Genomic DNA, 72,089 nt, shown 5'->3' on the forward strand with positions numbered 1-72,089 from the left:
TTGGACCTTGTCGGTAGTGTTATCTGCGCTATGCTTGATGCCGCTAAGGGCATTTTAGGTGCCTTTTGCGGCATGGCGCTAATGACCTTACCGGCATTGGCGTAAAGCTTGTGTTCGCGAAGTCGTAATAGTCCTCTATTAGTGGACTGATGACTGCCAGGACACGCTATTTACGCCATGCCGGTAAGGAGCGTTACTTACCTCCAAACTCGGAATGAGGGCAATAGACTTAAATACCTTATTTTCAATTCCCCTTCATGAGGACTCACAAGATTTGAACTTGTTTTCATATAGAAACCAGCACTGGAAGCACGCAAGATTACCTGAGGGGTACCTGCGAGTCCCCCTTAATCTTTACTAGGGTCCTTTTCATTGACCTAGGTGATGTACAACTTGAGAATGCAATAATTCAGTAAGTGGTATACTAGTGTGTAGCAAGACAGAAGAAATGTGCAGAAAAGATTCAGTTCAACTAATGACCATCCTAGCAGAGGAAGGATATAAAGTAGGCAAAGAAACATTACAGTACTATCAGGAAGAAGGCCTGTATGTAGGACAGATGAGAACAAGGGAGAAAAGTGACACCACTTTTAAAATGCTCAAGGGAGCACAGATAGGTAAAAGTAAAATAACATGGACAGATGAGAAGACTGAAGGATTTGAAGAATTAAAAAAGGTGATATGTACAGCCCACATGTTTGGGATTCTAGATTATAACAAAGAGTTTTACTCATTCTCACATTTATATTGATGTTGATAGTTTATTAATATAGCGCTTATACACATGTGTTTCAAAGCGCTTCAACGCAGGGGAGGGAGCAGGGAAAAAATACAATAGCATTCTTACAAGGCCTTCAGACATTAAGAAAGGGACGGAGTGTGGGAGAAAGGAACACATAGTGAATATCGTACTAGGCCTGATGATAATTCTGATAGTGCAAGGGCAATGACAATAGATGCGGGAAGGGGGAGGAAGGAGAGAAACAAACAGTGACTATCATACTAGGCCTGATGACATTTCTGATAGTGTAAATGCATTAGTTGTGGTGAGGGGAGGGGCGAGAGGATTGAACGGTACAGGCAATGTTGAGGCTGAGAAGACAGACAAACAATGGATAAGGTGTGGAGATACAGTGTAGACAGGTTCAGTGTTAAGGAGCAAACAAACAGATGGAGTGAGCACCACCAAGATACAAAAGTCAATAATTAACACGATATGATGCAAGAGTCCAGCATGTGCATACAATGATTCAAAAGTTATTGATGGGAACAACATGATTCAAGGGCCACCATGATTACGAATGATTCAAAAGTCCAGGATGAGAACGTCAAGATTCAGAATGGGTGAACCAGCGTGATTCACAAAGTCAATTCAAGCATTAATAACATATCAGTGAGGGTACCTCCATAGTTTGGCCATTGGACTCAGACATTCAAATGGAGAGGTAAAGACAGTAGACATCACGCAGAAGGTGACATTAGGACATAGACCTAAACCATTAGCCTACTATAGTGGTTTTTTAGACCCAGTAATGAAATGACATTATTTCTGAGAAAATACGTTAGCTGCTACTGCTTTATTGATAGAAAAAGCTGCAAGTAATACAATGGGGTGCTCAATGACATTATTTGTCGAGCATTCCTTATTTGCTCTTTTAGAGAATCCCAAAAGTACATAGACTACACAAAGAGCATCAGGTTATTAAGTAATTATTTCAAACCCAGAAATCAACGCTGTTTGATGTAGAGTAGAGATTACAGTGACATTCATAGCAGAAACAGTAGGGAAGGAGGACTATGTACATGACTGCACAACGTATATTGAGTTCTATGACATTATTCCCCATGTAAGAGAAAATGCTCCCTGGAGGGGGAAATTCCATTTATTGACCATTTTTTAAAAATTGACCAAACAAGAGGAGAAAGACATGTGGGATCAGCAGTAGTGAAGGTAAACAAGAATGATGAATTTGAAGTAGTAAAAAGGCCAATGCTGCCTTCACATTGCTCAGCACAGGCTGCAGAATTAGTGGTGCTCATCACTGCACTCCAGATATATGAGGATGAAGAAGTGACAGTGTACTCTGACTCCTTCTATGTGACATCAACCGTACACGTAGGATTTTCATGCTAGAAAAGGAGGGGCTTCCTCCGTACGGACGGGAAACCAGTGGAACATGCAACTCTGTTGGATAAACTCATTAAGGCACTAATGCTCCCATTGGCTATCACCATGGTGAAATGCGCAGCCCATATTAAGAGGGCAGACATGATTTCTCATGGTAACAAAGCCGTAGAAGTTGAAGCGAAAAGGGCAGCATAGTTCCCAAACATTTCAGATTTTGAAGTAAAAATTATTAAGCAAATGTCAGGACGATGTATGATGGTGCAGGGAGGTTTTTATATGTTGTCCATTGTACAGTTAATTGAGCTACAAGGTAAAGCACCACAAGAAGAGAAGGAATTATGGAAGAGACAGGGGTGTTCTTTATCCCCCACTGAGGCTCTATCGAGACAGGACAGTACTGGAAAGCCAGTTATACCTCTAGAATTTCTGAAGGAGGTGCTGGAGCAGCTTCACTACCCCATATACACATATAGAGAGAGTCTTGCTGCCATGATTGGAGAAGTGGGTTTCGACAAATTAGTTAGAACATGTGGCACCGTTTATTTTGAACTGCATTGTATGACAAAAGTTCACAGCAGTGCACAACTTGCGATCAGTGAGAGGAGCAATTCCCAGGCCCAATGGTCTGTTTCAGCAGCTACATATGGATTATGTGGAATGTTACACACATGCAATGGTTACAGATACATGCTAGTGGTAGTATGTGCCTTTTCCAGATGGATTGAGGCAGGTCCATGTGTGCACCCCAATGCCACATGTGCAGCCAAGTTTCTCGTACATGAGGTGTTTCCTAGATGGGGTGTTTGTGAAGTCCCTCACTCTGATAATGGGCCACATTTTATAAATGAGCTATTCAAACAGATTACTTTTTTATTAGGCATACATCAGATGTTTTCATCTGCCTATCACCCCCAGGCAAATGGTGTTTGTGAGAAATTAAATAAACTCTTTAAAGAAAGGATAGTGAATGTTAATATAGCTTTGAAGAAGGTATGACTGCATTGCCTACCCCTTGTTTTGTTTGCCCTGAGAAAACAGTCAGGCTCAGATCACCACCTGACTCCTCATGAGTTGGTGACTAGACACTGTATCAAAGTTCTCCTTGCCCCTCCCACTGGAATAGAAACTGATGCCCACAGTGTAACAAAAACATTAGGGGATGAGACACATTATTTAACAAATACGACCGCTAGTGTTTGTTTTATTTCCCAACAGATCAAAAATCAGAGGGAAGGGTCAAAGAAGATTGAAGAAGACAGTCAAACAGTTGATCCTATTGACTTGCTAAAGCAATCTAGTTTGTACCCTGGGAACCACGTGCTTGTTAGCAGCTTTGTCAACACTTGGAATAAACCACGTTTTGAAGGACCATACCCAGTAGAGTGAGTCACTCCCACCACAGCGAAAATTGAAGAAACAAGAGCTTGGTTTCCCTTGAATGACGTAACACTCTACGGAGGAGAGACCCTGACCCCTCCTGCACCCATTGAGAGTGAAGCAAGAGAAGGCGTTCCACGAATGATAACAAGATTGGCTACCAGGAGCCAAAACAAGGACTCATCGAAATAAAGACAATTTGAACTTTCAAAAATTCCCAAGTCTAAAGGGGAAAACTAATGAACCTTGCAAAGTAACAACTGAACAATTCCAGGTAGGCTAATGAGACAATGGCCCTCATTCCAACCCAGGCGTTAAACCCTTAATGCCTGATTTCCACCTTAACGCCTGCTTTTAGCAGGCATTAAGTACCAAGGCGCTAAGCGTCCTTGGCGCTAATTACAGCACCGTAATTTACGGTGCCGTAATTAGCGCCTTCCCCACTCCCATTATACCCTATGGGGCAAAAATGGGAATGGGGAAGGGTAAATGGGGATTGGGGATTTACCGCCCCACTCACCTTGGAATGGGGCGGTAAATCCACCATCCACCATGGTGTAAACGTAGTTTACACCATGGTGGTAAAGTAGGGAACTTACCACCTGGGTTGGAATGAGGGCCAATGCGTTGGAGATAAAACATAGAGCTTGCACATGACATTTTATGTTGCCTATAACAATAACTTTGCACGCTTTTCTGTATGCTGTTTTTACTTACATTCTTCGGACTCACCTAGATTTGGTTAATTGACACGTTGATTTTGTCAAATTATTGAGAAATCCTAAAAGTGACAAAAATTGCAAACTGATAAAAAACTATGGGAATATTCCAAGTTATAAGAGACACATTGCCAGCAAGAAGATCGATATGTTTATTTGGAATACTTTTGATAACCTACTTCTGTACAATGATTTGTCTTTTCTTCCTTCTTGTTATGGCATTTTGTCAAATAATGATCAAATATTCAGATGGAGCGTTTAGCAATGAGACATCTGTTTTATCCTTAACAAAAGTATGAGTGACATTTTCCCTGATATTTCCAAACACATGTTCTGACTTAAGAGGGATGATGGGGATGATCATGAGGGCATATATAGAAACCTTGATAATTCAGCCCATTTAAAGAATAACATGTGGTATCAGCACATGAAGAAGGTGGGGAGGAGACGTCAGATGAGAGCTGCTATGTGTGTTCTCTAATCCCTTATGTCGTGAACACAGCCAGAACATTTATGGCAAGAGAAATACCTGTACATGATCCAAAGTGCCTTAGCCATCAAGCAGCATGCACGACAAGAGGACAATTTGAAGGAAGATGGAGTTTGAGAAAAACATTCCCATATGAAGATGAACACAAACAAACACAGAAAATTGCAAAAGACTCAGACTGGAAAAGCAGAATGCTCATGTACTCAGTTAGTATATGACTGGAGACCAGATAAGGATTGTTGAACAAAAGAGAATGGGTTGTGCAGATGCATGGGAAACAGCACGATTGCCAGGATGCTGGGAGATACCCCAGCAATAAGTATATATGGATGAATAGCAACCAACAACGGATGAGAACATTAAATGCTAGAATGCAGTGCACATTTATTGATGACAGCACCAGTACAGATAGTGCAAATAGTGAATGATGGATACCTGAAAGAATGAGCTATGTATGTGAAATAATTAACATGGGTTGAGAATGAAGCTGGACCTGTATCCATATTGCCCATGAAGAATACAACGTTGTGTTTCAGAAACAAGGGCCTGACCAAGGTTGGAGAAAACAAAGATTGCAAGCAAATAATTGATGTACCAGGAATACATGGAGGAACTAGCATGGCCCAATAGTGGGCCATGATAATGGACCACTATTGGGTCTTTGCATCTAAAGCCTATATGTGGCTGCCTAAACATTGGGGGAGAATATGCTCTGTAGTGATCATACATGTTCCTGCATTGGTGATTCCCCAAAGTGATCTCCATATTGAAGATATTCCTTTTTTACAAAAAAAAAAAGATGCACACCAAAGAAAGAAGAGGTTGCTTAACAGCATTTGATTCAAGAGAGAGGACTATTTCTTAGCAAAATCAATAGAAGCCTATCATGACATTCCATCTGAGCATAAATTGTTCAGTAGAACAGCAGTAATATTTACAGCCATATTGATAACAGGAATTCAGACTGAAGTGAATGACAAGTATTAACTAATAAACTGGTGGGAGCTGTTACAAACAATAAACATGACAATAAAATGATTCAATCTGATTAGAGAAGATGTGAGGCCCTTCAGACTCATGACCCTCTGAACAGGTTTGTCTTGGACTTGATTACAGCAATGGAAGGTGGCATATGTGCCAAGATCAGGCCTTCTTGCTGTATGTACATACTTGCCCATGACGAAAAAAGAAGACAGCAAAGAAAGCTGTTGGGATGAAGATAATGAATGTTGTGACTAACTAGCACACACTGACTGAAAGTACCACCCATGAACACCTGAAAGGAAGTCCCTGGCACCGGCAGGAACAAAGTTTCATTACCTCAAGGATCATAAAAACTATATTGTACATTGGGTATTCTGTCAACCCACTGGGAAGTGTTGCATATATGACATGGAGTGTGGATGCTGACATAAAGAATGCAGATAAACCAGGTGACCTGAGAGGAGTGGCAAAGATATGGATTCCAAAGAAGCCAAATTGTGAAGAATAGATGAAGCAAATTGAGGAGGTGGTTGAGGACTCAACCAGAGGGGGGAATGTAGAGAGGCAGATGTACATGTCATCTATAGGGCCTGGCCCCTCACTTTGGTCATATTGAAATAATAACAGGAAGACACTATGTATGACACCAGGTATCGTCCCAATACTGCATCAAAGATATGAGAGATGTTAACCGCCGCAAACATACCCTCACTCTGACGTGGTAGAAGGAAGTCTGCATACACCATTGAACATAGAAGAGCTATATGTGAAACATGACAAGATTAAAGTGATGTCATGAAGAGAAGATACAAGGACACACTGAAACGATATGAGAAAACTTAAAGAATAAAGATGTTATATGATATGATAGTTTATTTATGTAGTGCCTAGACATTGTGTTTCAAAGCACTTCAAGGCAAGGGAAGGAAAAAGGGAAAATACAATGACATTCTTACAGGCCATGAACAGTAAGGATGTGAAATTAACTATCGTACTCGGCCTGACAACATTTCAGATAGTGCAAAAGCTAAGGCATAGATAAGGAAGGGAGGGGAAGATTGGGAAGGAAATGGAAGCAGACATGCAACTACTGTACTAGGCCTGATGACATTTTTGGTATAGCCGGAGGAAAACAAAAGGTGAGGGAGAGGGGTGCAAAAAGGGAGGGGAGGAATAAAACAAGCGACTATCGTACTAGGTCTGAATATATTTCAGATAGTGCTAGGGGGGGACAAGTAAGGGGAGGGGGGAGGAGACTGACGAGGCTGCTATCATACTAGGTACCAGGACAATTCTGATAGAGTAAGTGCATAGACGAAAGTAAGGGGAGGAGGCAAAGAGATAGGAGAAGGAGAATTGGAGAGGAGGATAGAACAGAGAGAAAGCAGACAAAAAGAGTGGAGAAGCAAGAGGGGAGAGCAAATACAATTTCAGAAGTCAGTAGTAACATATAAAGTTGCAAGCCAGGATACACAATGAAGATGGGAACAGCATGTTTCAGGGATTCAGGGCCAACATTAGTACAAGATCCAAAGGAAGTCCAGCATGAGAGTTGAGCTAGGGTGACACACTGTGAATCAATGATGTCCATAAAAGTCAAATCCAGCATTGTCCACAAGACGGTGATGGAGAACCAGAATGTATCAGGACTGTCTCCTCCAGAAGTAGGCTGGAGGGGACAGGGGGAGCAGGGTAGAATAATCAAGCAAAACAGGCAACACCTCTGTGCGAGAAGGGTGGGGGGCATAAGGGAAAATCATGGGGGGGAAAGAGGTGGTTGGTATGGCCTGGGGGGACAGAGGGGGCAAACACATGTTGTGCATTCTTACCTGCTGTGTGAGCAGGGGTCGGGCCCTGAGTCCTCCTGGTCCGAATAGGTCCAAACAAGAATTGCCCTTTCTTCATCAGCTTTTCGCTTCGGACGCCCGAGCGAAATATGCCATTGATCTATGAGTTAAGAACAGAAAGGAACAGACAGGATTAAGAAGGTGGGTGGTGCTTAGGCAAGGTGACCTAGATCCACTTGCACCTGCTCCCCATTTGCAAATGAAAAGAGGCTGGAGGGATCCTTAAGTATGGAAAAAGAGTGGCAACCAAGAAGGCACAAGGTGGGTGGGGCTTGCTAAGTGGGGAAAAAGAGCGGAAACCTGGAAGGCACCAGGTTGGCAGGGCTTAGGCCAGGTGACCTAGATTCACTTGCACCTGCTCCTCATCTGCGATCTGTGACTGAAGTAACAAAGTACCATTTATATAAATATGAAAAAATCATATACACTGAGAAGATAAGTGAGAAGAGATGGAGTAGATATACATATGCAGAAACACAAGGTAGATGAGACATATAGATACTTGCTGCAGCAGAAAATATAACATGGGTAAATCGGCCATGATAAACAGATGGACAGTGACTCTGTATAAATAGTAAGCAGGAAGCCAGAAGGAGATAGACCGAGGCTGCAGAACTGACAGTCGCTGGAAAACAACTTTGTGAAAGGAACAAAGAATATCTGTTTGGCTTGGGATCAAGGATGCCACATAAAGAAGTAATTGCAAGGCACAAGAGGAGTCAAAGAGGATAAGTTACATACGCATGACGTATTTCTGTTAGATTAAGCAAAGGAGTGAACATTTGCAAGTGCCAAGTATTGAACCATCAAAGATGCAGAAAGCACATGCAAGACGGAGCAACCATGTCTCCACAGGCCAAGAGGAGTAATAGCCCCCAGTATAATTGAATCAAATAGTACTAAATAAAAGGTCAGAATAAACAAAATGATGGTCTCCCCACATGTTGTGCAAGACTGGAAAACAAGGCCTATTCCTTAAGCTCCAGGCAAAGATAGCAATGAACCATTACTCCCTTAAAGGTCCAGAGGAAGAGAACAGTCAGCAAGGTAAACTACAGAAAAGAAGCCTTTGCTTAGGGCGTAACTGATGCAAGATGGTAGGCTAATTTGCCATGTCGGCAGTGATCTGACGTTGTTTCTTGCACCTGGGTTTTGATTTGCTTACGTGCTGCTAACAAGCCAAATATCCAAGGTTGGGCGAGAATGCCAACCAATCATGAGGGCCTATGTAGCAATAGACCATACATTGTAGCACAAGCCAATCCGCTGCTGTTATTCTGCTAGTAATCTGTATTATACATATTCAGACGCAGGCCAAGGAGTGTCTACCAGATAAGGGGCATCCAATTGTGTTACTAACACTTAAGTATAGGGATCTATGTTCCCTTAACCAATCCCTCCTTTCGATAGGTTTTTACTATTTGCCACGTCGGATGACGTACATCGAGGTATAAAGCTTTTACGCAATTGAAATGTATCCGAGAGCGAGTGAGCTGCAATCTGTTTGTTCACCAGTTTTCTTTACTTTATTGAGCTGATAATAAAGTAGTATTTTGCCGTATTCCCGTTTATTGGTAATTCCATCTGGCACTTGCAATGCTCCAGGTGCTGCTGCACACTTCTCTTACCCCGCTTTGGTTTCATTACCTAACCTTGGGCATCGGGTCTGTCTCACCCCACCTTGGGGTCATCGGGGCTCATGCCACCCTGCTACCAGTTCTCTGAAGCTACTGTATACCTTTGATTTCCTGACTGTGCTCCTTGGGAGAGGCAGTGAGTTGGACTGCCTCTGCGCTGCTTCTTTAGACTCTGCACAGTGTTCTGCAGTGGAGTGGAGTTGGCCTTCAATTTCTGCGGGCTCCTTGAGGGACTTCAACCCATAAACTCTTGGTGCGCTGGTTGACCACATCTTCCTCAGTGTCTACTCCTGGGCCCTCTTTTCAGCCAAGCACTTCCAGCTTCTGGCCCAGTAGGCTTGTGAATATTCCATTGGCTCCACTACCACTAAGTCCGCCATCTTTGGCATATGCTCTCTCTATCTGGCTATATCTCCCAAGAGGAGGTTTCTGGGCTCCTCAAGCTCTGTGGTTATCTCTCTTTTTGTCCTGTTCTGATTGACTCTTTATCCCCTACTCTTTTGTACTTCCGTCCGAGACAATGACGGTGCGTATAAAGTATCAGAAACCATACCAATGATTTATGCAGGAAGAGTCCAACTGTCCTACAATTTAACTCCCATATAGACAACAAAGACATTGGGATCTTGACACAATGAAGGATAACTTGTAATCCCTTTCTATTGATTTCCTGTCCTCTAAGGGGGGGGGCCACCCCCAGTGAAATCTCTCTTGCCTTGTCCATTCGGAGGTGTTAAGCTTAGCAGACTCACCACCCTGGTTTCAAACGGGATTGCTCCATCTTGGGGAGAGGGAAAACATTTCCTGGCTTTGTCACAGTCCCGATAGGGCTATAACTCACATGCTAAAACCTCTCCTTGCATTAAACCTCACTTTGGACGTGTATTGACTCACAAACATGTGACACCTGTTGCATTCAATTGTAGACGTGTGTAAGCCACTCCATCACACATAACATGAATGTCCCTCACAATCGGTGATTTTGGAGTTGACAGAGCGGACTACAATGGGTCCCAAAGTAGTGTGCCTGCGTTTGCTTGGTGTTTATGGCAGGTGCATCCCTTGTCAGCCCATTGGTGTTTTTCGAACATCCGCATATGGCCTGATGGATAATCAGGCATATTTGTAGCAGATTTGAGATGAGTATGTAAACGACAAGTTAAATGTGAACAATGAAAGAAAAGGCCATTTAGTAGGAACATTGGTTGCCTAGTGCAACTACACTACATCAACCAATGTTTGCTGTCTATCACCCTGGGAGAAAGAACACCACAGTGTGCATGCAAGAGATGTGATGTGCCACACCCCACATTAAACTTGCCTTGTGCTTGCATGCACTCTGTGTGCCAATAAGTGACACTTGGAACGGAGATGTGAATGTGTGCAGTAAAATGTAATAACTCACCTCACAAATGCTGACCGTCTCAGTATATATATATATGTGCTATATATATAGTTTTTATTGGTTAATTCAAACCTTTAAAAACATAAAACACAGTTTTCCATCCCAAACTTTCTCGTGTTCACGTCATCATTCTACAATTAAATTACAGTCCTTATCAGTTCCAGTTTTCCATAAGAACAGATTTTTCCCAATTTTTTAGCTGAGCACTCGATTTAATCTCTCAGCCTCTAGGCATTCTTTTAGCACTCGGAGGAAGGTTGTTAGTGCAAAAAGCACTGATCTGTTTGACCCGTCAAACAATGCTTTCCACCAATCTTCAACACTCAGTGTTCGATGTTTACTGATCACTGGTCCAAAGATGTTTCCTCTTTGCTGCTGAAACGCGGGGCAAAAAAACGTCTTGTGTTTCAGTGTCTCCTTGTTAACTCTGCAAAATCGGCATGTGGGATCTAGTTCAGCAAATTGGGTCCAAGTGCATAGGCGTTCTTTAGTTGGCAACATATTAAGCCTGAATTGCATATATAAGGATCTCGCATACTGATCTGGAAAGCCTGTTAAATAGGCATGACGCTGGCCATATGCTTTTGCTTCTCCCGGACCTCGTTCATCATTTTCGATTTAGATGTTAAGTCACATGTGTTGCTCCAGTCTGATCTCCATAATTTCCTCTTGGCCAGATCTGGATTTTTGATTAGTGTCTGAAGAGTAATATCGTGCTCGTTCAACATTTCGTGACAGAGGACGTTCCATTTGGAATAGTAAGAATACTATTCCATACGCTTTGTCTGTATCGGACTTGTGCAGTATTTGAACTTGGGCCACTGGTACCTTTAGCATCGTTTTTCTAAACAAGCTCAGTAAGTTCCAGGATACTCTTTCTTGAATTGAGATAAGGCCCAGTTCATACCGTTAACGGGCTGTTGAGGTTCCCTTAGGGAGATGTAACACTCGGGTCCAGAATATGTTTTCAAGAGAGTTCCACAGGTCGTGTGTGCATTCAAAGGCGTTTCTCCACCATAAATCAGTGAAGGCACAACTTTTTGCTGGAAAAAAATGACAGTTGGTTTTAGCAAAAATTTCCCATATTTTTTATTAATCAATGAGGCTTGGCATGCCAGCTGCCGACACTTGCTCTTGGTAGCCTCGACCCATGGGGCATCATTTCTGCTGGCACTAATCCTCATGCCTAGATAGGTAGTAGTTTTTACAATCTTAAGTTGTCCTTTAGCGAGGCACCAATTAAACTTCCTTCTTTTCCCACTGTTTCCTGAATTTCACATTTCTGTTTGTTGATATGAAGCCCGTTAGTTGTTATGTAGGCTTAAAGAATGTTGAGTTTACGCTGAAGTCCTATAGGTGTCAAGTCTATTAAAATAAGGTCATCAGCGTAAACCAGATAGTCAATGAAAGAGCCGTGGATTTTTGGTGGGAACGTGGCTGCACCGTTGAATGGGTCATTTACATCAGATATAAACAAGTTAAAAATAATGGCTGCCAAGTGGCAGCCTTGTTTCACGCCCTTGTATGTGCTAATTGGAGCGGATAGCGTGCCTTTGTAGTCCAGTCGAATCTTGATTGAGGTATCCGAGTGTAACTGGCGGATTGTAGCCAGTAGACTAGGGGGACAGTTCCACATGGTCAGTTTTTTCCACATCAGCTGTCTGTTGATGCTATCAAAAGCGTGTGAGAGGTCTATTAGAGCCAAGTAGACCTTGGTGTTAGTTCTTATTGCTTCCATCTTTAGCAAGTTCAACAGTAGCAGGTTTAATCCACACCCAACCCCCCCCTTACAAAACCTGCTTATCTTGGATCTACGTGATTGGTTTCCGTAGACCATTTTTCGAGTTTTTGTTGAAGGGAGATGGCGTATATCTTCCCCAAAATGTCGAGGAGCGCTCTAGGTCTACAGTGTTTTGGATTAGTTCTGCCCCCCCTTTTTAAAAATTGGGACAACCACAGCACTCTTCCACGATTTTGGGGTGGCGCGACTCTTGACAATTCTGTCAAATAGGATTACACAAAAGTCTGCCCACAGTTCCGGGTTACGCTTGATGGTATAGTTCGTTAATCCGTCTGGGCCGGGGGCTCTGGAGTCACGTACATTGTTGATTGCATGTAAGATGTCCTCTCTCTCAAACACTAGATCCCATTGGTTCAAGACGGGAGCTTCCCAGTTTTCAATCGCTGCATCTTTGCCAAAAAGGTTTGTAAAAAACAACGCCCACTCCACTTCTGGGACTGAGTTGGCCTGTAAGGCGTGCTGAGGTGCCAAATTGTTATTTATCAGTCTCCAGTAGTCAGAGGTGTTTTTATCTGACATTTTCAACAGCATATACTCTGAATCATTTTGAAGCATGATGGCCAAATGTGCTTTGATCCAGTTCTTATATATCTGTTTAATCATTCTTTTGCACTCACAAATGATTTCATTGTTTGATCATTCTAATTTTCTTAGTTCTCGTCGCATAGATCTTTTCCGCTGGACTACAGCCAAATTGAATTTATGTTTTGGAACAAACTTTACGTGTTTCAAGGTGTGTTTGCGTACCTCGAATTGCGTCAAGAGATGTTAATATTCAGATGACTCTGATTTTAACTGAAAGACAGATGTAATGTGAGTTACTTCAGTGTCTAGAAGGTTTAAACGAATCCTACTGGCTCTGGTGCTCATCACGTGTGGCCACATTGATTGATCTCGATGGATACAATAATTAAGTCTGAGTTTGACCATGTCTTGGTCACTATGGGTCATTTTAGTGACCTCTAGACAAATTGACCTCTTGTGAATGTTTTCAGACACAGATATGTAGTTGAGAACCGAGCTTTGGTCTAGCCTTCTCCAGGTGGGCTGCGCGGGAATGTCTCCCGCTGTGTTTCCATTTTACATCGTCAACCCACGAAGGTCCATTTCTAGACACCATTGGTAAACAGTCTGCTCTTGTTGTCTCTTACATTTCTTCTTGCCACTGGGCAGCTCTTTATTTGTGGTACAGTCGATGTTTAGGTCTCCACAGATAATTAGGTCTAGTGGATTTTCCTTTTCAAGTAAGTCATCAATCACAGCTGTGACTTGATCGATGTAGGCCACAGCGCCATTAGCCAAATGATTTCAGTATAAATTGATGATATATAAAAGTAATACCTGGCTCTTCCCCTTTTGTGATAAACTAATAGTGGACACCTGAATAAATGGCAATATATTACAAGATTTCTCGATCCTAAATCCAGACGATTTTTTACAGCCAAGAGAAGACTTGCCATTGGTCTACCCTTTGACTGCTTTATCACTGTATTAATCGCCATTTCGAATCCTTTTAGATGGGGACTTTCAGTTAACCAGGTTTCCTGTAGACATAAGAGGTCAAGCTCATTTGCACAAGCTGTTGAAAAAAGGTGCGTGAATCCTCTTGTGTTCCAAGAACCCATGGTACAAGCACTGTTGCCCTCCTGGGTCTGGCAGTACTTGTTCTGTTCCGTGTTTAATGTACCAGCAAGCCAGGACCAGTCGTTTTCCTTGGTTGTTAAATTGACATTTGACTCTGTGCCCTCTGGATTAGATGTTGGACTCTCAGAGCCTTGAATTGTTATCCTTATGAGTTCTCCCATCTGGAATTTAGCTGAAGATTCGAAGTTGGGAGGACTTGTGGTCAGTGGAGCTGGCATGGGCATGGCAGCAGCTCTGATTTCCTTCACGTGGACTTGATTCAATTTCACTGCACAGTCTGTCATGCTAGGTGCTCCATTTTCAGGAAGTCTAGATAAGAGTGACATCAACACCGGCCCGGCTTCAAGCAAGGTGTCGGCTATACATTTTGACTGCAGGTGGAGAATCACTGCATAATTTTTCCTTTCATTGAAGAATGCGATGATTTTCAAGTCCTCAGATTCAATAGCTCTTAGGCAGGGAACAAGGTGACACAGCCATAGCACATTATGGCGGTTGAGAATTAAGTCGTCAGATGACTCTATAGGTTCCAATAACAAGCAGTGTAGGGCTTGCAATTTTTGTGTTGGCATGTTTTACCTTTTCCCATTTGTAGTTTGAGAGTGTGTTTTTGATGTCTCTGACACGTTTGGTTGATTATTTGGGGAGCTGCGTGAAATAAAGACCGATTTAGAGTCTAGTTTTGGGTCTTTAAGTATGCCATTGGGTACATTGCGTGGAGAGAGACAGACGACTTGCGGCAACTTACTGATGGGAAATCGAGGTGTAGCGTCTTTCTCACTAGGGAGGACACAAGTTGGTGGAAAATTAGCAGCCAGCATTGCTCGTTTAGCGTCCAGGGTCATAAAGGATACCACTGGATCAACTTTTTCTTTTTGGGCCCTGAGTGAAGGTTGAATCAGTTGGCAGGATCTAGACACTTTCTTAGGCCAAAACTCACTTCTTGCCCCCCTGGGACATCCCTACAGGGCAAGGCATGTGTCATCTTGCAATCCTCCTGCACGGGTGCAGCAGGCAAACCCGTGTCAGAGACTTCTTCATCGTGGTATGTTGACACATTCATCAGATCAGCAGATACGTCACTAATACAAGTGTAGTTCGCCTCTGCTCCCGCTGACACAGGTTTTGAGGCTTCCAGAGTCGACTTTGTTTCGCAGGTTTTATCTTTTACGATAGTTCCATATACTGTTACATTTACTGTTTTAATGTTGCGTAGGAACTTTTGTGAGTCATTTCCTCGTCTCACTTTCCTTGATGGTTGATTTTTTGTTTTTTTTAGAAGTTACACTCGACAATGGATGCTTTACTGATTTCAACCCTTGATTGTTCGCTAGATCTTTAAATATGTCGAACAAGCCAGGAGAATTGCCATGACCGAATGGTTTTAAGCAGGAGGTGCCGCAACTGACCGGCTGAAAGTTAGTAATTTCCTTTGATTTTGACGCCTTTTGTGGATTTTGTAAGGGCAAATTTGCTGCAGCTTGTCTCTCCTTTAGAATGGTTGTAAACACACTGCTGGGCAAATCAACTTCTGAGGTTGTGTCATTTAGGTGTGAGTGAGTAGTAGCACAAAATTCCTTTTCTACCCTTTCAGACACAAGTACCACGTCCAGGTGGTTTGGCATGTCTATAGGTGTCGCGCCAAGGACAGCGGTCTCCGCATCTTGAGACAGCGCTTCTGGTCGTGCAGGGTCATTTTCAGTGTCTCGATGAGTCGCAGCTTTCTCATTAGGCAAACTCGGCTCTCTCCAATCTGTGTCGATCGCGGTCAACAACATGGGTCTACTAAAGGGCAGGACTCGATCGGGGTGGGTTGTGGGTTGACACCTTACACAGTTAGGTTCCACAGCTGAGTGGCGTGTCTCTTTTTTTGTTGGAAGAGGTTCAAGGCTTCTTTAGCTACTTCTGCCAAAAGATTATTGTCCAGGTTTGCATTTTTGGAGTGTCCAGGGCCCATTCCATCTTCTTATGCATCCCGTGGAGTACTTCCTTGCAGTAAATATTTCCGTTTTCAATAGTCAACAATTTGGTATTCATTGCAGAGACTACAGTTGAAAGATCTTTGATATAGTCGTTAAGATGCTCGTACATTTTGATAAATGGAGCTATTGTTATCGCCATAGAGCACATTATCGTTGCTTGCAGATCTTTCACGTGCTGAACATCTCCCATTAATAATAATAATAATAATAATTTGGCATTTATATAGCGCTACGAACCCTCAGGTATCTGAGCGCTGCTTATTATTACCCACTGTGTGTGGTGCTCATTTATCGACCACCGTGAGCCGCACCTAGGACGATTTGCCGGACGTCTCATTTTTGGAAACGGATGTTCCATTAGTGAGGAATCTGGAGAGGATTGATTCGATGAACTTTCCACTACCAGCAGGCGAGCATCTGTAGCATCTCGACCCAGTGGCGATTGCACATTGGAGGAATGCAAATGATGTTTTAGAGAAGTATTCGCCATTTTGACCTTTTTTTTCTGAGAACAACTGATACTCTAGTGAGATGCTCGAATCTAATCTCCTTCTTTTACAAAGGCACCTTGACCTAGGAGCTTTAGCCTGTTGCTCCTTTGGAACAGGCCGACTTTCAGTGGCAAGTGGCTCATTAACAGGCTCCAGCAAAGCTGATCCCACGTTTGTTGTACCTTTACAAGTTCTTTCTTTATTAAAACGTGTAAGGTCAGTTAACACCTTGTTGACGACTTCTAGCGAGTTTCTTCTGTCATTGCAACGTGAGATTTCAGGGTCAAGTGATTTAGGAGAGGTCTGAGTCTGTATACTGCCCTGCATTTTGACTCCCCTCAGAGCCTCACAGTCTTGTGGAGAGCAGAACGCTGCGTCCTCTTCCCCACTGTCAAGAGCAACTTCATGGCTGATGGGTGGTATGGCACCTAAGTTATCAAATGCGCTATAGAAACGGGCGCGCAAAGACCCCGGATTTGTGCTTTTGGCCCCATTGAAGCACAGACCGGTGCTACTCGGCATGAGCAGACGACCGCCCAAGCCCGCCGCAATTACGAGGGAGACCCGCTCCCCATCACTTGTTGGCATTGTGTGGCCACGTTAGTTGAGCGCAGGGGGGGAACGTCACGAGAAACCGGCGCTATCAGTGGAGTACAATACGCCAAAGCGTCAGTGACCTTGTCAAGCAATGGAACCATATTCACACCGTCTCTCCCGTCCAACACAGTAGCAAGCACAACTCCTTCATGTGCGTGTACGTTATTGGGTTGTACTGCGTTGACAGGCTGTGCTTCCAACCAATTGTTATCATCTTTGTCTCAATTTAAAGTAGGAATGTTAAGTGTTTGAGACTCGCCCACCCTGCTGTCACTTACTTGGGACAAGAGCGGCAGCAAGGATGCAGGCAGTGCAGACGGCGAAACAGTGAACACTTCCTAGTCACACTTGTGTATAGGCGCGTTACAAATGCCATATCATATCATATCAGTTCTGGTCCTTGAGTGCAGCCCATTCCAGCCTTCGTTGCGCGCGTGTTTTAGAAAACGAAAGAGGCTTCGAGCTGTCGCGCATGATTCAATGATTCAACGAAGGACTGCAGCTGCGGCAACTTCGGGAGAAGGCAGATGGGGCCAGGGCCGGCAAGGGAAGCAGATGTGAAAAAGGATGGGGCGGAAAAGAGGCAAGTCCGAGGTCGAACACAGACTTCCTCGGACTCCTCAGACTCTGCCAGACTCCGCGCCCACTCCACGGGGAAGGCAGTGTTTTAAGGATAGACACGCCTTGCAGGATAGAAACAATAGAGTTCAGGCAGCACAGCAGAGGCAAGCAGACTCCACTCCTTCACTCCTCAGACTCTGCCAGACTCTGTCTCAGTATATTAAGCAGAAATTGTTTGATATGCAATCATGTATTGTTTTGCATTTTACCAAGTATTTTATCACTTTATAATACCAACATACTATGCAAATCTGGATTTATAGTATGTTGAATTTAACTGTGTTTTAATGATAATGTTTTGGATTGAAATATTTAAGTGTTAATATTGAATAACCTTTGCTGTTTGCACCATGTAAGGATGTAAGGATTACTAATGCAAATTATTTCTTTATACTTGACCTACATTATAATTATAAATGTGTCACATGGATTTTCAATCCGAATAGACAAAATGTGAAGATGATGATGATGATGTGATGATGATGATGATGATGGTCATGATGATGTGATGATGATGCATGGTGATGATGATGATGTGATGATGATGCATGGTGATGAAACACTCTGTGACTTGGGAGCCGGTTCAGCTAGCAGCAAACAGTGTCTCTCCATTGTTCACCCATTGACGTGTCTGTACATATACCCTCACAACCCTCATAGCTCTGTTGCATCTAACACACTAACATCCTGCGTGATGCTACAGAGCTGGGGAGGGAGGAAAGGTGAATGTAGCCAATCAGCGTTCCTGCAGCATGCCTGTAGAAACACAAGGGAGAGAGGAAAAAACAAACATCGCTATCATCCCCAGCAGTATCTGGCTTCAGGCAGATTGGTAATAGATGCCGCACTAAAGACCAAGCAACAATCAGCATCTGCTTTTCATCATGTGCAGTGACACAACATGGCCACTCTGCCAGGAGACATACACCTCGACCATGACTTTCCAGCTTTTTGACAAACACACAGTAGGGTGGTATCAGGTAATATTATCCCCATATATATGGTCGCCGTACATAATATCGCCGGGAAAAGGTTGTGTCGATATTATATGGGTGACCATATATATGGGATAGGGGCAGCCAAAAAAAAAAAAAGGGTTTGGGGGTTGCGGGGGTGTCCCCCACATGTTCCATGCAATAATGTCCCCACAAAAAACGGGCATTTTTTGGCTATATTTTTGCATGTCGATATTTTTGTGGGGACATTATTACATGGAACCAGTAGGGTAAGTCCATGCCTCTGAGACATAAGGAGGGATGATTGAGAGCCCATGTGACCGCATGCTAATCCACACATAACATTACCTCAAAACGGAATCAGCTAAGAATGTCCCCTTACATAATGTCCCATACATAATGTTGCCGGGAAAAACCATTGGTGACATATATGGTGACATTATGTATGGGGACGGGTTGCAGGGATGTCCCTTTCTCCCCCTTGTAAAAACAAAACAGCGACATTTTTGCCAGGAGACATTTTTACGGGGACATGATTACATGGAACCCTCAAAACACCCGGCCACACTGAAAATAGCATTTCCAAGGCTATACAAAGTGATTTTGATTCTGCGGGCAGGAACAAGGGTAGCATAAGGTTGAAAATCCTACGCAGACTTTAAATGACAGATCTGTAGGTGAAACTGCTAGAGTAATGGTTACCACAGGAATATGTCTCCAAAGAAATGACAAGGGTACTTAATCTGGAGTATACATAGGCCTCCTTTGGAATTTCTATTGATACATTCCTGCCAGTAGCTGGCAAGGCCACAGTGGAGGCATGCTAGAAAGTTATGAATCTTGAAGAGAGTCTGCCAACCCATATGTAATGCATCGACCTTGGAAGGTTTGGAACTGATGGAAGTACACCTAACATGGATGCTGGAAACTTTGTGTAGCGGTCTATGCATTATCCAAGATGGCCGTCAGCACGTATTTACGCACAACGCACCAGTGCTCCGATGCGTTGTATCTTAGTACTTTCGTACCTTACAAGCACTGTGTTGCTATATATTTCGATACCTGTTATTGCTTCCTGTTGCTTTACCTCTCTCTTCATTCACTATCTTACACAGAAGTAAACATACTATTTTTGGGTAGCTTTTTTCGCTTAAACTGTTTGATCCCTGTTAATCGCACTTTGAGGTTGTTCTTAACTCCTCAGCCCCTGTACTTTTCCTTCCTGCTATTACCTTGTTTAACTTTCTTTCTGACTACCGTTTCTTTTCTACTCTCTCCATTTCTTTCACCTGGAGTTTCTTCTCTCTTGTTAAAGGCTTTCTAGTCTACTATTCATCAGTTTGTGGTATCGCTGCCTTGGCGTTCTTCTACCTTCCGACCAGTTTCCTGTGCTTCTATTGTGCCTCAGAACCTTCGGCACCACCGGCTACTCGATCATCTGCACCGAAGAAGGAACTGGACTCGCTTCTACTCTTCTATCCAACCTGAAGAAGACCATTCGCACAGGGTTTTTGCAGCCTACGTCTTTTTCCCTGGAACAGCGGGTTGGCTTCTGAGAGGCTCCTGGGATTTGGTTCCTATCCGGTCATGGTGGCCTCCGGGGAGTCACGCCCGTACTTGCAAAGAAAGAGTAACGAAATCAGAAAGACACGAAAGAAAGAGAAGACGGAACTCCGAGCAGAATTCGACGTGGATTCGGGTGAGGAGGAGTTGGAAAAAGGGAACCAGGGTTGCAAGTTTTGACAGTATACAACGCCAAAAGGCAAAGAAAATAGCTACTCCAGAACAGATTCAAGAAATGTGTAACGCCATTCAAGCATTACGAGTCGATATGCAGAATTTACAGGCTGAAAATCAAGCTCTTCGTCAGCAAGTAGCAACTCGAGATGAAGGAAGAGGTGAACTACCATCGATGCCCCTGTCCATTAACAAATACGATGGTGACCCTAAGGGAATGAAGGAATTTCTCAACGCTTGTACCGTGTATTTCTCTTTCAGAAGGAGGAATTTTGAGTCTGGTAGATCACGTGTTGGATTCCTGATAGCTAACCTAACGGGTAGCGCATTAAAATGGGCAACACCTCTAGTTACCTCTGATGATCCTTCGGTAAATGATTACGACTTATTTGTTCGCAATTTCAAGACTAGGTTCGAAAGACCTGAGGTTCAGTATTCTACATATGAGGGCCTTATGGATGTAAAGCAAGGAAACCAAGACGTACAGACATATATTTCTCACTTCCAAAATTTGGCAAGTTTAGCAGGATGGCCAGACACTGCACAACAGACCATATTTCAAAGAGCACAAAGGGAACTTAAGGACTGTGTTTCTACAGAGGGACCAATTCAGTTTGGAGCAACGAGAGGACCACTGTCTTCTAATGAGAGAAGACGAAGGAGAGAACACAATTTGTGCATGTATTGTGGGTCTTAAGACCATCAGTTGAAGGATTGTACAGTGATTCCATCTCGGCGTTCGGGAAATGCGCAACCCTGAGTCTATGCAAGGGAGACCACGGGGAAGGTGGCACAAACCCTTGCAACACCACTAACACAGGAGAAGACAACCGACTGATGATATTTCAAGTATCATTGAACTCTATTAATGGAATTTCGATTTCGGTATTAGCCATGTTAGACTGCGGTGCTACAGGCAACTTTATAGACTCCCCATGGGCACAAGACAAGGGTATTCCGCTCAGGCAGAAGAGGAAGCCCATTCCTGTGGAAGGTGTTGATGGACGTCCCTTGTCGTCAGGACCTGTTACTATGGAAACATTACCATTACAGATAACCATAAAGAATCACACCGAAGAGATAATCTTTGACACTATCAGGGATGCTCATTTTCCAGTAATACTTGGCATTTCTTGATTGAGACTTCACAACCCTTCTATTGACTGGAGTGCTAATCGACTGAGTTTTATCTCAGATTTCTGTGAAAGGAATTGCATCAAGGAGCAACGGGTTGAAGTCTCTGCATGACCTATCATTCAGTCTACAATTTCTATTTCTGCCATTCCCGTTCAATATCAAGAATACAAAGAGGTTTTTGAAGATGTTGTTTCCAAACTCCTCCCACCTCACCAATCTGAAGATTGCAGGATAGACTTAAAGGAAGAAGTCTCACTACCCTTCGGTAGAATGTATCCGTTGTCCCAGCAGGAAAGGACGGTCTTGAAAGAATATCTCGAATCCAATCTTCAGAACGGTCTGATTCGGAAGTCAAGATCCTCCGGAGGTGCATCACTTTTCTTTGTAGCAAGGAAGGGAACGAAAGAATTACTTCCCTGTATAGACTATCGAGAACTAAACAGAATTACTGTCCGGGATCGTTATCCCATGCCCTTGATAAGGGACATTCTTGAAGCTGTTAAGGACTCCAAGATCTTCACTAAGATCGATCTACGTGGGGCCTACCACCCACTCAGGATCCATGCAGGCGATGAATGGAAGACCGCTTTCCGAACACCGTTGGGGTTGTTCGAGTATTGCGTGATGCCGTTTGGATTAGTCAACGCCCTATCGGTGTTCCAGCGGTTCATGGACCACTTTTTCGCTGATATGCTAGGAACTTCCGTAGTAGTGTACTTAGATGATATTTTGATCTACTCTTCCACTCTAACTGAACATCGGACCCTTGTTAAGGAAGTACTGCAGAGACTCAAGGACAATCGTTTGTACACTAAGGTCGAGAAGTGTATATTTGAGGCTACCGAAGTACCTTACCTCAGCTTCATCTTATCCTCTAATGGAATACGGATGGATCCGGATAAGGTAAAGGCCATTCTCAGGTGGCCTGAACCATCTTCTCCTAAGGATATTCAAAGATTTCTTGGACTGGCTAATTTCTACCGTTGTTTCATTCCTCACTTCTCGGAGATGGTACTTCCTCTGACATTGCTTCTCAAGAAGGGAAGTGTTTTCGAGCCAAGGCACTACATTTTTGTCATGATCTCCCATTAGCTGGTCATAGGGGGCAAAAGGACACCTATGAACTATTGGACAGAAGTTTTTGGTGGCCTTCGATGAGAGCTGATGTTAACTCATACGTTAACTCCTGTTCAGTATGTGCTAGTGCAAAGGTTTCTAGACAGAGACCTTTAGGACTTCTCCAGCAAGCTGATTTACCTTCTCGACCCAGGGAGAATCTATCTATGGACTTTATCGTAGATCTACCTCCTTCCCAAGGGAAGACAGCTATTATGGTTACAGTTGATTCCTTTTCCAAAAAGGCTCATTTTTCCTCTTTAACAGGAGTGCCTTCCGCTTCTGAGACAGCCTCTGTGTTCCTACGAGACATAATAAGACTGCACGGGTTTCCTCGAGTGATCATCTCGGACAGAGGAGTACAATTCACCTCTAAATTCTGGTCCATTCTGTGCAAGGAACTAGGTATCCAAAGAGCATTATCATCAGGATACCACCCTCAATCCAATGGACAAACGGAGAGACAAAAATGCCACACTGGAGGAGTATCTGCAGTGTTTCTGTAACAAGGAACAAGACAATTGGGCATCATTGTTACCCATGGCAGAGTTCACGTATAACAACACGGTACATACAGCTATTGGAATGAACCCTTTTCAGTGTACCTATGGTTATCATCCACATTTTCTACCCCCCAATATAGCCGGAAGGACCAAGGCTCCAGCTGTAGACGAGGCAGTGTTAAAAATACAACAGACCCATCAATTGGCTTTACAGACTCTAGAGAAGAGCAGAAGGAACTACAAGAGATTAGCCGATGCTAAGAGAAGACCCAATCCTCAATGGGGTCCTGGTTCAATGGTATGGCTATCCACCAGGTACTTACCTCGCTGGACACGTATGGGAACATTTTCTCCAAGATATATCGGTCCATACAAGATCGAGGTTAAAATCAATCCTGTCGCCTACAAGTTGAAACTACCACCTCGATTCAAGAGAATACACCCGGTCTTCCATACTTCCTTACTAAAGGCTTATGTGGAAGATCCTTATCAGAGGAGTATTAAGAAGACGAGTGTAGTAGATCCCAAAGAAACCAAGGAGTACGAAGTGGACAGATTGGTTGATTCACGTTATCGACAGGGTATCTTGCAGTACCTGGTACACTGGAAGGGGTATCCCAGATCAGAGAGAACCTGGGAGCCCAAAACCCATATAAGTGCTCCAAGACTTGTTCAGAAGTTTCACAGGTTGTTCCCGAGTAAACCAGGTGGTGTCCGACATCGAAGGGGGCATACTGTAATGCATCGACCTTGGAAGGTTTGGAACCGATGGAAGTACACCTAACATGGATGCTGGAAACTTTGTGTAGCGGTCTAAGCATTATCCAAGATGGGCGTCAACACGTATTTACGCACAACGCACCAGTGCTCCGATGCGTTGTATCTTAGTACTTTCGTACCTTACCAGCGCTGTGTTGCTATATATTTCGCTACCTGTTATTGCTTCCTGTTGCTTTACGACTCTCTTCATTCACTATCTTACACAGAGGTAAATGTACTATTTTTGGGCAGCTTTTTTCTCTTAAATGCCCCTGTACTTTTCCTTCCTGCTATTACCTTGTTTAACTTTGTTCTTGACTACCGTTTCTTTTCTACTCTCTCCATTTCTTTCGCCTGGAGTTTCTTCTCTCTTGTTAAAGGCTTTCTAGTCTACTATTCATCAGTTCGTGGTATCGCTGCCTTGGCGTTCGTCTACCTTCCAACCAGTTTCCTGTGCTTCTATTGTGCCTCAGTACCTTCAGCACCACCGGCTACTCGATCATCTGCACCGAAGAAGGAACTGGACGCGCTTCTACTCTTCTATCCATCCTGAAGAAGACCACTCACACAGGGTTTTTTCAGCCTGCGGCTTTTTCCCTGGAACAGCGGGTTGGCTCCTGGGAGGCTCCTGGGATTTGGTTCCTATCCGGTCACGGTGGCCTCCGGGGAGTCACGCCCGTACTTGCATCAAAGAAAGAGTAAAGAAATCAGAAAGACACGAAAGAAAGAGAAGACGGAACTCCGAGAAGAATTCGACGGAGATTCAGGTGAGGAGGAGTTGGAAAAGGGAACCAGGGTTGCAAGTTTTGACACCATACCTGCATGTTTACCATTCCTTTGGGTAAATGTTACTCCGCCAACTACCATTGCTGTGCCTGAAACACATGATTAGAACATGTACATCACATATAAATGTCATTGATGAATTGCATGTAGAATTTACCCAAAGTACATGGGTCAGCTAAATGTGTGATTTCACCCCCAGGGGACCACCAGGGCACTCCCGAGATGGATGATGAGGATTAAAGTGCTCTGTGAAGCTCTACCATCTGCCAGACACATGGCGTTCCAGACCACCACAGGCAAGAGGCAGAGGCTTTCAAGCCACAGTGACTGGGGCAGGCGTCTGAGTGTTGCAGACACTATAGACGATTTCTCAGTGGCTCAACCAGAGCCGCAGCTCCTGAGGGCTGGGGACATTCTGGTGGTGGTGCACACCACCACCCTCATGGAGGTGTCGGCGCCTACCTCATATACAGGTCCCGCTTTGCCTCCTCCATGGACAGTGGGAACAGTCCCTAGCTAGGAACAGGAATCGACTGTCCCCTCCATACTCCTCCACCCACAGCCAGAGTTTCTGTGCCTGACACTTTCTTGCCATGTAGGGTGCACAGTCACAGGTGGAGGAGCGTGAGAGAGTACAGATGAGGACTGTTCCTCATTGGAGCCAGTCATATTTGCTGAAAATCTTCAGCAGCCTATGCTCAGGTCAGAGAAGATGATATGATATGATATGGCATTTGTAACGCGCCTATACACAAGTGTTTCAAGGCGCGACGAGGCAAGGGAGGGGGAACAGAGGGAGGACAGAGACAGTGATCCTACTAGGCCAGGTGACATTGAGATCGCGCCAGGCAGATGAGGTTGCGGGCTGCTGATGTGATTGCAGCCTGCACTCAGACTGCTTAGGATGCCCTTCTGGTCCAGGAGCAGTTCACAGCCAGCCCACTTTTCATGCGTCCCGCCTCTCCTCTGCTGCTCTCCTCCAATGGACCCACAGGGATACTGCCCACTGCTACCGGATTGGTGGAGGCCAGTCTGTCCCATACCCACTCATACATTTCCTTGACTGGGTTGCTGGCCCACCAGGTGGAGTCCCCTTGGCCATATACAGAAGTAAGTGGGCAGGGATTACTCTCCTGCCTCTGCCTCAAACCTTGCTGCCTTTGCTCCTAGTTTTGAACAGCGTTCTCTCACCTGCGCCAGCCAGGTATGGCACTCCCACTGGGCATGCATGGTGGGAACACATGTCCCAACTCAGAAAAGCCCCCTTGCTAAAGCAGACATGCAAGTGGAAATAGGCAAACTATTATACCTCCCCACCCCCCTTTTGGCTCCCTCTGCCTTCATTGACAAGCTTGCCACCTTGTTTAGTTTCTGTTTGACTACATCCTGCAGTTTGTGCCCAAACCTTGCACTCGTCCAGATGGGTCATCAGTCTCTGATGCATGAGGTACCCTGCATCTCCTGTGAAGCACCGAGTATTGTAAGACAGTGAATATAATGATGGTGGTTCTTACACAAACCCCCATTTAGCTTTGAGGTGTCTCTACAGGACCCTGTTGTGGTTAACACCAATCTTACAGGTTTGTGCAATGTGTTTTCTTTTTGGTCAGGCAGCATTTCCCACTATAATTGATATCACTGTGTTAACATGCAGGGGTCAGGCAATGTTAGCATGTCCTCTGCATGCTATGTTGAACATTAAGCTGAGTGCAAATGTGAAGAGTAAAATCACCTGAAATCGCCTTTAGCCTTCTTTCGTACTTTCCGACTAGCACACCAGTTCACACCGCTTGCAAATTACCCTTTCCAGATGGCATTCACTTATGGATTTCTATTGAATCCACCTGCCCTTTTGCAGGTGCTAAAATAAGACAGATTCCATAGGAATCCATTCATTTTGTACTTGCCGGAAAATCCAACTTCATGTAAACCGGAAAACGAGTGTACACATAAGTTGTGCCCCTTCTCCACATTTATTTATTTAATAGATGTTTTATAACGCACCTAATATCGTACCTGAGTTCAGTTTCTAAACGTGGATCCAGCTTTTGAACCTCTGTTGCTCTGCATCTTCCTTGCAAGACCAGTGCGTTGCCCCTGTGCTATCCTCAAATCATATAAGTCAATATGGATACTTTCCCTAATTTATCTTGCCCTAGCCTATCTTTAATCAAGTCTCCTAATTGTCATTTAAATTCACATTTCCCATCACTACACCATTCATTAGAGACTTGCATATACCTGCATTTTTCCATCCACTGATACTTCCACTTTTGATGCAAAAACCACTAACCTCATACCTTTTCCATTTTTCTCATGACCTCCATCATCTGGAGTTAATTATTCGAAAGTGTTCTCAGTTGCTTTCATCAGCATGATCTGCTCTTAAACTTTGAGGGGCCGATTCATGGAACAAACGTGCGCCGAAAATCTACGCGCAAGCAGGCGCAAGCGGGAAAAAACAGGCGCACGCGCACGCATGTGATTCATGGAAGTCCCTGCGCGTGTACACCCCGGGATGTGCGCCAAACCCGTGCATGGCGCACAAGTCACTGCAACATCCCGAAAGGCGTGCGCGACGCGCACAGTGAAAGCACACAACCTCGGCGCATACACCAGAAAGTGGGCGGGACATGGGGCGTAACGCGCGGAATGGGGAACAACGCGCAAAAATAAGGGCGTAACTGGGGATGTACTGCAGGGAAGCAGACGGAACGCCCACACGCACTCGAACCACACGTATTCGTGGAATCGAATAGGGCAAAGCCACGCACAGCCAAAGACACGCACAAGCCGAAACACGTCCGCCACACGGAGGCAGGCGGTAGCATCCCTGCGCATTACAAAAGTGGCAACATACAGCAATTGGGCCTGTGCGAGCGGGCTACGTGTATTTCAGGGGTTCGCGTGAACTTTTTCACGCGATCGGGCCTGGGGGAGCGGGCTACGTGTACATCAGGGGTTCACGTGAACTTTTTCACGCGATCGGGCCTGGGGGAGCGGGCTACGTGTATTTCAGAGGTTCGCGTGAACTTTTTCACGCGATCGGGCCTGGGGGAGCGGGCTACGTGTACATCAGGGGTTCGCGTGAAGTTTCTCACGCGATCGGGCCTGGGGGAGCGGGCTACGTGTATTTCAGGGGTTCACGTGAAGTTTTTCACGCGATCGGGCCTGGGGGAGCGGGCTACGTGTATTTCAGGGGTTCACGTGAACTTTTTCACGCGATCGGGCCTGGGGGAGCGGGCTACGTGTACATCAGGGGTTCGCGTGAAGTTGTTCACGCGATCGGGCCTGGGGGAGCGGGCTACGTGTACTTCAGGGGTGCGTGTGAAGTTTTTCACGCGATCGGGCCTGGGGGAGCGGGTTACGTGTATTTCAGGGGTTCGCGTGAAGTTTCTCACGCGATCGGGCCTGGGGTAGCGGGCTACGTGTATTTCAGGGGTTCACGTGAACTTTTTCACGCGATCGGGCCTGGGGGAGCGGGCTACGTGTACATCAGGGGTTCGCGTGAAGTTTCTCACGCGATCGGGCCTGGGGGAGCGGGCTACGTGTATTTCAGGGGTTCGCGTGAAGTTTTTCACGCGATCAGGCCTGGGGGAGCGGGGTACCACTCACCATCTGCCTTGCGTGTAGAAGAACACGTAGCCAACACCCGCTGTGAAGTAATAGCGTGTGAACCCCAACGGATGGAAAACACACGCACCGCACGAAAAGCACGTACAGAACAGTGTAAAGGCACGCGGGATCTCCAAGCCCTGCCAGGGCAACGCCCGTGCGCAAAACGTCACAGACGCGCTTACGCTGTAAGGGCCTTTGGTCCAATGAAATCGCGTACGCGTGCTGACGTGCTTACGCGCTAAGGGCCTTTCCTCGATTTTCACACTGACGTGCAGGATTTTCACGTGCCAAATCACTCCGTATCAAGCTGGCCACGCGAAAACACACGGAAGACCACGCTCCTGCCCAGAAGGCCGAATTACTGCCCCCCAGTGCCCCGATCAGCCTCCCACGTGCCATCTGCTGCTGCCTGCCTGCCTGCCTGCTGCCACCGTGCCCTGCCATTTGGTGGCTGCACATCAGCCATCTGCAGGGGTCCAGTTGCTGTGTCCACCCCTGCTGGAACAGAAGACTCCCGACTCAGATAACATCGCTCCACAGCCCAGCCCCAGGACCCAGTTGCCCACCCACTCCTGCCCCTGGGGTTGCCATGTCGGGCACATCCACATCTGGCACCAGTGACAACCCCCGGCCAGAGGGGCAGAGGGGCACCAGCTTCACTGCCACCGAAGTTGGTGTCCTGGTAGAGCAAGTCCTGGGGCAGTATGATGCCCTCTTCGGATCGTCCCGCGCCAACAAGGAAGGACGGGAGAGGATCTGGGCCGACTGTGTGGTTGCCATCAACGCGGAGGGGGTGGCAACCCGCACCATCCAGAAGGTCAAGAAGCGCTGGGAAGACATGAGGTCCAGGACCCTCATGAAGGCCCGGCGCCTCGTGGACTGGGGCCAGGGCCGCATGAGTTCCATCCAGATGGGGGTCCTGGAACGCGTACACCCAGCGCTCCACGCCCAGGTCCTTGAGAGGGAGACCCTTCTGGAGTTGAGCGGTAAGTGGCCAAGCATTGCTGTGTGAGACAGGGCATGTTGCAGTGTGCTGGTTGTCTGATACTTGCCTGTATGTGTGACATAGGCCATGTATGCATGTATGTGTGCAGGGACATCATGGTAATGCATGTGCGACCAGTAATGTGTGAACCGCACGGTTGTTGCATGTGTTTAAATGCGACATGGGGAGCCCTATGCAGATTGTACACATGAGAGCATGGCAGTCTCTGTTCCTGGACATGGGTGGGGGTGAGGGATGGGTGCTGATGCCAGGTACATATATGGTGTCCATGTCTGTGTGCCTGACCTGCGTGTCTGTGACTTGTGGATGCCATGAATGCATGACACATGTCTGTGACAATGTACAGATTCACTGATGCAGCCTAGTCATCCTTGTATCCACTGTGATTGGGGTGTACGGGGCCAGATGGATGTGACTGAGGTGAAGTGTGTGCATGTGATATGCATGACCCATGATGCATGTGAGTTCCATTACATTGTATGTTTTGAGAGTCCATTGGACATGTATGGAAATGTCCATGGCATGCACCATGACTGTCACTGTGTGTGTTTTGCCTGGACTGACACATGTGTTGTGGAGGGACATGATGGAAGTGTACTTTGACAGTTGTACTCATCTGCTATTGCTTCCTGTCTAGGGGACCATTGTACAGTACCCTGATGCTTGTGTTCTATGTCTCCCTCTACGCAGCGGCTAGTGAAGAAGAGGGCGGAGACGGCGCTGTGGAGCAAGGCGGCGGGGATGCCCCCACGGCTGCAGCGGAAGGGGTGGGTGAGCCCCCACAGGGGCCTGCTATGGCGGAAGACAGTGAGGAGCCATCCAGGTTGGTGGTTTCCACAGAGGAGGAGGAGGCCGCCACTGAGGCGCACATGGGGCCTGGTGGGGGCATCCCTGCTGGTGCAAGTGGTGCAGTCCAGGGGCAGGGGCAGGAGGCAGCACAGGTCACTGTGGAGGGGCCTGTGCATGTCGCTGTCCCTGACCCTGTGGGTGCACCACCATGCACCAGCAGGGATGCCCCATCCCAGGCCTGTCCGCAGGTAGAGGGGATGTCCATGTCATCTGACTCCCCTCCACCTGCGGACGCGGGGACCCCTGGCCTTATGGAGAAGGTCCTGATTGGGGTCGCGATGCGCACGGCTGTGATTCGTGATGCCGTGTGTGCTTCCCAGGAGGAGCACGCACGTCATCACGAAGAGCACCGTGCCGACGTGGCCCAATTGGGATCGTCCATGTTCGGGGGTTTTCTGCATGTGTCGGCCAATCTGGCGGCCCTCTCCTCCTCTGTGGAGACTATACGCCAGTCGTTCTCCTTGCCGTCTTCCGGCCCAGATGCCACCAGGGCCCCCTGTGGACCTGCCCTGACCAATGCAGCCAGCTCGGTGGGGATCCCATCCCTGCCACAGTCGGGAGTCAGAGGTCCAGCAGGGGTGGACACCACAGCAACTGTACCCCAGCAGATGGAGGATGTGCCGGCATCATCAGGCAGGGCACGTGCACGACGGCGTCGGTGGATTCCATCAGCCTGGATGCCGTCGTGCTGGCAGAGGCAGTGGCGTCGGAGGCAGCAGCGGAGTCAACGTGGGAGGCATCATGGCTCGGGGCCATCAACACCGGAGGGGCAGGCATCGGCCGGAGGGCAGGAGGACCCAGGACGGGAAGTGTCTTCCGTGTGGCAGCGGTTGGGCCAGCATATAGGTGCGGAGCGGCGGCGGGCGGAAGAGGCGCGGCTCACAATGGTCAGGGCGGAGAACTCCATGCGGAGGGCCCTGAGGCGGGCCGAGTGCCCCGAGACAATCCGCAGGGGGTTGGAGGAGCAGATGGCGTCGTCCCTGGGGACCCTCGGGGCCATGGAACAGGACCGCATCCGGGACACAGACGAGGAGTTTGATGATGCCCTGGCCCGGAACACCACGGAGTGAGCTGCTGGACTTGCCCGCCACCTTTGTATATAGTTCTTTAGTTTTAGGTTTCATTTGTTTCTTCTTATGATTTGGAGTCGACGGACACAGCTCCACTTTTTGTATATAGTTGCATTTTAGTTAGGGTTTTTTGTAGGTTTCCTTTGTTCAGTTGGGCTCATGGACCCTTGGATGTTTTGTACATAGTTCTTCATTGGATTGATTTTATTTTTAATGTGACTTTTATTTGGATTTGGATTTGTAGTTTTGATTTTTTTGGACGGACATGCAGCTTATCTTTTTTTCATTGCCATTGTAGTTTGTTTCATTTCATTTGCATTCAATTTTTTTTAATACAATTTTGTTTTCATACTTCACTGTGTGGTATCATCTCATTGGTTTCATGCATGTCATGTTGGGTGTTTTCCCATTCATTTGCAACCATTGTGTGTGACGGACATGGGTTCATTTGCTTTATGAACATTGGAGGTGTAACATGTAATTTCCATTTCCATGTGGGTGAATGGGTTACTTGGTAGGGCCTTTTGGCTGTGGAGGCTGACCATAACGCACATGATTGGGGATTGTGAGGACCTGGGTGCAGGGGGACATGAGTGGGGGCCTGGTGGAGGCTGCCCCTGGTGACTGGGGGGGTGGGGGTGGTGGGAGACATGGGTGGGGGCCTGGTGGCAGGTGCCCCACAGTGCTGGGGGGTGGGGGGGTGGGGAACATGAGTTGGACATGGGTGGGGGCCTGCTGGCAGGTGCCCCACAGTGCTGGGGGGTGGGGGGGTGGGGAACATGAGTTGGACATGAGTGGGGGCCTGCTGGCAGGTGCCCCACAGTGCTGGGGGGTGGGGGGGGTGGGGAACATGAGTTGGACATGGGTGGGGGCCTGCTGGCAGGTGCCCCACAGTGCTGGGGGTGGGGGGGGTGGGGAACATGAGTTGGACATGGGTGGGGGCCTGATGGCAGGTCCCCCACAGTGCTGGGGGGTGGGGATGCTGGGAGACATGGGTGGGGGCCTGCTGGCAGGTGCCCCACAGTGCTGGGGGGTGGGGGTGCTGGGAGACATGGGTGGGGGCCTGGTGGAGGCTGCCCCTGGTGGCTGGGGGGTGGGGGTGATGGGAGACATGAGTGGGGACCTGGTGGAGGGTGCCCCTGCACTGCTGGGGGGTGGGGGTGCTGGGAGACATGGGTGGGGGCCTGGTGGAGGCTGCCCCTGGTGGCTGGGGGGTGGGGGTGCTGGGAGACATGGGTGGGGGGCCTGGTGGAGGCTGCCCCTGGTGGCTTGGGGTGAGGGTGGTGGGAGACATGGGTGGGGGCCTGGTGGTGGGTGCCCCTGCACTGCTGGGGGGTGGGGGTGCTGGGAGACATGGGTGGGGGCCTGTGGAGGGTGCCCCTGGTGGCTGGGGGTGCAGGGGGACATGCGTTGGTGGGCAGTAGTGCAAGTTGACATGTGGGTTGGTTGGGGGGCATGGCCATGGTGGATGGGGTGCCTGCAGGACATGTGCAGGGTAGGCCCCTGTGGTGTGAGCCACCTGCAGGGGCCGTGGAGGGTGTAGAGGGAACACCTGGGAGGACCCACACGTGCAATTCACGTGTGGTGCTCCCCGCGCACCCCTGAAATACGCGTACCCTGCTCGCACGGGCCCAATCGCGTGTGGAAATTCCCGCGCACCCCTGAAATACACGTACCCTGCTGATATCGCGTGTGGAACTTCACGCGCACCCCGAAATACACGTACCCTGATGGAATCGCGTGTGGAACTTCCCGCGCACCCCTGGTATACACGTACCCTGCTGATTTCGCGTGTGAGACTTCCCCTGCACCCTGTAATACACGTACCCTGCTGTAATCGCGTGTGAGACTTCCCCTGCACCCTGAAATACAGGTACCCTGCTGATATCGCGTGTGGAACTTCACGCGCACCCCGAAATACACGTACCCTGATGGAATCGCATGTGGAACTTCCCGCGCACCCCTGGTATACACGTACCCTGCTGATTTCGCGTGTGAGACTTCCCCCGCCCCCCGTAATACACGTACCCTGATGGAATCGCGTGTGGAACTTCCCGCGCACCCCTGGTGTACACATACCCTGCTGATTTTGCGTGTGAGACTTCCCCCGCACCCTGTAATTCACGTACCCTGATGGAATTGCGTGTGGAACTTCCCGCACACCCCTGAGATTCGCGTACCCTGCTCGCACGGGCCCAATCGCGTGTGGAAATTCCCGCGCACCCCTGAAATACACGTACCCTGATGGAATCGCGTGTGGAACTTCCCGCGCACCCCTGGAATACACGTACCCTGCTGTAATCGCGTGTGTAACTTCCCCTGCACCCTGAAATACACGTACCCTGCTGATATCGCGTGTGGAACTTCACGTGCACCCCTGAAATACACGTACCCTGCGGAAATCGCGTGTGTAACTTCCCATGCACCCTGAAATACACGTACCCTGCTGATATTGTGTGTGGACTTCACGCGCACCCCGAAATATACGTACCCTGATGGAATCGCGTGAGGTACTTCCCGCGCACCCCAGTGACACACGTAGCCCGCTTGCTGTGCTGGTACAGGGTTAGCGCAGCCCTTTGCGCTGGATTGGGTATATTGATGGCTTTTCCCTGCGCGAGAGGCGTTCTGGGGGGCGTAACTGGCGCTGCTGCAGGGTCGCTGCGCCACTGTGCGCCACTGCTGGTTTTGGTGGCTGGAATCCATGAATACGCTGTGCGCGGAATTGGATTTTAGCGCACGCGGCTGGCGCAGGGATTCGCACGCGCACACTGTGCGCCAGCCGCGTGTGCCACTTGTGCGCTGGATTCTATGAATTACCCCCTGAGTATTAACCGCTTTCTCTTCCAAACAATTGAAAACATACTCAATTAGTAAATCCCAAAAGGATCTAAAACCAACTGGATCACGTGAATTATAGAATTTAACAACCCAAAAGAATGTGTTGGACAGGAATGGGGCAAAAAGGTAATGTCATTGGAGTGCTCCTTCTAATTTGGGACTAATGTACAGTGTTATGATCTCGCACAGGACAGAATATTATTGAAGGGAATGCTCCAAAGCACCAGGTAACCTTTGATGATCTTATCTCACTTGCGTTTAAAACACACTCCTTGGATTAAGGAACCCATCTCCTCAACATATGTCTCACAACCAGATCATCTCATTCCTTGGAGACAGCAGTTTGGGAAAGTGTCTAATAGTAGGTAACGTATCTCATGTCACAACTTACATCCCAGCCCATGGGTAACTAGCTTATAGGCTGAGACGCCAAATATAAAGTAGGCCGCCTTGGTAGGTGGCATAACCTGAGGCAGTTAAAATAATCCTTTGTCAAAGAAATAATTAACATTGTTTATGGGAGAACCTCGATTAGTATGACAGGCGATGTCTAATTGCATCAGCTTTCTTGGGAAACTGATCAGAGGAGCAACATTTGCAAACCTAATATATGAATGGAGCAGAACAAGGTTTCGGATTATTCTGCACCTCAGGCCATTTAACCCCCTGTCAGATAGGCCAAAGCAGCAATGAGCCCTGCTTAGAACGTACTGAGCGATGGAGAGAATAAACTCCAGCGGTCAGCAGGACAGAATCCATGCCACTTCTTCAAAACCAGCTAGAACACAGGTACATATCACACGCCATGTCAATGGAAGATAGCCGGAGGCACAGCCACCCACCTGCGAGCATCAGCTATCATCCAATACTTAAATGACAGATCAGACAACACCTCTTCCGTTAGAATGCAGCTATATCCCATAACATAAATTCGGTCTAGCTAGGCACACAATCAGTGTCCTGCACTTGCATACTCTCCTGACAACATCAGAGCGCCCATCCACAAGCCAGCTTGACATGGGTCGCTAGCAGGGACCGGCCCACCCCTACCTAGCTTTGTTTTAGCAAAAATGTACACACACATCTAAACTCCTCTGACAAACCTCCCGTTCCTTGGACTTTGGTCCCTTGAAGGTGTTCACATACAGCACTTTGTGGGAAAAGGTGATATACAAATGACAGATTACATTACATTGGGTCTCATTACGAGGTTGGAGGCAGCCATGGCGCTGTTAGCGCCATGGCTGTCTCCAAAATCTTCCGACTCAGGTCTGGTGGATGGAGCAATTACCAGTCCATTCCGAGGTCAGCAGGACCGGTAATTCCCCATTCACCAGAGCCATTCCCCATTCCCATTTGAGCCCCCAAAGGGCTCAATGGGAAGGGGGAAGGCAGCAATAATGGTACTGCAAATTGCGGTACCGTTTTTGACCCCGGTATCCCTTTGCAGGTCCCGTCCTTAACGCCTGGAAAAAACAGGCGTTAAGGGAGGACCCGCAAAGGGAACTCGTAGTAGAGCGGTAAGGGATTACCGGCACCGGTGCCCTTACCGGTGCCGATAATCCCTTGCAGCCCACCTCGTAATGAGACCCATTGTGTGCAGATTACAATAGCCAGGAGCAGGAAATAGATGTATAAAAGTATTAACACTTGCTTTGCCACTTCCATTTCCCCCTCAGTCGCTTAGAAAAAGACCCTCACATTGTCATGGCAATTAGACCATTGTGAGCAGAATATAGGAAACCTGCACCGTTGTGGTTGCTTGCATGCAACAAACTGATTGACCATGAGCACTGCATTGCATGTAAACCGTTAGCCTCATTTATGTGTAGGAGAGTTGGTCTTGGCTTCGATGGGATGCCAAGCTACAGCCCAATCATAAAGTTGAAACAAGCATAGATAAGAGATGTACCTTCTTCAGTAGATCTACTAATTTGGGGCGAGGGTAGGCTATACTCTTTAGAGGGGTATGAACGTAAAACACTAGTGTGCTCTAGCACCTTGAAACGTCTTTTGTGCTAGATGGAATGACAATAATGATCTCAGACCAAATAATCAGACAGACTCGAAGAATGTGGCAAAGTACTATTTTATTATCAATTGAATAAAGCAGGGCAAACTGGCAGACATCGGACTAATGCATGCACTCTCACACAGATGCTTGATTACATAGAGGTTGTATACCCCAATCTGCGTCATCAATGACGTCATTCTACGTAGCAAAATACAAAACCTATCAAGTTAATGGATTTGTTAAGGGAACATCTCTACTTATAGAACCTATAAGGGTCAGTACATCAGTGGCTACCACTTATCTGTAGGGCACACCTCAAACTACCTCTAAATACATATAGTACTGATTATAGCAAACAAAACATCAGTGGAATGGTCTATGCTACATTGCACGTTAGGTTGTCAATCAACCCTACTGATTGGTGGGCATACTATCCCAACTTTGGACTTTTGGCTACTTTAGCATCACCTACGTGAAACAAAACCTAAGTGTTTGAATCCCATCAGGACTACTCCCCATTTCCCAATTAGTCCATCATCTCTCATTGGTAGGCTATCAAAAGTCCTCTGTTTGTAGTTGATGTTGTTGCTTGCTCACTGTTCTGGAACACTCAAGGGAGTGAGTTTACAGCACTATCTTAGCTTAAGGCTCTAATAAATAGCCTTTGTTTCATGTTTCATGGACATCCATATACGATTCCCTGGAGCTTGAGGCAATCGTATATGGAATCCCATGAAACACTAAGTCCAACAGGCGATTACAACCAACCAAGACGGAAAATACAGAACCTATTAACCATGGCCTATAGTGGACTAGACACCCAGGCACATCCGAGCCCACATACCTACAACATAGCCTTCATAAACACCCTAGAGGGCGAAACACGTGTCGGCTGATATGTCTTCTTCAGAATAAATTCCACTTAAACCAGCAAAAATGTTGTGCATATTGATCCGTTTCCACAAACCAAGTGCAAGGTATCCGTGAACCATTTTTTCTTATCTATACCAAGGAAGGTGTGGACACCACCTCCAACCACCCGTGACCTTGCAACTATACAAACCGGACCACCCTAACCCAGGGCGAAGCCAAAAGTTTTCAAATACTTGGGTCCACCTTTTTCATACTATCTCATATGAACTTTGTATACTTTTAATTGACCAGCAGTTTGGCTCTCACAGATGTTTTCGTCTTCTTCCATCTATGAAGAATGTCCCAAATTCAGAGCTTATCTGTGTACTCCCTTTGCGCTCTGTGTTTATCCTCTGAAAATGGCACTGTTACTTTGTGCCGACCTTGAGTCATCGTTGGCTCTGCACACGGAGCTGATTTTCTGCATCTCCTGATCCTACAGCCTCGGCCTGTCTCTGAGGTAGCTTGGTTAAATACAGCGTGAGACAGCATCCATTTTCCTACTATGGCGGTACTTGTCACGTTATATATTCCTCTATAGCAGGCTTCTATGCACTTTCTTTCTACCTTCTGTTACTGCGTATTTACAGTTATTCATCAGTAAATTACTTCATCTTCTTTTAGATCCATTACTACTTTAGCTTTAGTTACATGTTACTATTATTGCTTCAGTTACATTGTTACTTCTAAGTATTTTCATATAGTTTCAGCATAGGTTCATATATCTTCTTTATGTCATCACTTTGTCCTTGTCAGATTTCACTTTAACGTTCATGCATAGTATTCATTGATGCATTCTGACATCCTGGCAGGCGACATCCTTCCATGTAGCATTTTTCCATGCCAATAGTCAAACAGGCTCCTGGTTGAACCCTGATCTACCCTGGAAGGTCAAGTATTAAAAAAAAAAAAAATTGATCAGGGTGACCAAACAAAACTAACACACTCTAAAGTTAATTGAATCACAAAGTTAAAGTCATTCTTTTTGGCTAAACAAATCAATGTTAGTTTTTTTCTTCTTTTTTTCATTGGTTTGGCTGAAAAATTCAACGTTTTAATATAAAACAAGCTACCTCCTTTTACAATTATGCATATAAAAAAACTAAAGTTTCTTAAAAAAACCAAATCATTGATATTTGCTAATTACATTTCATTTACATTATTCAAACATTTAACTTTTGTCATAAGATAAAAACAACTAAGGGAAGAAGAAGGTAAAAAATAAACGTATGAGCCGCAGATGAGAGAAGGACATCATAACGTAACTTAACCTAAAGCTAGTCCCTTATAATTTCAATTCTTCTCATCTCCGGGATTATCATTTTTTAATTTCAATTAATTTAGAAAATTCATTGTTGCATAGACTGCTGATTTGGAGTATACATGAAATACATATTTCCAAAGATCAGTTGCCTCCATGTGTGTTCTATGTTTATTCTTATAATATCCAATTCCGAACATTCGGTAATAATGTGTTGAAGAGATTCTATTTGTGTATTGCTAAATCGACAGATGTTTGTTTTTTTGCTATCGTTAGACCATCTTGCTGTAACTTCTCTAGTTTTCCACAGATTTAGTCTCGGACGCAAGAGTCCTGCACGATGCATGGCATTTAGTGATTTCAAAAGATATGCTTCAGGGTTTCCAAAGGTTTCTAACTCAAAGGGATTTTGTTTGAAGCATTTTTAATTATTGCACACTTTCCGAGTCCTGATCCATTCAATTTCCCACATTTTTCCCTTTGCCTTATCTGGATTTTGTAGTAGTAAGTCATCCCTTATATTTGCTTCCTGCATGAACTCCTGCGCCTGTGACCTCCATTGCTTAATGAATTTGTCATCTGATTCTCTCACATAGTTTGCTAACTGTGTAACAAGACTCCCATGTTAAACAGAGCTGGCTATGGTCACTTTTACTATTTGATCTTACATCCAGGGTTTGGACCATGTTCATCATTGCACCATTCACAAATATGTAATTGATAGTGGCTTCAAATGGACCATTATGCCATGTACTGGCAGCTGGATTGTCATCCTTATCTGTGCCATTTACCATTACTATTTGCATATCCTCCATGATATGACACCACCTTTGTTCTTCCAATGTTGGTTTTCTTCCCACTTTTGCCAACAGGTGGATATTGAGGTCAAATAACAACAAATGAGAGTCGAAAGGTGATCACCTCCCGTCTATACCTTAATTATTGTATCACAGAAATGACAGAAGGATATTTATTAGGAAGTTATTCCTCAAGCTGGATCCCTAGCGATAACTAAATAGCCCTGTAGGTAAGTATGAAATATATGATTTTTAAACATCCCTTGACCACCGATCATAGGGAAAGCATTCTATGTTATAAGACATATGTACTGGAGGCGGCAATATTAAAGACAGAGTCCGACCCCCACCACGTATGCACTTACTTTTAGAAAACAGGAAAGTAGTGAGAGAGGATAGGGAGAGGACCCCTACATCCCATTTGTAGTCGGCACACCAGCACTCACTAGGGATGGCGGTGATGGGGTATTAGGTTACTTACCTACAGGGCTAACTAGTTATCTCTAGGGATCCAGCTTGAGGAATAACTTTCTAATAAATATCCTTCTGTCATTTTTGTGATACAAGGATATTGAGGTCACCCATAACTAACAGAAAGTCAATGGGCCTCATTACGACCCAGGCGGTAAGTTACCGCCTGGGCCGTCACTTTACCACCATGGCGTAAACTACGTTTACGCCATGGTGGTTGGCGGACTTACCTTGGCGGGGCGGTAAGTCCCCAATCCCCATTTACCCTTCCCCATTCCCATTTTTGCCCCATAGGGCATAATGGGAGTGGGGAAGGCGTTAATTACGCCACCGTAAATTACGGTGGCGTAATTAACTCCATGGTCCCTTAGCGCCATGGATTTTAACACCCGCTAAAAGCGGGTGTTAAAACCTCCATGGCGCTAAGGGACCTCGTAATTGGCGGTAAGGGGTCGGCGCAGCTAACGCTGGCGTAAACCCCTTACCGCCAGGGTCGTAATGAGGCCCAATATGTTTTTCTAATGCAATATTTGAGAGAACATCCTCAAGATGTTTAAAGAAGCAGTCTGGTGACAAGTGTGCCCTTCCCCAATATATGTTGACAATTATGATGAAGTGAGCATCACTTATCAGCTTAATGGTTTGGATGAAGGGTGTGAGTGAGTCATATATAGTTACTCTAAACTAGGGGTGTATCGAACTTTGGCATCGAGTAAGTATTTGGCCGAATTCCGGCTGAAACAAAGCTATTCGGCTCCGGCCGAATAGTTTCTTGCTATTCGGTTCTTGCCGAATACTTTCACATTCTCATTTCAATACAATGCAACATGAACTCAGAAAAGCAAATATAGACTTCAGTTTGCAAAACTGAATACAATTCGACCTGAAAAATTGCTATCACGCAGCTGAAATCATTTATTTATTTAAAAAATATTGTAATCTGCTCTTTATGGTATGTTTTGTTACAGATTCTTAGACAAAAAAGGTGCTCATCTTTTATATTTAGCCTGCAACAATACAGGAACATCTTTTCTTTTGAACAATGTTTATATGCAATGTGCACGTTTTTCAGTTGGAAAAAACAAACTGAAAGAAATGTGCATAGATACTAGGTACTTGAGTCCTGAGTTTAACATTAATTGTTGCATATGTTTGTGTATTGGCGAGAAAGAGTGGCTAGGACAAGTGAAAAGTGGCTGGGTGAATAGTTGCGAGATGGAATTCACGCATTTCAGATTTCCTCTCGACTTGTGTCCTGCATGAGCCGACATGAACCATTTTATACATTTCTATGTGAGCTGCAAAGAAGTTTCGAAACTCGACCGCATTGACTTTGCAACTAGATAGAGAACGCAATGCATCTGATTCACAAAGGCAGAGCTTTGCATTTGTGAAGCCTCCTACTTTAACTGGCACTGAATTTGCAACTATCTTCTAGACATTTGGTCCCTTCATTTTGGTTAAATCTGCTTTATTTCTGACTTTTATACTTTAAATAAAAATGCAACATTAATTACAATGAAGAGAAATAAAACAGGATTCGGCAGAATACTAAATATGCTATTCAGTACAGCCCTACTCTAAACCCCTTGTTTTTTTTGTTGCTATCATAAGACCTGCCATTGGTCGACCCCTAGGCAAGCACAATGCTGGTTCTAGAGCTATTTCATAGCCATCCCATATGGGGGTCTCCACCAATCATGTTTCTTGCAATACCACTATGTCAAAACCATTTAGCTCAGTACTTTGAAAATTAATGAGGTGGGAAAATATTCGGGTATTCCAGCAGGTGAGTGTGCCCCCATCCGCGGCCCCTTTTACTTAATTTTGGTTGTCTGTGGCCCCCCCAGCCCCGCGTTGCCCCGTGTGTCCCAGCCTCCCCTTCCTGGTATCCCTGTGGCCCGCCCGCCTTCCAGCCCGCCCCCCACCCCTGATTGGCTGTTGTTCGAAGTCGCCTGGGTCTAGCAAGGCGTTCGGTGCACCCACTCCTCTTTCCAGCTGAGGAGCAGGTGAGTGTGCCCCCATCCGTGACCCCTTTTGCTTCATTTTGGTTGTCTGTGGCCCCCCCTAGCCCTGCGTTGCCCTGTGTGTCCCAGCCTCCCTTTCCTGGTATCCCTGTGGCCCGCCCGCCTCCAACCCGCCCCCCACCCCTGATTGGCTGCTGTTCGAAGTCGCCTGGGTCTAGCCAGGCGTTCGGCGCACCCACTCCTCTTTCCAGCTGAGGAGCAGGTGAGTGTGCCCCCATCCACGACCCATATTGCTTAATTTTGGTTGTCTGTGGCGCCCCCAGCCCCGCGTTGCCCCGTGTGTCCCAGCCTCCCCTTCCTGGTATCCCTGTAGCCCGCCCGCCTCCCAGCCCGCCCCCCACCCCTGATTGGCTGCTGTTCGAAGTCGCCTGTGTCTAGCAAGGCGTTCGGCGCACCCACTCCTTTTTCCAGCTGAGGAGCAGGTGAGTGTGCCCCCATCCGCGACCCCTTTTGCTTAATTTTGGTTGTCTGTGGCCCCCCCCCAGCCCCGTGTTGCCCCGTGTGTCCCAGCCTCCCCTTCCTGGTATCCCTGTGGCCCGCCCGCCTCTCAGCCTGCCCCACCCCCCCTCCCTGGTCCAGCTCCCGCCCCCCCGACTGCCCATCCCGCCCTTCATCACTGATCCTCCCAGGGCAGCCCTCTGCCCGGCAGCCCCTAGCAGCTAAGGGCCCCAAGGCCAAGGGCGGCTCCAACAGAGGCGGCTCCAGGAAGTGTCAGCAGGTGTCTGCAGGGGAAGCCAAGGAAGCCACCAGACACCGACAAAACCGTAAGTGCCTGCATGAGTGGGGGGTAGAGCAATTACTCTACTCCAGAAAGCTCCTGCCACTCTAACCTACCTTTCTATGGCCTGCAGTATAATGTCAACCAGTGTTTGTTAGCATACGCCACACTTAGATGGAATCTCTAATAGCCTCTCTGTGAAAGTTGAATTTAGAATTGTTCCCTCCTGCGTTTAGAAGTGTACCCAATTGCATTTGGAAGTTGCGCCCAATAGCCTCTCTGAGAAAGTTGAATTTAGATTTTTTCCCACCTACATTTAGAAGTGTACCCAGTGGCATTTTAGAAGTGTACCCAATTGCATTTGGAAGTTGCGCCCAATAGCCTCTCTGAGAAAGTTGAATTTAGAATTGTTCCCACTTGCATTTAGAAATCTACCCGACTGCATTTAGAAGTTGCGCCCAACAGCCTCTCTGAGAAAGTTGAATTTAGAATTGTTCCCACCTACATTTAGAAGTGTACCCAACAGCATTTTAGAAGTGTACCCAATGCATTTGGAAGTTGCGCCCAATAGCCTCTCTGAGAAAGTTGAATTTAGATTTGTTCCCACTTGCATTTAGAAATGTACCCGACTGAATTTAGAAGTTGCGCCCAATAGCCTCTCTGAGAAAGTTGAATTTAGAATTGTTCCCACCTGCATTTAGAAGTGTACCCAGTGGCATTTTAGAAGTGTACCCAATTGCATTTGGAAGTTGCACCCAATAGCCTCTCTGAGAAAGTTGAATTTAGAATTGTTCCCACTTGCATTTAGAAGTGTACCCAGTGGCATTTTAGAAGTGTACCCAATTGCATTTGGAAGTTGCGCCCAATAGCCTCTCTGAGAAAGTTGAATTTAGATTTGTTCCAACTTGCATTTAGAAATGTACCCGACTGCATTTAGAAGTTGCGCCCAATAGCCTCTCTGAGAAAGTTGAATTTAGAATTGTTCCCACCTGCATTTAGAAGTGTACCCAACAGCATTTTCGAAGTGTACCCAATTGCATTTGGAAGTTGCGCCCAATAGCCTCTCTGAGAAAGTTGAATTTAGAATTGTTCCCACTTGCATTTAGAAGTATACCCAGCAGCATTTTAGAAGTGTACCCAATTGCATTTGGAAGTTGCGCCCAATAGCCTCCCTGAGAAAGTGAATTTAGAAGTGCACCCAACTGCATTTAGAAGTTGCGCCCAAAAACCTCCCTGAGGAAGTTACATCTAGAAGTATACCCAATTGCATATAGAAGTGTCCCCAACCACATTTAGAAGTGTACCCAATTGCATTTAGAAGTGTACCCAATTGCATTTAGAAGTTGCGCCCAACAGCCTCTCTGAGAAAGCAGAATTCAGAAGTGTACCCAACTGCATTTAGAAGTGTACCCAACTGCATTTAGAAGTGTACCCAATTGCATTTAAAAGTGTACCCAATTGCATTTAGAAGTTCCGCCCAACAGCCACTCTAAGATAGTTGAATTTAGAAATGTACGCAACTGCATTTAGAAGTTGCGCCCAATAGCCTCCCTGAGAAAGTGAATTTAGAAGTGCACCCAACTGCATTTAGAAGTTGCGCCCAATAACCTCCCTGAGAAAGTTACATCTAGAAGTATATCCAATTGCGTATAGAAGTGTCCCCAACCACATTTAGAAGTGTACCCAATTGCATTTAGAAGTTCCGCCCAACAGCCACTCTAAGATAGTTGAATTTAGAAGTGTACCCAATTGCATTTAGAAGTTGCGCCCAATAGCCTCCCTGAGAAAGTGAATTTAGAAGTGCACCCAACTGCATTTAGAAGTTGCGCCCAATAACCTCCCTGAGAAAGTTACATCTAGAAGTATACCCAATTGCATATAGAAGTGTCCCCAACCACATTTGGAAGTGTACCCAATTGCATTTAGAAGTGTATCCAATTGCATATAGAAGTTGCGCCCATTAGACTCGCTGGAAAGATGCATTTAGAAGTGTACCCAACTGCATTTAGAAGTGTCCCCAACCACATTTAGAACTGTACCCAATTGCATTTAGAAGTGTATCCAATTGCACTTAGAAGTTCTCTGAAAAGTTTAATTTAGAAGTGTACCCAACTGCACTTAGAAGTGTCCCAACTGCACTTAGAAGTGTCCCAACTGCACTTAGAAGTGTACCCAATTGCATTTAGAAGTGTACCCAACTGCATTTAGAAGCTGCGCCCAATAACCTCCCTGAGAAAATTTAATTTAGCAGTGTACCCAATTGCATTTAGAAGTTGCGCCCATTAGCCTCTCTGAAAGTTGTTCAATTCAGAAGTATACCCAATTGCATTTAGAAGTGTACCCCATTGCATTAAGAAGCGTACCAAATTGCAGTTAGAAGTCTACCCAATTGCTTAGAAGCACCAATTAGTCTTTGACTAATTGAACCTGGAAGTGTGCCTAAAAGCGTGAGTCACCGATCCTAGAAATCCAATGGGAAAACCCTCCTAAATCAACCCAATCATGAGCGCGCCAACTCCACCAGTGCCTGTCGGAATCGACTCCCGTTGGCCTCCTCCACTCTCCGATCTGCCTTCCTTCCCGCCCCCTCCCTCCCGAGACAACCCACCCTCCTCCGCAATCCCTGCCATCACCCTCTCCAAACACCAAGCCAGGGGGGCACGATGGCGTGCCACTCACCTCATGACCACTCACCCCCTGAACCACACCGCCACTCAAACCAAGACCTCACGTCCCCTGAACCACACCGCCGACCCGCCAGCACTTGCCATGCCCGCTCCCCTCACTACCACACCCTGCAATCACCCACCCCCCGCCTTGCCATCACACCCCTGCCACCTTCCCCCCCGACTCCACCCTTTCCCCTCCCTAAAAACTGCACGCCTAGCCCTAGCGAGAACCGAAGCTGTCTCCCGCTCCCCCTCTGACCCCCCTACCCTCTCTCTCACACCAGTCGCAGCAAAGAAACTAAAGAGGAAATGTTCCTGGTCCCCCTCAACCTCTCTGCTCTCATCGCCTCCCTTGTCTCGACCCTCCACCTCTCTCCCACAATCTCCACCCTCCCCCGTGGCCTCTCCCTTCCTGAATCCCCTCTCCCTCGATTTCTCTTCAACTGCAACTGAAACTCCCAACGGCCCACTCCCCATCCTCAAATCCCCCACCCCAAACCTGATCATCCTATCACACACAGCCACACAACCCCGCCCGAAGCCTGCAAAACTTTCGGCTCGCCCACTCTTCCCTAGCATCACCAACCATACCCCTCTCCCTCCACTCTCTCCCCCTCCGCCCAATCCCGCTCCAGCACCAAAACCAACCTTCCCTGCCGATGTCAACTGTATCCTATTTAACGCCCGTTCTGTAGCAAAAAACAGACATTGGGCCTCATTACGACCCTGGCGGAGTGGGTTTACGCCAGCGGTATTCGCGGCGGACCCGTCCGCCCTACTACGAGTTCCCGTAGCGCCATGGAGCGTTTTCCGCCTGGTTTTTCCGGGCGGAGAAATCCATGGCGCTACGGGACCTTGTTGTTAATTACGCCACCGTATCTTACGGTGGCGTAATTAACGCCTTCCCCACTCCCATTATGCCCTATGGGGCAAAAATGGGAATGGGGAAGGGTAAAATGGGGAATGGGGATTTACCGCCCCGCCAAGGTCGGAATGGGGTGGTAAATCCGCCAACCCCCATGGCGGTATCGGCAGCTTTCCGCCGTGCTCCATGGTGCATATTGCACCACGATTTCCGCCAGGGTCGTAATGAGGGCCATTGCCTCTTTGACCTCCTCGCCTCTGCCAAACCAGTCCTAGCTTTCATCACTGAAACCTGGTTCTCTGATGATTTCAGCCCAATCGCAAATGAAGCCTTTCCGCCCGACTACTGCCTCATCCCACTGAACCGTCCGTCCAGAGGAGGGGGGGTAGCATTCGTCTTCAAATCTCTCTTCCGTGCCTCAATCATGGACAACCAACCCTCCATTCCATCCTGCAAATCTCTCCTCGTTAAACTATTCCTCTCCCCGTCGCTCTCACACACCTTCCTAATAATCTACAGGCCCCCTGGCTACGATAGACATTTCGCAAATAACCTTTGCGACTCTATTGCCACCCTCCAAATAAACCATCCCAACCTCACCCTTCTCGGAGACTTCAACATATGGCTCGACATCCCCACCAACCCTATGACACACGCCCTGGTTGATGGTCTAAATGCAATTAATCTCCAACCCCACATAAACGGCCCGACTCATTTTAAAGGACACACTCTCGATGCCATCTTTAGCTCCAACACCCTGATTCAGTTAAAACCCCCCACCCCTATCATCTGGTCCGATCACTTCATTCTCTCGTTCACCATCCCCTCTCCCGGCCCCCTTCTCGTACTCGCATTGGAACCTCCGAACCTACGCAAATGCTGGAAAAAACTAATAATCTCCCCGGACCTAGCCGAGGCACTCCTCCAGTCTCCACCGCCTACCTGCCGCCCACACAACCAACTAACACCTGAGGCCTTTGACACATGGCTCAACGCATCTCTGATGCGACTCACCCCCCCGTGCAAACCATCAACCCGCCGTGGCCCTTTCCCCAGATGGTTCACTCCTGAGCTGAAGACCACTAAACGACACTACAAATACCTAGAGCGCAATTGGCAGAAAGAGAAAACCCACGAGAGCAGGACCACCTTAGCCCGACACTTGTACCGGTACAAGGCCAAAATCCGGAAAGCTAAAAAAGCCCACTACAACACCCGAATCCTAAACTGCAAAAACCCAAGCAAAGAACTCCACAAAATCATTTCCGAATTCACCAATCCAGCTTGTAATACAACCGTCCTGACCCCGTCACAATCACTGTGTGACTCACTCTCCCTCCACTTTTACACCACAGCTATTGAAAGGACAAAAACTCTAAACACCAAACTGGCTCTCTTACAGCCAATTGACAATCCTCCACCCGTACCGGCCTGCCCGTCACTTATAACCTCTACCCAACCAACGTTCGAATCCTTTAGTCCAATATCACCAGAACAATTTCTCAAACTTCTATCAGCCCGCAAACCATCTGGATCCCCTCTGGACCCCTGCCCAGCCACAACCCTTAAAGAAATTTTTGCTTCCACCTGCGCTGGAGAACACACAAGATCTATCATAAACGCCTCCCTGTCCACCGGTATTTTTCCCGAAGCATTCAAAATGGTACATGTCAAACCACTAATTAAAAAATCTTCACTCGACCCTCTCGAGCCCAATAACTACCGGCCAATCTCAAACACCAGATTCCTTGCCAAACTCATTGACCGAACCGCCCACTCTCAACTAAATGCCTTTGTCGAAGCCAACAATCTCCTTGACCCCGCCCAATCAGGCTTCAGAACACGTTACGGAACTGAAACCACCCTAACCTCAATCTGGGACGACCTTAAAATGACAGCAGACTCCGCAGGATGTGCCGCTCTAATCCTTCTCGACCTATCCGCTGCCTTTGACACAATCAATCACTCAATCCTCCTAGACCGCCTCCACTCCCTAGGAATTCATGGAACCGCTCTTAAATGGATAGCTTCATTCCTCAAAGACCGGCACCAAATAACAACACTCTCAAGCTTTACCTCCCAAGCTCGACCAGTCGACACGGGAGTCCCTCAAGGAGCATGTCTATCCGCCCTCCTATTCAATCTCTACCTGATCACCCTCCCACCAATAATTCGTTCACACAACATCCTATGTTACAACTATGCCGACGACACGCAACTAATTCTAAAATTCCTGAACTCAAAACCCAACTCCCGACCCGACCTCGCATCCTGCCTCCTTAACATAGAACGCTGGATGACCCAAAGTCACCTCTTGTTAAACCCCTCCAAAACAGAAATCATGGTTTGCGGCAACCCCGATCTTCTTCCGCACCCACTACCCTGGCCACCCGCCATGGGCAACTCACCGACACCCTCCAACACCGTGAAAAATCTTGGATGCACCCTGGACTCCGACCTAACACTCTCGCGCCAAGTCAACAATGTCTCAAAGTCCTGCCACTACCACCTTAAAACCCTTAGAAGCATCTTTCCATACCTCTCATTTCCCAACAGAGTCTCCGCTGTCCAATCAATCGTCATATCCAGACTCGACTACGGAAACCCCCTATACCTCGGAATCCATGCCTACCAACTGAATAAACTCCAAAGAGCACAAAACGCGGCGGCCAAAATGATACTTGCGCTCGGTCCAAGAGACCACGTATCCCCAGCCCTGAAAACACTGCACTGGCTCCCAATAGCCCGTGGGGTGGCTTTCAAAACCTTATGCCTCTCCCATCGAGCACTGCATAAAACTGGACCTCAATATCTTCAAGACAAACTAATACCTTATCATCCCACTCGCACCCTAAGATCAAGCTCAGGAGGCCTCCTAGTAATTCCCAAGACAAACTCAGTCAGGCTAGGCGGATCATCATTCTCAGCTCTGGCTCCAACCCTGTGGAACTCGCTCCCACCCCACATACGCCTAACTGAGGACTTAACGTCCTTCCGCAAACAACTGAAAACCTGGCTCTTCCCATAAAACCAAACCAGCATCATCACAATAATACCGATCCATCAAACTACCTGAAGCGAGAAATGACAGCTAAATACTAGAAAGACAAACATACCTAAGCGAGTAAAGTAGATCAAAACAGTAAAACGGATAACAGGAATAAATCATTGAGAAACTTAGGAGATCTGAACCGATGAAAGGGACATAATGAATGAGGAAGGAACACAGTGAATGACATAAACGAAATAGTTAGAATAGATGAAGCGTATAGAACAAACGAATAAACAAAGTGGAAGCGAGCATGAGTGGAAGAACAGACGACTAGAAAGATCAAATAAGTATGGTGACCGGATGAATTACATGAACATAATAATGCCAATGAGTAAGAAGAATGGTTGGGTGCGTAGAGCGGTAGAGCGTATTGAGTCGATGAGTATGTGTAGAATTAACAAGCACGCAAATGCAGAAAAGCGAACAAAACGCAAGAGCGCATAGAACTCAGCTGGAAAGATCAAGAAGGTATGAAGAGCGGATGAGCGTGGAAAACGGATGAGCGTAAAGAACGGACAAATGTTGAGAGCAGATGATCGTAGAGTGCGGATGAACGCAAAGATGGAATGTGCACTGAGATCCGATGAGCATGGAGAGTGGATGTGCATGGAAAGTGGAGAGCGGATGATAGTGGAGAGCGGATGAGTGTGAAGAGCGGATGAGTGTGGAGAGCGGATGAGTGTGGAGAGGGGATGAGTGTGGAGAGGGGATGAGTGTGGAGAGGGGATGAGTGTGAAGAGGGGATGAGTGTGGAGAGGGGATGAGTGTGGAGAGGGGATGAGTGTGGAGAGCAGGTGAGTGTGGAGAGCAGGTGAGCAGTTGAGAGTGAACAACGTCTGAATGTGGAAAGCGACTGTGGAGAGCGGATGAGTGTGGAGAGCGGATGAGTGTGGAGAGCAGATGAGTGTGGAGAGTGGATGAGGGTGGAGAGCGGATGAGTGTGGAGAGCGGATGAGTGTCGAAAGCGGATGAGTGTCGAAAGCAGATGAATGTGTAGTGTGGATGAGGGTATGGAGCGGAAGTGTATGTGGAGCGAATGAGTGTTTGGTGCGGATGAATATGTGGAGCGGATGAGTGTGTCAAGCGGCTGAATGTGTGGTGCGGATGAGTGTGCGTAACAGATGAATGCATGGAGCGGACAAATACATAGACCAGAAGAGTGTGTGGAATGGATCGACACGCAGAACAGACGAGTAGTACTGTCAAGCCAATGAATAGTATGTTGTGCCGTTGAGTAGGTGGACCGGATGAGTGCTGTGCACTGGACGAGTGTCTAATCTGGACGAGTATGTCGACTGGACGAGTGTGTCGACTGGACGAGTGCGTGGACTGGACGAGTGCGTGGACTGGACGAGGGTGCGGACTGAACGAATGTGTGGAGCAGACAAGTGTATATGGAGCAGACGAGTGTGTGGAACGGACGAATATGTGCAACGGATGAGTATGTGCAACGGACGGACATATTATGTATGTGCACGGAACTGCGTGACATAGATATTATGCTTTGGAATGAAGGGAACATTTGAAAAACATACATCATACCACACCCCACGCTTACTCTCTCCCTTACACCACCACTCAACTAGAACACAGAGATACTATGACACCATTCGGTATAACTGTTCTCATATCTACATCTCCCGCTCACTCCACATCACTCTAAGTAAACATTGCTGGTTTCACACCCCCAGCCAGGCGTTCTCCTCAGGTCTAACGCAGCCACACTCGTTCTGGATAAAGCCGGCCAGAGCGAACACATACTCCTGATATCTCAACCACCACACCTACCGCTAAGAAGCAGCTACCACTCGAACTCCGCACCAGCTGCACACATACCTGGTGCGCACACGCACTTTTTTGACTCTCCCTACTCTCTCTACTGACCAGAACTTCGATTCCCAAGGGCGTTCAACCTACCAGCGCCTTCATACCATACCAATGGTATATAAGGTGCTATATAAATGCAAAATAACATAACATAACATAACATATGAGTTGATTTTTTTCTTTTGTTATGGATTGCTATGCTCGATGTTGCTGGTGACTTTCCACATCACTTGTCTACTATTATTGGCTCCATATATACAAAGGGTCCATTTCATAAGGCCTAACCTATCTCCACTTGCATGTCCTATTGATATAAATTAAAGCCCATTTGAATTTTTCTTTTAGTTTTAACCAGCTTTTTCAAACACGTACATTTTGTAGTAGGACACATTTCAACAGGACAAACAATGGTGAAAAATGCAGTGCCCATATATCATGGAGTCAAATTTTGGTCCACACACTTTTTACTAGACATGCACATAGATAACAAAGTCCCAAGTCATTCTGGGATCAGACAATCTGGTTCATACAGAACAGTATTGGTGTAAATCAATTTACAATAGTGACAGCGTTTATGTTGAACACAGAGAGGGATGTCGATACAGAAGTGTTTCTGCCAATTGATAGCTGGTTGGTTGTGTTGAGGAATGGATGGCCTTCATCAGGACAGAAGAAAGACTTATGGAGATAGAGTCCTGTTTCTCTCTGTTAAAAGATTATTAGAGAGGATGTGTAAGATTGTGTATGCTCATTCAGATAATGATTAATTAATTTAACAAGGCATTTAATGCTAATTAAATGGTACTTAGCATTAAATGCCTTCTTAAATTAATGTACAGCATTTTATTGCCTACAACCATACAGACTGTGACATCGGGTAGATGGTTGTAGATCAGATTAAACCAGATTTTAGCAGTTTTAGAACCAGCAATCACCTCATTAAATTGGAACAGATATGGATATTTCAAATGAAAACCCATATCTCAGGTCTTAATGATGAAATTCACTGTGTTATTTGGTCCCTTAATGGTCTCAATTCCACAGTAAAGTCCTGGGGGTCATTAGAAGTATCCCGCCAGTAATTCCTGACATTACAGGTGGCGAAAAGGGTGGTAAATCCCCATTCCATGGAGTCCAAAAGGACTCCCTGGTGGAGATTGCAGGTATTACTGGCACCGGTAATACTGGTGACTGTAATACCTGCATTTTTTTGCCAGCAGGGACCTGATTTTCCTCCTGCTCCTAGCTCGAGGTAAATCTGTGGCTCCCACCAGCAAACCTGTAGTTTGGCAGTGTGTTAAAAGTGCTGGTACCGGATTTACCAGCATTGTTGTTACATGCTTCAAACTCCAGTTTAACTTGGCGACAGTATTACTTTTGCTTCGATGTGTATTTCTCTTAGAGAGCATCCAGTCTCCGGTCACTTGATTAAGAGTTTACTACAAAATGCCCCCCATGGAGAATTTGGGTTGGATGCCAAACAATACCAGCGGATATTTTTTAATTTGTGTCATGGCCCAAGGACAAATTAAGGTAAGCTTCCAGATGGGGATTTAGGAGATAGATGACTGTATCCTTCTTATAGTTTAGTACTGATCTTATCTGAGTTTTCGGTTCTGCCGTAATTCAACTGCTGACGAGGCAGACCTATCTTTGTGATCAGTCCATGTTGGATGCATCCCTCTATGTTAGTCTTAATAGTTTCTGTTGTCAATAGGAATTTTAATCAGAAATGTCATGCAGGATTTCATACTAAAGAGCCTTATTCTCTCACAGACGCTTCCATTTGAGGGGATACCCGATGCAACACTGACCATTGTGCTTTCAACCGGATCAAATGTTATCACATTTTCTGTATCTTACTCTATTGATATGATATGATAGGTTATTTATGACAAGCTTAATGCCCAGAGGTTTCTAAGTGCGGACCCGGGGATCAAACCTGTGTTGCTCCGTGTCGTCTTGCGTCCAAGGCCAGCACGTTGCCCCTGAGCTATCCTCCCATATTGAGATAGTATGTTTGCTTCAAGTGTATTTTGTTATGTGTGACCATATTGTTCATGCTTCAACACAAGCTGATTGTGTTTCTTTTTAACAGGTGCATTATTAATATTGATGTCTCCAAAGACAATATGTATTCCTCCTTTTCTGAAGAAACTCGAGTTGGCAGTTATCTGTGTACAATATATCATGTTTATTTAAAACCTTTTGTTTCTATTGTACTGAACAATTAAGCATTGATTTGCTTAGATGTCACAGACCATGATTTAATAATAATTTTACACACAATGAAGGTTCTACGAGCTGACACATAAGTGCTGCTCGAGGTGTACAAAAAGGTTTTCAACAGTATGTTATGGTGCATTGGTGTTTCACTTCATTGTTGCGAGTCGCGTCGCAGGTTCACCTCTTTGATGGCTTGGGTTTTAACCATAGGAGAAGGTTACCACAGGCTGTTGTGGTTGAAATGTGATATTGCTCTCCGGTTAGAATTTTTGAATGATCTATTGTGCTGTTTTTGTAATGTTTCTTATTTTGTTATACTTTTTATATGAATACATTGAAAAACAAACACAGTGTTCATAACTAATAATTTTTCAATATGAAATAATCTATTTCTGCAGAATAACATTCTGTTCTATGCACATGCTCTGAGGTGATGCTGACTGAGGTTTGCTCTTAACTTAACAGAGATGCTCCTTGCTTTGGCCAGTGCCAAGGGAGAGCAAGAGAGCAGGAGCTGCACATCGGAATACTGATGCAGCAAGGCACTGGAGCACACTATGCATTTGGGATGGAGTTTGATAAAAAAAAAAAGAGGTCTGATTAGCAGACCACACTTTCTGAGATTGTTTACCTGCATCATTTTATTATTAATAAATATCAATAAAGCTAGGCCCTGGCCAGATGGCAATGCTTCACACGCATTGCCTCGGCATTCCCCATGGCTGCCTCTGGCCAGGCTCATGCATTTCAGCTTGCATGCTAGCTCTCTTATGAGACATCCTTCAGTCCACCTGCTGCAATTGCTTGCCTCACCTCAGCATGCTGTTACTCCTCGTGAAACACAACAGCCTTGCTGCTCCCACACATATATTTGTGTTCCTTTGGGGCAACTGCATATTGCCCCTAATATGGCCTTGTCTCAAAACTGTGAACTATCTCTACTCCTCCAGTCCTCCTTCCTCCCTCCCTTGCCAAGGAACTTACACCTGGGCTGATGGATGCCTATTTTGGCACAATCTGTGCCTCCATCCCATATCTGGTGATTTGTGCCACCTCTGACAGACATGCCCACCCAAGTGGGCTGTATCTCCTCCTTGAAAGCAGTTCCTCTTCCACTTTGCACATTAACTCACATGTATTTTCACACTCCCCCACTTCTTGTTGAAGTTGCATTGGAGTGGGAATGGGAAAGAAAAAGGGCCACACCGCTGGCAATTTGTATTTGTGGCAGTAAGTGTATTATGTATTCATTTGTAAAGCACATCCTACACCAAAGGGGGGGGGGGCGTCATAGCGCCATCTGAGAAAGCAGAAGCAGCAAAGCAAAAAGAAAAGAAAATAGAACTGCTAGAATTCCAGTGTCTTCAAAGAGCGGGTAAACCGGAAAGGATCATGTGCTGCACAGAGATCCGGTGGAAGCGCTTTCCATAATCTGGCTGCGGCTACCGAGAAGGCGCGTCCACCAGCTCTGGAATAGAGAAAACAGGGAATCTGAAAGAACAATAAAGAAGCAGAATGAAGAGAATGAGTGGGGACATGAGGAGAAAACTTTTCCTTTAAGAATTTCAGGCCAGTAGCATAGAACGCCCGGTGCATTATGTACAATGCCTTGCATTCAACCCGTTTGGCTATGGGGAGCCAGTGTAATGCGATAAGAATGAGGGAAGTGGACGCGCGGAAGGGAGCCCTTGTAGCCAGTCTGGCCGCAGTATTTTGTAAAACCTGCAGCCGGCGGAATAGGTAAGAAGGCTGGGCCAAATACCAAGCATTGCAATAGTCCAGACAACCTGTCAACGTAGAGGATCCCCACGGCTGCGCGCAAGTGCTCTGGAAGAAAAGGAAGCACTTTACGCACAACTTTCAGTTTCAAATACACAGACTGGCAGAGAGTGCCAACCTGAGTGCTTAGAGTCATGTGTTAGAAGTACTGTCAGTTAGTGCCTCTCATCTCTTTCAACACCAGATCCCATATTCCAACTCTACACATGCTCTGTCATTCTAGCTGAAGAGTCCTTCCAACCCACCTTGCATCACAACCAACACAATGGGACTTTGGTGGGCCCACAATTGCAATCCCTACATGTGAACTTGTGGAGGAGGTCTCAGACATGGCCTGCACCCTTGCCCCTCATTTCGAGTTACCAGTAAAGTACTCACCAGGGTATGTGACGTATGAGGAGAAGAAGAACCAACAAAGAGCTGCGCTGGGACTGTGCCCAGTGTACATTAGAAGAGCTGTACCTGTTGAAGCGCCCATAACCAGACAGCCCTGGGCAGCGTGGTACCCCATCAGACAACCATACCAGCCGCTGATACGAAACGATGAGTATTTACAGACTGTACACGAAGAGATGGAAGGCCAATGGTAATGAGACAAGGGCCTGGATAGACTCGCACATGGAAAAGGTAACACGCCAGTGCGAGAAGCCATTAAGATAGATACAAGAAACACGAAAGTGAAACGACGCAGAAAACGTAAAAGAATCATAGCTGTGAACCCAGATGGAAGAATCAAACCAGCTAATGTGTGTAAATAGGCTTGAAACGCAAGAAGCTAAGAAATCGATACTGCTTGCAATGCTTAGTAGAAGAGCAGAGCGGCAAGCGCCAACTATTTAACTACCTCAATAAAGCACAATATACACGTGTGACTCCATTTTGTAAAAGCAGAAGTACGCCAGGCGGCCAAGGCCTCACTGGTCGGGTTTCATACCCAAGCCCAAGCAAAGGGACAGAGCGGAATTGAAACTCAACAAAGGACGGCTCAGGCCTGGGAAATCGAGGTCAACCCAAGAGAGGGAGGTGAGCTTCAGCTAAGGAGAATCGAAACTTCAGAGCATACCAGCTTGCCCTGTGAAGGTCAAGATAAGGAGGCCCGGGCAGGTGGCGTGACTACAAGGAGAATTAAATACACAAAAAGCTGGAAACTGAAGCAGATTCATGGTGAAGTAAGACGTGACCAGCCAGACGCGAAGATATACCACCGCCTGATGTCATCCAGAACCTGAGGATGCCATAACTTTTCCTGATAAGAGACTACAGTTTCGAGGCCATCCTTAGCCAACTAATTGACACATCGCCCTAAAACCACTGATTGATGGAAAGGAGGCAGGGTGAATCCTGGGGCACCAGGCACCTGGGTCTCCATTCTGCATGCTGCTAATTAAAGTGGAGATTTATGTTTAGGGGTGTAACTTTCCCAATCAGAAGGGACCATGTAACCTACGGTCCTATAGATACTGTAACCAATAGGACGTCATAGTTGTAGTGTCGTCCATCACGCGTGATGTAGAGGGATGGGTGTAGACGCCCACCCGATAAGAGTTACCTTTCCTAACCAATTATATTGAATGATGATTTTTTATAGAATTAGATGTCAGCGATGAGGAGTTTTGCCTATAACAATGACTGTTTGACTGAAGTTCGAGGAAGTCGGAGCGAGACAGGTGATCGCAATGCTGCTGATTTCCATTTGCTTCTCTGTTTGATTAAACAGACTTCCCTATGCCAAACTACTGAGTCCTCATTATTGAGTCGTGTTGGAGTAAGTGAATCCTGCACCCCAGACCTCACATGGTGCAGCTATCTTGTATTACAGGTACCAGAGGGTGCGCACTGATCTATGGGCCTGTCAGTGTAATTACGCCCCTCTGTACACTTGGTAGCAGAGGATGGTTTCGGCCATTGATTATTGAATATATAATACTAAGACACCTTTAGACCGACGGCATGAAGTAACTCTAGGCCTTCGGCAATATCATGAGTCCTTTCGTCATTCCGGCTGAGTAGACTGAGAAGCTTCCCGTGGACAACGACAGAGTAAAATTTCAAAAATCTGCAGTGGGTCTGAAGGAACGTGCCTTCCAAGCATAACCCTTCTCATTCCCACAGGCAGCCAATCGGACCAAAACCTTAAAAGCTGGAAGAGGAAGGGGCAGTGATCCCGAGGTCCCAGAGAGAAAAAGATGCGAGCGGTGAGTGAAACAGTAAACTCGGTACTTTGGCAAATGTCTTGTAGGCATTAGAGCAAATAAGGCAAAGGTAACGGAGGGTGGCGGAGAAAAAGTAGTTAGAAGTAGAGAAGACTGTGTATATATATAGGGGGTTAATGACTTGAGTATAAGATGAAAACGTAAGGATTACCAGGGGTGCACCTGAGATAAAAATGTAAGGATTAACAGGGGGGCACCTGAGATAAAAACGTAAGGATTACCAGGGTCGCACCTGAGATAAAAACATAAGGATTACCAGGGGGGCACCTGAGATAAAAACGTAAGGATTACCAGCGGGGAACCTGAGATAAAAATGTTAGGATTTGCCTTATTCCTGCGCTTTAAAACAGCGGTCAGAAGAAAAGTGAACTCAAAGCCCACGGAGGGGGGACGATTAGGCTATGGTGACGTTTAAAGACCTCATCAAGGGAGTTTGTTTATATTCCATGACGGGGTATTGATTAGAAGGCAGGTATACGTATGACCAGCTGGTGTCCGTCTAGTCTGTCAAGTGCCTGTCATATGTGTCCTCTTTTATGTCAAATGTAAATAAATTGTATTGATGATTGTTTGAAATTCATTTTGGCTTTACGCAATTCTGTAACTAAGATGGAATCGCCATTGAATTGATGGCTTTTGAGTAAATTATTGGTATAAAATTTGGTGAGAAAAGATTGGATTGGAGCTTGCGTATGTGTTGCTCGCTCATACTATTGGGAGGTCAAAGAACTGTATAAATACTGTTAGTGACGAAATTAAAAATGGAGGAAGTTACCCCGCTTGCGCATTTGTGCAAGCAGCTGCCCAAGCATGCACCAAAACTAAAGAAATGCAGCATGGAGTGGGTTAAGGGTACCGCCAATAAGATGTTTATGCCTTGTCCCCAGAACGAGTCATTCTCTAAAGCCATCTTACAGCATATGACGACTTTCCTGCATGCCACATATACTGGCAAGAAGTTAGAAAAGTGCCTTACTGTTCTACAACTTTGAAAAATGTTCGAGCTGACGAAGGAGGAAGAACCACCCACAGATTGGATATTAAATGTATGTACAGAGGGGGGTGAGACACCTACTGCGCCACCACTGCCGCCTGAGCCAGTGATCGAAGGAAGTAAGTCATAGGGCCTGTACCCGCTAAGAGAACTCAAGGCAGCTATGGGGTATAGTAACCCTGAATATGAGTCACCTATGTGCAGTAGTGACAAGATCAAGGAGAGGGAGCAGGAGAGTAATCTTGCCTCTGCAGTCCTGAGGGATAAGGAGAGACGCGATGGTGGGGAAAAGGATCAGGCACAGAGTAGTGCATCTCTCGAGAAAGAGAGAGAGGGAAAGACGTGGAAAGGAAGTGATGAGTTAGCATTCGCAAAAGACGAATGGCTGGGAGGACAGATACTATTGAAATTAGATGGAAAGGGAAGTGATGATGTAAGGCCGATAGAAAGGCCTGATGAAGCGCAAAGAAGGGAGAAAGAAAAGGAGAAGGAAATGAGGGACGAAAGGATAAGAAGAAAGGATAGGCTGAGGCGAGAACAACTATATCGCGAAGAGCAAGGAATTCTGCTCAGTGGCACACAATATGCAGCCTATGAAAAATACAGGCAGAACATGTTAAAGTTAGAGGAAGAAAGAAGAGTGCACGAAAGGAAAGGAAAAAAGCGGGAAGATGAGAAGATAATAAGGGCAAAGGAACGTAGAAATAAACGGATGAGGGAAGTAGATAAAGCTATAGAAGAAGCAAAGAAGCGAAAGGAAATAGACGAGGAAGTAGAACGTAAACGCAGGCAAAGGGCACGGGATATTGAATATTTGGAGCGGGAAGTCATTAAACCCAATCCTACAGTAGAATGGGAAGACATAGAAGAATTCTTTCCTGCAAGTGATGCGGTACCAGGTACAAGCGGGACAAATATTGAAGATGACTTTGACACCAGAAGCATCGGGGAAACGATTGATAAAATTTATGATGAGATGGGGCTAGAACTAATTTACCAAAGGGGAAGGGAAGATGAGCGCTTAGAGAGCACTCAGCTATATGACACTGAGGATATCACCCAAAGTAGTGGGAGCAGAGGACTGTCCCTCGACAGGCTGGAGATCAGACAGAACGAAGAGGATGCAAGGAGTTGCGTAAACTGGGATCATTCAGAAACCAACTCCGGTGGGGAAACGGAGGGCGAGGTACAAGAGCAAGGGAGACGGTGCGAGGAGAGGCTCCCGAGGAGCAAGGGGGTACGATGGTCCGATGCTAGCAAATCTGAGCCCAGTACATCGAAGCCCGCCATAGTGCATGGCCAACATGAGGGAACTCCCCATGGACAGAGGGGGGAGCCAGCATCTACCTATACAGGCAAATTAAGGGCACTGCCGGCTAGGAGGCAAGGCGGGAATACTGCCCCACCAGTAGACAGGAGAGCTTTGGGAAAAAAAAAGGAAGACTGTGCGTTCCAGTTCCCACTGCTAGAAAAGGGGGGAGCAAGGCCACAATATATTCCATGGCCACACATGGACAGAGAAAACCTGAAAAATAAGCTTCCAATGCTGACATCAGGAGCTGGGAAGTGGATACACGAGTTAGAGAAAATGACGGGGGGAGTCACCTTAGTTATAGGGGACATTAAAGGCCTCCTGATCGCCATACTTGGTGAAAGGGCTGACGATGTGAGGAAGCGGACCTGGTACCCGAGGGTAACAATATCTAACACCACCCATGATGGAGCGCCGTTAAATAATTGTAGAGCAGTGGTGTGGAAAGCGCTGCAAACGCTGTACCCAGACACTTCAGATATGGGAGCTATAATGACTCGGAAAATGAAAGAGTTAGAGGATCCGTTGATTTATATCCAGAATTTTCAAGATGCGTGGGTGGTCGAAACGCATGAGTCTTGGTCATAATCTATCCCTGTATTTTACCACATATTGTGCCAAGGGTTGCCGGAACCGGTGCAAAAACAGCTCAAGAAATTGGTAGGAATAGAAGCCAAACCGTGGGCCGAGATCCAATTGACAATCGCACACTTCTGCAGATTGTTGCAAGAAAAGAACCGGAAAAAGGAAGCAACTCATAAAGGAGAGGAAGCGAAGCTGGTGCAAAAGAAACTCTCAAAGTATACCCTCGAGAGAGCCATGCTGACCAGCCAAGCTGAACCTATCTCGCAGCAAGCTAATAACCAATAGCAGAACAATCAGGGTAATGCAGGATTTTACCAGAGGGGTAGAGGATTTAGAGGAAGAGGATGGCAGAGTAACCAGGGAGGTTTTCATGGTAACCAGGGAGGGTTTCAGAGCAACCAAGGAGAATTTCAAAATGTACAGATGGGCAGTCCAGCTGTGCCAGATGGGCAGATGATCTGACCACCGCCAGTATGTTGGCTGTGTGGAATGACAGGACATGTGGCGCACATGTGCAGAAACCAAGGCATGTGGCAAAATGGCCAAGGAGTGGGAGCAGGTATGGTGAATTAGCCTGCTGCCCCACCACAAGGCGGTACACAAAGTCACATAGTGCAGCGGCAGGGTGCACAGCAAGGGTTTCAACCCTCGAACATGGGGAATTCGCAACAGGGGCAACCCCAACAGGCACCGCCGCCAATGCCCCAGGGAACGAATACTGGAGGAGGAAACAACTCTGGGAATGGGGGTACTCCACAAGCGTACAGTAGGCCGAACTTATATATAAAATAGGACAGCTCACGGGGAACTCTGATGTGCTCTATCTTATCAGTGACACCAGACCCTAACAGGGAACCTAGGGTAAATGTCGTCATAGGGGGTAAAGAGTATTTCTTCTTAGTTGACACGGGTGCGACACGCTCATGCATACGGGAAGGCAAATTTTCTTTGTCTGGCGAGGCCATAGATACTCAGAGTTTCACAGGAGCTCACAGTAGAGTTCCCTTTACAAATGCGCTACCAGTCTCTGTGGGAAAGCGCAAAATGAATGTACCCTTACTGTATTCATGTCAGACCTCGGCAAATATCCTGGGCCGAGACTTGATGACAAAGTTGAATATGACAATCTCATTTACTGAGGATGGTATAGTGTGCACCACTCCAGGAATGCATTATTCAAATGTGTGCAAAATGATCAGAGCATACTCTGGGCGTATAGCCATGAGAGCTATACCGCTGGAGCCAGAAGTCTTCGCATATGGCGTGCGAGTCCTTATGGCGGAATTGCCAGGCCTTGTGGATAAAACAATGAGAACCCCTGATGAATTCCTTTTCAGACCATGGATACCTATGCATGAAGAAGAGGGACAAGTATTTCCCTTGATGATACAATCTGCCTGAGTGAAAGGGAAGGTGGTACTGGTAGAAGGATACGATGAGGAAGGGAGACAATGGTGCGCTATTATCGCCATTGAGGAAGGGTATCGAGTGACTGACGTCACTGAGGATGATCTGTTGAATAACACTCGGACTTAGAAAAGACAAGAGTGGAAGTAAGTTTCATATTCGGGTTCAAAATGATCAAACGAGAAGCGCCACAGAGAATGATGTTGGCACTGGTACGTCCAGAATACTTTGAGGGTGACATGGCCCAGGTGCCTGTCACAGTATGGACTACAGGACCTTATGATGTAGGACTCTTGAAAGAGGCAGGAGAAGTGAAAATCAAAATAAAGCCAGGGGCAATCCTACCAAGAGCGCGACAATATCCCATGTCCAGAGAAGCGGACAAAAGGATTGCAAAGACAATTTCCGCTATGATGGAGCAGGGCATCCTAGTGACGTCAGAATCACCCTGTAACACAGTGATTTACCCTGTCAAGAAATCGAAGGCAGGGTCTTGGCGTTTAATCCAAGATTTAAGGGCATTAAACAATATTGTTGAAGCCGAGTTCCCTCTAGTCCTTAACCCATCTACAATTCTATGCAATATACCCACTGAGGCAAAATAGTTCATGGTGATTGATTTGAAAAATGCTTCCTTCTCAATCCCGCTGCACCGTGACTCACAAGATCTGACATTGTTTACCTTCAGACAAATGCGTCTGAATAGCACGAGGTTGCCACAAGGGTACTGTGAGTCTCCTTCCATCTTCAACAGAGTCCTGCAAATGGACCTAAGCAATATTGCAGCAGACAGTGTTGTTTTGCAGTATGTAGATGACATTCTGATCTGCAGCACCACAGAAGAGCAATGCAGGTGCGACTCTGACCAGCTACTAACAATACTGGCTGAAAAGGGATACAAGGTTGATAAGGAAAAGTTGCAGTACTGTCAACAGGAAGTGTTGTACATAAGGCAACTAATCTCTCACGAGGGGAAAAAAGTAATCCCTGAAAGAGCTGAAGCTATCATGAACACGGCCAAGCTGCGCACGTTAAAACAAATGCAGAGCTTCTTAGGCCTGTTTAATTATGTAAGAGCATGGGTCTTTGACTACAGCTCGTATACCAAGCCCTTGCTTCAGGCCCTGAAGAAGGCCCAGGCGACAAGGGAAGATATTGAGTGGACTGAGGCAATGGAAAAGGGGTTTGCAGAGCTCAAAGGGGCAATTTGTAAGACCCCTGTTCTCAGAATACCTAATTATGCAGAAGAATTCTACCTGTTCTCACATACCCATGGCAATTTTATGACAGCAGTGCTCGTGCAGCAAACCTCGCTGGGGTACAAGCCCCTAGCATATTACAGCGGGAGTCTGGATCCGGTTATGAAGGGCCACTTCCCATGCGAACAAAATATGGCTGTTGCCGCATTTGCCATCAAGAAGGGGTCATCCATTGTGATGGGGTGCTCCATGACATTGTACGTTGAGCACTCACTATTCGCCATACTGGAGAAGCCAAAAGGCACACTGACATTACAGAGAGCATCTGCCTATGAGGTGATTAACTCCAACCCATCAATCAAAATAGTTTGATGTAAAACTGTAAATCCAGCTACGTTCATAGCTGAGCCAATAACTTAAGGAGAACCTATACACGACTGTGCAAACTATGAGGAATTCTATGATGAAATCCCCAGGGTAAAAGAAAATGACATGGCAGGTGGTGAGATCGTCTTCATTGATGGATCTTCGAGAATCGACCAAGAAGACGGTCAAAGATATACAGGCTTGGCCGTGGTGAAACACCTGGCGAATGGGGAGTTTCAGGTACTCGTCGGTGCGCGAATACCATCTCACCATTCAGCCCAAGCTGCAGAACTAGTGGTGCTGATAATTGCCATTGAAAATCATGCAGATCAGGAAGTGACGGTGTACAGTCACTCTGCCTATGTGACTTCTACCGTGCACGCATGCTTAGCACGATGGAAAAGGAGGGGTTACCTCCGAGCAGATGGCACGCCGGTGCAACATGCAACCTTATTGGACAGGCTGATAAAGGCACTACAGCTCCCAGTGGGCATAGCGGTCAGGAAATGCGCTGCCCACACCAAAGGGACAGATTTCGTGTCACGCGGAAACCATGAAGCGGACACGGAAGCCAAGCGCATGGCAACCAAGAATGAAACAATCATGGACGTGGAGGTGGCACGTACCCATGAAAGAATGATGGTAGCACGAGCCACACCAGAAGCCTATAGTAACATGGGACAGACTCAGTTAACGGAACTCCAAGGGGAGGCACCTCAGGAGAAGAATTTGTGGAGCATCGAGGGTGTTCTTTAAACCCCTCTGCCGGGTTGTGGATGCAAGACAGCACTTTTAAACCAGGAATGCCTGTTGCTCTACTAAAGGTAGCAATAGAGCAGCTACACTATCCGATCCATCTGTCAAAAGAAAATCTTGCTGCAACGCTCGCAGAAGACTGGTTCACGCCGAATTTAGCAGAGCACGTTGCATTTTTCATGGTGAACTGTATAATCTGCCAGCAATTCACCGCTCGGCACACATTAAAAGTAGTGAGAGGAGTAATCCCCAGGCCAAATGGACCATTTCAGCACTTACACATCGATTATGTTGATATGATTCAAGTGTGTAATGGGTACAGGTATTTAATTGTGGTGGTGTGTCCTTTCTCTAGATGGGTAGAAGCTTGTCCCCGTACGCACCCTGACGCTACCTGTGCTGCCAAGTTCCTTGTGAGGGAAGTGTTCCCTAGATGGGGGGAGTGTGAGGTAATGAGATCAGATGACGGGGCTCACTTTGTTAACACAGTTTTCGAGCAGATCAGCTTGTTGCTTGGTATAAAGCATAAGTTCTCGTCGGCATATCATCCTAAGGGGAATGGCATATGTGAACGGATCAATGGCTTGCTTAAAGAGAGGATAGCCAAATTGAAGCTCACATTAAAGAAGGGATGGCTACACTGTCTACCATTGGCATTGTATGCACTTCGGAACCAACCAGGCTCCGACCATCATCTCACACCGCACAAGATTGTTAAAGGCAGAAGGATGAGGACCCCTCTTGCCCCCCGAGATAGAGCTAGATGTGATACCCAGCCAACTAGGGAGGTTCTAGGAACAGAGATGCAAGACTATCTTAACTGTATGACATCCAGCGCCTCTCTCATTTCAGGGCAGCTGAGGCGACAGCGAAAAGTGGACAGCACAGCACAAAGCAGATCAGGAAGTGCTGAAGCGGACACCGTGCAATGTTTACATGCGTCCCTCATCTTCCCTGGTGACAATGTCCTCGTAAGGAACTTTACCAGAAAAAGGTGGGACGAGCCAACATTAAATGGTCCATTCATCGTAGAGGACTGCACCCCGTCCGCCGTCAAGCTCCAGGGCAGAAGAGCATGGATCTTCCTAAATGACATTAACCCCTATATAGGAGAGAGCCTTCCACCTGCATCCAACTGCAAAGAATCTACAGACAACGGGGAAGGACCTCAGCACGTGCAGACAAAATCTACGGCGAGGAAGAAGGACGCATGAGCAGAAAAGACGAGACGAGAGAGCGCTTTGTGAAAATCTTGGCTTTACACTGAACATTTCCTCTAAGCACCAAAGGGGATAAAAGACAATAAAACAGACACTCTGTGCAGCCAAAGTTGCAGGGTAAAGAAGAGAATCGCACATCCAAAGCTGCAGTGACGCTGCTCACATGAACATTTAAAGCCACGCAAAGCATTGAAAAAGCCCTAAGACTGATAAGCAGCAAATAAGATATTTCTGAGAACCCGACACAATATCCTGAAGTATTCAATATCAAGACTTTGGTCACAGAACTTATGGTACATGCCAGCAGAAGTCTCAAGTGGGATGTGCTCACCTACTTTCAACTCGTGGTATTATCGTACCCATCACTCATAGGGAGAGAAGCCAGTGTCACAGACTTTATTCTAGATCCAGCTAAGAAAAAAGTAATCAGGCGGCTGCTAACCGTCATCGCAGAGGTCTTCACCGAGTTACCCGAGCACAGCGAACAAGACACAAATGCTTCCACCACAAACAGACGTTGAAGATCTCACCTTTGGATTGTTTTTCCGCATAATTGAAAGTTGCTCAGGACTCGTTGGAAGAACAACCGATAACCATACTTTCTTCAGGGACCCAAGACATATCGAACATTTAAATCAACTGTGGACCAAACTACACTATCTCGTGGCAATCCACGCAGCATGCCAGTGCAGAGACTGTTCGAATCAAAAGAAAGGCTTGTGATCAGGACTCAGCAAAACAAGGCAAATGTCCCTGTCCCCCGCAGATACCCAGCTGGCCCACCTTGTCATGCTCAGACTAGTCACAGACTATCCAGAGATGGTGGGAAGGCCTGCCGATGTTGACGTTGTCACCTTCCTCGGAGATCCAGTCAATTTCCCACATATGAGCACTCTTCTCCACGGTATCATGATCCAAGTGGAGCTGTCGAACTTCCAGCGAGAATACCTAAGGAGGTTTCAGTGAGACTTTTCGCCGAGGGACAGATCGAGGAGAGAGTCACTGTTCTTCAACTAGTCGCTGAGAGACAGATCAAAAGGAGCGGACACAAGAACTTCACCATCTTATTTTCCTTTTTATTCATTTTTCTCATTTTTTCCTATTTTTTCATATGTTCACTTTTATTTTTATTTTTGTTTTTATTTTTACGATATTTTATTTTTGTGTGATTTTTAGCAGTTCCATCTTTTCAGCCCTTCGCAGTGAACAGATTCCAGTATGTCCTCAGGGCAAAGGCAAATTAGAGGAGTGCACTGGGACTTTGTTTATCATAGAGATGCAGAATGAATGTGATGTGTTAAAGACGGTAGTCTAACCTTTTTCCATAGTCTAGCTAAAACGGAACTGTACTGCATACCCAGAGAATACTGTCTTCACCCGCAAGAGGGGGGACACTTAAAAAGCACTTGTCACTTTAGTATTTACTGAACTTTTGAGCAACGAAATCAGAATAAGAAAAGAAATAAATCATTGACTATGGACTTGGTCGACATGGGGGCCCAGAACAGTAACTTAGTTGTACCCCAGACAGAGGGGCGCCCCCGCTTCCCAGGAAGGAAATGCTGCCAGCTGTCTCTCAAAACGATCATGTGTATATGCATAGTGATTATTGTTGTATTTTTGTCCCTACTATCAGAACTGCATTTTTTATTTGTGCGCGAAGTGTCCCAATGTCAGTACACCCACCAGATAATGAACGTCAGGGTCCCAGGAAAGCACCCAGACCATATATAGTGATCCCTGTTCCAAGAAATGCTGAGAGTAAAGCAAATGAACTGAAATTAATTGTAATAAGTAGTGATACATACACACTTGAGGTATCAAATGCAGAAAAAGGCTGGAGACAGGGTCAGCACGGGATGAATGATAATGCTGCACTGACCACGGCACGCACCCAAACACTGAGTGCACACAAACAAGGGCAAGTGTCGATGGCTGGAGGGCCTCAAACCAAAACAACAGTAAAGGAAAAACTACCTACAGAACGAACAGCTCCAGAGAATAGTGGAAGTAATCAAGAGGAGCCAAGTGAGAAACAAAACAGAGAGGGCATAACAAAATCCCTCAAAAGAACAGAAGAAGCCAGGAAGGAACTCACCGAGAAAACACAAACGCTAGTTGATTATTTGTTCCCACTCATAGTTAGAGCGAAGATGCTACATGAGGAGCTGAACAATAAAACCACAGAGACTGTTGCAACGAGCACGCCAGCCCCAACGCAAGGAACAAGCACCAGGCCTACAACACAGCCAGGCATTGGGAAGAGTGTGAGCCAATGGTGGTTGGAGGAAGTCTATAAAAGATTGCACGAGGGAAGGAAAAGAAACACAAATCCTCCTCCTACTACCTCGGTACAGGTAATGAAACCTGTTCCACCGAAGATCGTGCCTGAGAAACTACCAGAACGGAAAAGCAGCACAGACGCATTTAGAGACATAGGGCCTTATTCCGACCCTGGCGTTAACCAAGGCGCTATTAGCGCCTTGGTTGATGCCGTTATCACTCCGACTCTGCCATGGTGAATGGCGGAATTACCGCCCCATTCCAAGGTTGGCGGGGGCGGTAATTCCCCATTCACCATGGGCCCTTCCCCATTCCCATTTTTGCCCCATAGGGCTCAATGGGAATGGAGAAGGTGCTAATTACGGCACCGTAAATTACGGTGCCGTAATTAGCTCCAAGGTCCCTTTGCGGGTTGGTTTTTTAACGCCTGCAAAAAGCAGGTGTTAAGTTCCAACCCGCAAAGGGAACTCAGAATAGGGCGGTAAGGGTTTAACGGCACCGGTCTCGTTACCGGTGACCGTTAACCCTTACCGCCCGACTCGGAATGAGGCCCATAGTCATAGCAAATTATAGAAAAACATTAAGGATCAAGAGAAGCCCGCATGAAACTGACAATGAACTAAATGATTACCTGGACAGCACAGCCAATCTCGGAAACAATATTTGGTACCAACACATGAAAGAAGTTGGGAGAAGGCAAGCAGAAGGGGAGTGCTTCGTCTGTACACTCCTGCCATACAGCATGGGCAAATCCAAAATCTTTGTGGCAGTGGAAATTGATGTTCCCACAGCACACTGCATGTCACAGGTAGCAATGTGCAACACCAGAGGACAGTTTATGGGAAGAGACGCCTCACTGATATGGGCCAACGAAAAGGATTACCCCGATGAAGACGGTTTTGTCCAGGACATCAAAACAAGAAAAAGGGTGCACACCAAGAATCACGTGATCAGATATGACAACCCTGACATCAAAGGATCAGGAATAAGATGGGAGATAAACCTGAGACTGAATGTTCAAGGAAAAGCTGCAGAAGAGGCTCAAATATGGAAGAAGAGAGGCCAAATGTAGATCTGGGGGTCAGTGGTTTCCCCAAATGGATGGGAAGAAGGAGTAGTGATCTGCCAAGCTTGGATGGTCCTTGGAGCCTTCCAAGAAGCAATAGAGTATTCACAAAGACTATGCAAACCACTATGGCCAAGGTTGGTAAAGCTGCTAACATGGATCGAAGACAGAGGAGGACCCTTGCAAATCGTGGCACTGGAAAGCCCGAAACTGTGCTTCAGAAGCAATGGACGAGGAAAATGGGGGGGAATCAAAACTGCGGGTGAATATACGATGGTAATGAGACAAGGGCCCGGATAGACTCACACATGGAAAAGGTAACACGCCAGTGGGAGCAGCAATTAAGATAGATACAAGAAACACAAAAGTGAAACAACGCAGCAAACGTAAAAGAATCATAGCTGTGAACCCAGATAGAAGAATCAAACCAGCTAATGTGTGTAAATAGGCTTGAAAAGCAAGAAGCTAAGAAATCGATACTGCTTGCAATGCTTAGTAGAAGAGTAGAGCGGCAAGCACTAACTATTTAACTACCTCAATAAAGCACAATATACACGTGTGACTCCATTTTGTAAAAGCAGAAGTACGCCAGGAGGCCAAGGCCTAACTGGTCGGGTTTCATACCCAAGCCCAAGCCAGGGGACAGAGCGGAATCGAAACTCAACAAAGGACGGCTCAGGCCTGGGAAATCGAGGTCAACCCAAGAGAGGGAGGTGAGCTTCAGCTAAGGAGAATCAAAACTTCAGAGCATACCAGCCTGCCCTGTGAAGGTCAAGATAAGGAGGCCTGGGCAGGTGACGGGACTACAAGGAGAATTAAATACACAAAAAGCTGGAAACTGAAGCAGATTCATGGTGAAGTAAGACGTGACCAGCCAGGCGCGAAGATATACCACCGCCTGATGTCATCCAGAACCCGAGGATACCATAACTTTTCCCGATAAGAGACTACAGTTTCGAGGCCATCTTTAGCCAACTAATTGACACATCGCCCTCAAACCACTGATTGATGGAAAGGAGGCAGGGTGAATCCATGGGCACTAGGCACCTGGGTGTCCATTCTGCATGCCGCTAATTAAAGTGGTGATTTATGCTTAGGGGTGTAACTTTCCCAATCACAAGGGACCATGTAACCTAGGGTCCTATAGATACTGTAACCAATAGGACGTCATAGTTGTAGTGTCATCCATCACGCGTGATGTGGAGGGATGGGCGTAGACGCCCACCCGTTAAGAGTTAACCAATCCACATATTCTTTTACCATATACAAATATAACACCTATACCTAAGTTACCTTTCCTAACCAATTATATTCCATGATTATTTTTTATAGAATTAGACGCCAATGATGACGAGTTTTGCCTATAACAATGACTGTTTGACTGAAGTTCGTGGAATTAGGAGCGAGACAGGTGATCGCAATGCTGCTGATTTCCATTTGTTTCTCTGTTTGATTAAACAGACTTCCCTTTGCCAACTGAGTCCTCATTATTGAGTTGTGTTGGAGTAAGTGAATCCTGCACCCCAGACCTCACATGGTGCAGCTATCTTGTATTACAGGTACCAGAGGGTGCACACTAATCTATGGGCCCTTCAGTGTAATTACGCCCCTCTGTACAAGCTAACCCAGCTGCTGCCAACCCATGTGCATTTTGAATATGTGCTGATTGTCTATGGAGTATGCTACTCTGATCCACATGTTCTCCTATATCTCAAACAGGGAAATTTGTGTCTGTGGTGGGACAGTGTTGGCTCAGTCACAGGGTAGCTCTGTGATTGGATGCACTGAGCGCAGGGGGGGTGTTCATGTACTTACCCAGCAAGCATGCCTGCTGCTGCGGCAGTCCTTCCATGATGCGTGGCAGGTTGCTCTGAGCTAGTTTCATGGAGTCATGGGTGGATCGAAGATATCGGGCAAACTCATGTGTGAAGGGCAGTTCAGTATCGCAGACCATCTGCACATTGGTGGAATGTTGCATGAGTCTGTTTCTGAAGACGTGTTCTCTTGCCCTGGCTGGTAGAAGGGCCACATGTGTGTAGTCAAGGACCCCTACTGCATTGTGGAAACCTCATATGATGAATTGGAGCCCTGTGCCCTGAGGCAGGAGACTGCAGGGCAGGGAAAGATAAGAAAGCAGGCATTTATAGATGTGAATTGGAGTGTTGGGGGCAACGTGTGGATTAAGAGCAGTAGAACAGAGGAGTTGCCAGTTATAGGGTCGAAAACAAAAGGATCAAATGCCTTTTGATCGACAGTCAAAGGACCGAAAAAAAGGGTTGATTTTTTTTTATTATTTATTTTTTTATGGGGGGGTCCCTCCCAACCCCCCGTTTTCTTTATTAAAAACATTGTTTTACCAACCCAAACTAAAAAAATATATATATAAATAAATTTAAAAAAATCAACCCTTTTTTTCTCGATCCTTTTGCATTCGAGCAAAAGGTCATTCGATCCTTTATTTTCGATCCTCTGACTGGACACCGAACAAGAGGGACAGGAGAACCCGGTGAAGAGGCAGGAGACTGCAGCTGAATGCGAGAGGGAGCAGAAGCATCATGAGCTATGAACCGAAGCACTGAGAGCCGCAGCAGGGGGCTACATGGGGTATTCAGGGGATGCAGGGGCATTAGGGGCTGAGACTTGAAGAACAGGAATCAAAGGTTGCAGGGAGACAGTCAAGGCAGGCCCATCACTCTGATACATTTCTCAAAATCTAAAACCCAAAATATTGTAAGGTAAAGGAAACCAGATTGGCAGCTAGTTATCAGTTACATTGGCATTGGCCCTGCCTGCTAAATGCACAGCCACGTGAAATGCGTTTTCCGCTCCTGTCTAATCAAAGCAATAGTCGCCGTAGGCTCAACGCAGTCGGGGTCTTCCTTAATCACCAACTGATTAACGGTTCTGGATCCAGGGCCGACCCCATTCCTAACAGCTTCTCAAAAGAGCATCCAGTCTCATTTACACCCATAGTCAGGGAACTCATTAATTATAACTTTAAGACATGCTCAATACCCTAGCTTAGAATGAATTCATAATCACTCACTGCATGATAAAAAAGAAACCTGCTCTTGACCTAACGTCAATGGCTCAATTCAGACTAATAGCAAATCCCCCCATTGTAAATACATTCATAGAGACGTCCGTGCTTGTAGAGCTACAACCTTTCCAAGGCCTTGACCCATGTCTCTCACCCAGTCATTTGGGGTTTCCGTCAAGGCAAGGGACAGTAACCACTCTTCTAGGGTCTGGGCAGATGCCGTGAGAAGAGTTAAGTTTCTTGGCCTTGTTTGATCTCTCTGTGCAATTGGACACCCCAGACCAGCACCTCCTCCTCCTCCTTCAGCTCAGCTCGGTGACCAGGGCAGCTCCAAGATCAGTCAGGTGGGTTCAGGCTTTTCTGGAAGAAACATCTTTCTATTGGAGTCTTCCAAACATCAAAGTGTGCATTCTCCTGTCGGTGGTCCAAGGATGGGGGTCACTTTTATATCCCTGTTATTTAACATGTATGCAGCTCCATCTTTGACATTCGGGAGAAGCTTAATGTGTCAGCCAAATGATGACACTCAGTTTCAGAACAAATGTGTGGGGTCTCAGTAGAATTGCCAGTTCTTCAGAAATGCCCAGAGTGCAGCCAATGTTGACTTAATACAAATTTCCCTAAAACTACTCAAAAACAAACACAATCCACTTTGGGAGAAAGAGCAGAGGTGGATTTTCCACTGTCAGGACACTCTGTGGGCTAGCCCTCCCAAAAGCAAGCAGAGCTAAGCATCCGGTTTCCTGTTTGACAGACAGAGTGCATAGCATAGTTCCCAAAACGATGTGTGAGATTCCATGTCAGAGAGTGTGCGAGAGAGCAAGTACCAAAGAGTTCACCGATGTAAGAGTGTGTGTGTGAGAGAGCTAATGAGTATAGGTGCGAATGGGAGAGTGACTGTAATAGTGAGATGGAGAATGAGTGGGAAA

Source organism: Ambystoma mexicanum, chromosome 10 (assembly GCF_040938575.1).
Source record: "Ambystoma mexicanum isolate Mex_15411 chromosome 10, UKY_AmexF1_1, whole genome shotgun sequence".
Taxonomy (NCBI): Eukaryota; Metazoa; Chordata; class Amphibia; order Caudata; family Ambystomatidae; genus Ambystoma; species Ambystoma mexicanum.